At 56.8% G+C, this 71,488-nt stretch overlaps 1 protein-coding gene across 1 annotated transcript; it reads right to left on the reverse strand.

Annotated features, from left to right (window-relative positions):
- Positions 1-18,903: 18,903 nt before the first annotated feature.
- On the reverse strand, positions 18,904-49,029 carry WSCD1 (WSC domain containing 1). The gene is made up of 8 exons (XM_065897425.1): positions 48,603-49,029; positions 42,137-42,251; positions 41,611-41,795; positions 37,345-37,466; positions 24,284-24,443; positions 23,441-23,605; positions 20,671-20,871; positions 18,904-19,256 (listed from the first exon to the last, which is right to left on the reverse strand). The coding sequence occupies exons 1-8, from the start codon at positions 49,027-49,029 to the stop codon at positions 18,904-18,906; spliced, it is 1,728 nt and encodes a 575-aa protein (XP_065753497.1).
- Between the last annotated feature and the right edge of the window lie 22,459 nt (positions 49,030-71,488).

Below are 71,488 nucleotides of genomic sequence, written 5' to 3' on the forward strand. Positions count from 1 at the left end.
TCACACAGGGCCTTAGCACCCCCACACACAGGGCCTTAGCACCTCCACACACAGGGCCTTAGCACCTCCTCACACAGGGCCTTAGCACCTCCACACACAGGGCCTTAGCACCTCCTCACTCAGGGCCTTAGCACCCCCTCACACAGGGCCTTGGCACCCCCACACATAGGGCCTTAGCACCTCCTCACACAGGGCCTTAGCACCTCCACACATAGGGCCTTAGCACCTCCTCACACAGGGCCTTAGCACCTCCTCACACAGGGCCTTAGCACCTCCTCACACAGGGCCTTAGCACCTCCTCACTCAGGGCCTTAGCACCCCCTCACACAGGGCCTTGGCACCTCCTCACACAGGGCCTTAGCACCTCCTCACACAGGGCCTTAGCACCTCCTCACACAGGGCCTTAGCACCTCCTCACTCAGGGCCTTAGCACCCCCTCACACAGGGCCTTGGCACCCCCACACATAGGGCCTTAGCACCTCCTCACACAGGGCCTTAGCACCTCCACACATAGGGCCTTAGCACCTCCTCACACAGGGCCTTAGCACCTCCTCACACAGGGCCTTAGCACCTCCTCACACAGGGCCTTAGCACCTCCTCACTCAGGGCCTTAGCACCCCCTCACACAGGGCCTTGGCACCTCCTCACACAGGGCCTTAGCACCTCCACACACAGGGCCTTAGCACCTCCACACACAGGGCCTTAGCACCTCCTCACACAGGGCCTTAGCACCTCCTCACACAGGGCCTTAGCACCTCCTCACACAGGGCCTTAGCACCTCCTCACTCAGGGCCTTAGCACCCCCTCACACAGGGCCTTGGCACCTCCTCACACAGGGCCTTGGCACCTCCTCACACAGGGCCTTAGCACCTCCTCACACAGGGCCTTAGCACCTCCTCACTCAGGGCCTTAGCACCCCCTCACACAGGGCCTTGGCACCCCCACACATAGGGCCTTAGCACCTCCTCACACAGGGCCTTAGCACCTCCACACATAGGGCCTTAGCACCTCCTCACACAGGGCCTTAGCACCTCCTCACACAGGGCCTTAGCACCTCCTCACACAGGGCCTTAGCACCTCCTCACTCAGGGCCTTAGCACCCCCTCACACAGGGCCTTGGCACCTCCTCACACAGGGCCTTAGCACCTCCTCACACAGGGCCTTAGCACCTCCTCACACAGGGCCTTAGCACCTCCTCACTCAGGGCCTTAGCACCCCCTCACACAGGGCCTTGGCACCCCCACACATAGGGCCTTAGCACCTCCTCACACAGGGCCTTAGCACCTCCACACATAGGGCCTTAGCACCTCCTCACACAGGGCCTTAGCACCTCCTCACACAGGGCCTTAGCACCTCCTCACACAGGGCCTTAGCACCTCCTCACACAGGGCCTTAGCACCTCCTCACTCAGGGCCTTAGCACCCCCTCACACAGGGCCTTGGCACCTCCTCACACAGGGCCTTAGCACCTCCACACACAGGGCCTTAGCACCTCCTCACACAGGGCCTTAGCACCTCCTCACTCAGGGCCTTAGCACCCCCTCACACAGGGCCTTAGCACCCCCTCACACAGGGCCTTAGCACCTCCTCACACAGGGCCTTAGCACCTCCTCACACAGGGCCTTAGCACCTCCTCACTCAGGGCCTTAGCACCCCCTCACACAGGGCCTTGGCACCTCCTCACACAGGGCCTTAGCACCCCCTCACACAGGGCCTTGGCACCCCCACACATAGGGCCTTAGCACCTCCTCACACAGGGCCTTAGCACCTCCTCACACAGGGCCTTAGCACCACCTCACACAGGGCCTTAGCACCCCCACACATAGGGCCTTAGCACCTCCTCACACAGGGCCTTAGCACCTCCTCACACAGGGCCTTAGCACCACCTCACACAGGGCCTTAGCACCTCCTCACACATAGGGCCTTAGCACCTCCACACACAGGGCCTTAGCACCCCCTCACACAGGGCCTTAGCACCTCCACACACAGGGCCTTAGCACCTCCACACACAGGGCCTTAGCACCTCCACACACAGGGCCTTAGCACCCCCTCACACAGGGCCTTGGCACCTCCTCACACAGGGCCTTAGCACCCCCTCACACAGGGCCTTGGCACCCCCACACATAGGGCCTTAGCACCTCCTCACACAGGGCCTTAGCACCTCCTCACACAGGGCCTTAGCACCACCTCACACAGGGCCTTAGCACCTCCTCACACATAGGGCCTTAGCACCTCCACACACAGGGCCTTAGCACCCCCTCACACAGGGCCTTAGCACCTCCACACACAGGGCCTTAGCACCTCCACACACAGGGCCTTAGCACCTCCTCACACAGGGCCTTAGCACCCCCTCACACAGGGCCTTAGCACCTCCTCACACAGGGCCTTAGCACCCCTCACACAGGGCCTTAGCACCTCCTCACTCAGGGCCTTAGCACCTCCACACACAGGGCCTTAGCACCTCCTCACATAGGGCCTTAGCACCTCCTCACACAGGACCTTAGCACCCCCTCACACAGGGCCTTGGCACCCCCTCACACAGGGCCTTAGCACCCCCTCACACAGGGCCTTAGCACCTCCTCACACAGGGCCTTAGCACCTCCACACACAGGGCCTTAGCACCTCCTCACACAGGGCCTTGGCACCCCCTCACACAGGGCCTTAGCACCCCCTCACACAGGGCCTTAGCACCTCCACACACAGGGCCTTAGCACCCCCTCACACAGGGCCTTAGCACCTCCACACACAGGGCCTTAGCACCTCCACACACAAGGCCTTAGCACCCCCTCACACAGGGCCTTGGCACCCCCACACATAGGGCCTTAGCACCTCCACACACAGGGCCTTAGCACCTCCTCACACAGGGCCTTAGCACCTCCACACACAGGGCCTTAGCACCTCCTCACTCAGGGCCTTAGCACCCCCTCACACAGGGCCTTGGCACCCCCACACATAGGGCCTTAGCACCTCCTCACACAGGGCCTTAGCACCTCCACACATAGGGCCTTAGCACCTCCTCACACAGGGCCTTAGCACCTCCTCACACAGGGCCTTAGCACCTCCTCACACAGGGCCTTAGCACCTCCACACACAGGGCCTTAGCACCTCCTCACTCAGGGCCTTAGCACCCCCTCACACAGGGCCTTGGCACCTCCACACACAGGGCCTTGGCACCCCCACACATAGGGCCTTAGCACCTCCTCACACAGGGCCTTAGCACCTCCACACACAGGGCCTTAGCACCTCCACACACAGGGCCTTAGCACCTCCTCACATAGGGCCTTAGCACCTCCTCACACAGGGCCTTAGCACCTCCTCACACAGGGCCTTAGCACCCCCTCACACAGGGCCTTGGCACCCCCACACATAGGGCCTTAGCACCTCCACACACAGGGCCTTAGCACCCCCTCACACAGGGCCTTAGCACCTCCTCACACAGGGCCTTAGCACCTCCACACACAGGGCCTTAGCACCTCCACACACAGGGCCTTAGCACCTCCTCACACAGGGCCTTGGCACCCCCACACATAGGGCCTTAGCACCTCCACACACAGGGCCTTAGCACCCCCTCACACAGGGCCTTGGCACGCCCACACATAGGGCCTTAGCACCTCCTCACACAGGGCCTTAGCACCTCCTCACACAGGGCCTTGGCACCCCCTCACACAGGGCCTTAGCACCTCCACACACAGGGCCTTAGCACCTCCACACACAGGGCCTTAGCACCTCCTCACACAGGGCCTTAGCACCTCCACACACAGGGCCTTAGCACCCCCTCACACAGGGCCTTGGCACCCCCACACATAGGGCCTTAGCACCTCCACACACAGGGCCTTAGCACCCCCTCACACAGGGCCTTAGCACCTCCTCACACAGGGCCATAGCACCCCCTCACACAGGGCCTTAGCACCTCCTCACTCAGGGCCTTAGCACCCCCTCACACAGGGCCTTGGCACCCCCACACATAGGGCCTTAGCACCTCCTCACACAGGGCCTTAGCACCTCCTCACACAGGGCCTTAGCACCCCCTCACACAGGGCCTTAGCACCTCCTAACACAGGGCCTTAGCACCTCCACACACAGGGCCTTAGCACCCCCTCACACAGGGCCTTAGCACCTCCTCACACAGGGCCTTAGCACCCCCTCACACAGGGCCTTAGCACCTCCTCACACAGGGCCTTAGCACCCCCTCACACAGGGCCTTAGCACCTCCTCACACAGGGCCTTAGCACCTCCTCACACAGGGCCTTAGCACCTCCTCACACAGGGCCTTAGCACCTCCTCACACAGGGCCTTAGCACCTCCTCACACAGGGCCTTAGCACCTCCACACACAGGGCCTTAGCACCCCCTCACACAGGGCCTTAGCACCTCCTCACACAGGGCCTTAGCACCTCCTCACACAGGGCCTTAGCACCTCCTCACACAGGGCCTTAGCACCTCCTCACACAGGGCCTTAGCACCCCCTCACACAGGGCCTTAGCACCTCCTCACACAGGGCCTTAGCACCTCCACACACAGGGCCTTAGCACCTCCACACACAGGGCCTTAGCACCTCCACACACAGGGCCTTAGCACCTCCACACACAGGGCCTTAGCACCCCCTCACACAGGGCCTTGGCACCCCCACACATAGGGCCTCAGCACCTCCACACACAGGGCCTTAGGACCTCCTCACACAGGGCCTTAGCACCTCCACACACAGGGCCTTAGCACCCCCTCACACAGGGCCTTAGCACCTCCTCACACAGGGCCTTAGCACCCCCTCACACAGGGCCTTAGCACCTCCTCACACAGGGCCTTAGCACCCCCTCACACAGGGCCTTGGCACCCCCACACATAGGGCCTTAGCACCTCCTCACACAGGGCCTTAGCACCTCCTCACACAGGGCCTTAGCACCCCCTCACACAGGGCCTTAGCACCTCCTCACACAGGGCCTTAGCACCTCCACACACAGGGCCTTAGCACCTCCTCACACAGGGCCTTAGCACCTCCTCACACAGGGCCTTAGCACCCCCTCACACAGGGCCTTAGCACCCCCTCACACAGGGCCTTAGCACCTCCTCACTCAGGGCCTTAGCACCCCCTCACACAGGGCCTTGGCACCCCCACACATAGGGCCTTAGCACCTCCTCACACAGGGCCTTAGCACCTCCTCACTCAGGGCCTTAGCACCCCCTCACACAGGGCCTTGGCACCCCCACACATAGGGCCTTAGCACCCTCTCACACAGGGCCTTAGCACCTCCTCACACAGGGCCTTAGCACCCCCTCACACAGGGCCTTAGCACCTCCTCACTCAGGGCCTTAGCACCCCCTCACACAGGGCCTTAGCACCTCCTCACACAGGGCCTTAGCACCTCCTCACACAGGGCCTTAGCACCTCCTCACACAGGACCTTAGCACCCCCTCACACAGGGCCTTAGCACCCCCTCACATAGGGCCTTAGCACCTCCTCACACAGGGCCTTAGCACCTCCTCACACAGGGCCTTAGCACCCCCTCACACAGGGCCTTAGCACCCCCTCACACAGGGCCTTAGCACCTCCTCACACAGGGCCTTAGCACCTCCTCACACAGGGCCTTAGCACCCCCTCACACAGGGCCTTGGCACCCCCACACATAGGGCCTTAGCACCTCCTTACACAGGGCCTTAGCACCTCCTCACACAAGGCCTTAGCACCTCCACACACAGGGCCTTAGCACCTCCACACACAGGGCCTTAGCACCTCCACACACAGGGCCTTAGTACCCCCTCACACAGGGCCTTGGCACCCCCACACATAGGGCCTTAGCACCTCCTCACACAGGGCCTTAGCACCTCCTCACACAGGGCCTTAGCACCCCCTCACACAGGGCCTTAGCACCCCCTCACACAGGGCCTTAGCACCTCCTCACACAGGGCCTTAGCACCTCCTCACACAGGGCCTTAGCACCCCCTCACACAGGGCCTTAGCACCTCCTCACACAGGGCCTTAGCACCCCCTCACACAGGGCCTTGGCACCCCCACACATAGGGCCTTAGCACCTCCTCACACAGGGCCTTAGCACCTCCACACACAGGGCCTTAGCACCTCCACACACAGGGCCTTAGCACCTCCACACACAGGGCCTTAGCACCCCCTCACACAGGGCCTTGGCACCCCCACACATAGGGCCTTAGCACCTCCTCACACAGGGCCTTAGCACCTCCTCACACAGGGCCTTAGCACCCCCTCACACAGGGCCTTAGCACCCCCTCACACAGGGCCTTAGCACCTCCTCACACAGGGCCTTAGCACCTCCTCACTCAGGGCCTTAGCACCTCCTCACACAGGGCCTTAGCACCTCCTCACACAGGGCCTTAGCACCCCCTCACACAGGGCCTTAGCACCTCCTCACACAGGGCCTTAGCACCCCCTCACACAGGGCCTTGGCACCCCCACACATAGGGCCTTAGCACCCCCTCACACAGGGCCTTGGCACCCCCACACATAGGGCCTTAGCACCTCCTCACACAGGGCCTTAGCACCTCCTCACACAGGGCCTTAGCACCTCCTCACACAGGGCCTTAGCACCCCCTCACACAGGGCCTTAGCACCTCCTCACACAGGGCCTTAGCACCCCCTCACACAGGGCCTTGGCACCCCCACACATAGGGCCTTAGCACCTCCTCACACAGGGCCTTAGCACCTCCACACACAGGGCCTTAGCACCTCCACACACAGGGCCTTAGCACCTCCACACACAGGGCCTTAGCACCTCCACACACAGGGCCTTAGCACCCCCTCACACAGGGCCTTGGCACCCCCACACATAGGGCCTTAGCACCTCCTCACACAGGGCCTTAGCACCTCCTCACACAGGGCCTTAGCACCCCCTCACACAGGGCCTTAGCACCCCCTCACACAGGGCCTTAGCACCTCCTCACACAGGGCCTTAGCACCTCCTCACACAGGGCCTTAGCACCCCCTCACACAGGGCCTTAGCACCTCCTCACACAGGGCCTTAGCACCCCCTCACACAGGGCCTTGGCACCCCCACACATAGGGCCTTAGCACCTCCTCACACAGGGCCTTAGCACCTCCACACACAGGGCCTTAGCACCTCCACACACAGGGCCTTAGCACCCCCTCACACAGGGCCTTAGCACCTCCACACACAGGGCCTTAGCACCCCCTCACACAGGGCCTTGGCACCCCCACACATAGGGCCTTAGCACCTCCTCACACAGGGCCTTAGCACCTCCTCACACAGGGCCTTAGCACCCCCTCACACAGGGCCTTAGCACCCCCTCACACAGGGCCTTAGCACCTCCTCACACAGGGCCTTAGCACCTCCTCACACAGGGCCTTAGCACCCCCTCACACAGGGCCTTAGCACCTCCTCACACAGGGCCTTAGCACCCCCTCACACAGGGCCTTGGCACCCCCACACATAGGGCCTTAGCACCTCCTCACACAGGGCCTTAGCACCTCCTCACACAGGGCCTTAGCACCTCCACACACAGGGCCTTAGCACCTCCACACATAGGGCCTTAGCACCCCCCCTCACACAGGGCCTTAGCACCTCCTCACACAGGGCCTTAGCACCCCCTCACACAGGGCCTTAGCACCCCCTCACACAGGGCCTTAGCACCTCCTCACACAGGGCCTTAGCACCCCCTCACACAGGGCCTTAGCACCTCCACACACAGGGCCTTAGCACCTCCACACACAGGGCCTTGGCACCCCCTCACACAGGGCCTTGGCACGCCCACACATAGGGCCTTAGCACCTCCTCACACAGGGCCTTAGCACCTCCTCACACAGGGCCTTGGCACCCCCTCACACAGGGCCTTAGCACCTCCACACACAGGGCCTTAGCACCTCCACACACAGGGCCTTAGCACCTCCTCACACAGGGCCTTAGCACCTCCACACACAGGGCCTTAGCACCCCCTCACACAGGGCCTTAGCACCTCCTCACACAGGGCCTTAGCACCCCCTCACACAGGGCCTTAGCACCTCCACACACAGGGCCTTAGCACCTCCACACACAGGGCCTTGGCACCCCCTCACACAGGGCCTTGGCACGCCCACACATAGGGCCTTAGCACCTCCTCACACAGGGCCTTAGCACCTCCTCACACAGGGCCTTGGCACCCCCTCACACAGGGCCTTAGCACCTCCACACACAGGGCCTTAGCACCTCCACACACAGGGCCTTAGCACCTCCTCACACAGGGCCTTAGCACCTCCACACACAGGGCCTTAGCACCCCCTCACACAGGGCCTTGGCACCCCCACACATAGGGCCTTAGCACCTCCACACACAGGGCCTTAGCACCCCCTCACACAGGGCCTTAGCACCTCCTCACACAGGGCCATAGCACCCCCTCACACAGGGCCTTAGCACCTCCTCACTCAGGGCCTTAGCACCCCCTCACACAGGGCCTTGGCACCCCCACACATAGGGCCTTAGCACCTCCTCACACAGGGCCTTAGCACCTCCTCACACAGGGCCTTAGCACCCCCTCACACAGGGCCTTAGCACCTCCTAACACAGGGCCTTAGCACCTCCACACACAGGGCCTTAGCACCCCCTCACACAGGGCCTTAGCACCTCCTCACACAGGGCCTTAGCACCCCCTCACACAGGGCCTTAGCACCTCCTCACACAGGGCCTTAGCACCCCCTCACACAGGGCCTTAGCACCTCCTCACACAGGGCCTTAGCACCTCCTCACACAGGGCCTTAGCACCTCCTCACACAGGGCCTTAGCACCTCCTCACACAGGGCCTTAGCACCCCCTCACACAGGGCCTTAGCACCTCCTCACACAGGGCCTTAGCACCTCCTCACACAGGGCCTTAGCACCTCCTCACACAGGGCCTTAGCACCTCCTCACACAGGGCCTTAGCACCTCCACACACAGGGCCTTAGCACCCCCTCACACAGGGCCTTAGCACCTCCTCACACAGGGCCTTAGCACCTCCTCACACAGGGCCTTAGCACCTCCTCACACAGGGCCTTAGCACCTCCTCACACAGGGCCTTAGCACCCCCTCACACAGGGCCTTAGCACCTCCTCACACAGGGCCTTAGCACCTCCACACACAGGGCCTTAGCACCTCCACACACAGGGCCTTAGCACCTCCACACACAGGGCCTTAGCACCTCCACACACAGGGCCTTAGCACCCCCTCACACAGGGCCTTGGCACCCCCACACATAGGGCCTCAGCACCTCCACACACAGGGCCTTAGGACCTCCTCACACAGGGCCTTAGCACCTCCACACACAGGGCCTTAGCACCCCCTCACACAGGGCCTTAGCACCTCCTCACACAGGGCCTTAGCACCCCCTCACACAGGGCCTTAGCACCTCCTCACACAGGGCCTTAGCACCCCCTCACACAGGGCCTTGGCACCCCCACACATAGGGCCTTAGCACCTCCTCACACAGGGCCTTAGCACCTCCTCACACAGGGCCTTAGCACCCCCTCACACAGGGCCTTAGCACCTCCTCACACAGGGCCTTAGCACCTCCACACACAGGGCCTTAGCACCTCCTCACACAGGGCCTTAGCACCTCCTCACACAGGGCCTTAGCACCCCCTCACACAGGGCCTTAGCACCCCCTCACACAGGGCCTTAGCACCTCCTCACTCAGGGCCTTAGCACCCCCTCACACAGGGCCTTGGCACCCCCACACATAGGGCCTTAGCACCTCCTCACACAGGGCCTTAGCACCTCTTCACTCAGGGCCTTAGCACCCCCTCACACAGGGCCTTGGCACCCCCACACATAGGGCCTTAGCACCCTCTCACACAGGGCCTTAGCACCTCCTCACACAGGGCCTTAGCACCCCCTCACACAGGGCCTTAGCACCTCCTCACTCAGGGCCTTAGCACCCCCTCACACAGGGCCTTAGCACCTCCTCACACAGGGCCTTAGCACCTCCTCACACAGGGCCTTAGCACCTCCTCACACAGGACCTTAGCACCCCCTCACACAGGGCCTTAGCACCCCCTCACATAGGGCCTTAGCACCTCCTCACACAGGGCCTTAGCACCTCCTCACACAGGGCCTTAGCACCCCCTCACACAGGGCCTTAGCACCCCCTCACACAGGGCCTTAGCACCTCCTCACACAGGGCCTTAGCACCTCCTCACACAGGGCCTTAGCACCCCCTCACACAGGGCCTTGGCACCCCCTCACACAGGGCCTTGGCACCCCCACACATAGGGCCTTAGCACCTCCTCACACAGGGCCTTAGCACCTCCTCACACAAGGGCCTTAGCACCTCCACACACAGGGCCTTAGCACCTCCACACACAGGGCCTTAGCACCTCCACACACAGGGCCTTAGCACCCCCTCACACAGGGCCTTGGCACCCCCACACATAGGGCCTTGGCACCCCCACACATAGGGCCTTAGCACCTCCTCACACAGGGCCTTAGCACCTCCTCACACAGGGCCTTAGCACCCCCTCACACAGGGCCTTAGCACCCCCTCACACAGGGCCTTAGCACCTCCTCACACAGGGCCTTAGCACCTCCTCACACAGGGCCTTAGCACCCCCTCACACAGGGCCTTAGCACCTCCTCACACAGGGCCTTAGCACCCCCTCACACAGGGCCTTGGCACCCCCACACATAGGGCCTTAGCACCTCCTCACACAGGGCCTTAGCACCTCCTCACACAGGGCCTTAGCACCCCCTCACACAGGGCCTTAGCACCCCCTCACACAGGGCCTTAGCACCTCCTCACACAGGGCCTTAGCACCTCCTCACACAGGGCCTTAGCACCCCCTCACACAGGGCCTTAGCACCTCCTCACACAGGGCCTTAGCACCCCCTCACACAGGGCCTTAGCACCTCCTCACACAGGGCCTTAGCACCCCCTCACACAGGGCCTTGGCACCCCCACACATAGGGCCTTAGCACCTCCTCACACAGGGCCTTAGCACCCCCTCACACAGGGCCTTGGCACCCCCACACATAGGGCCTTAGCACCTCCACACACAGGGCCTTAGCACCTCCACACACAGGGCCTTAGCACCTCCACACACAGGGCCTTAGCACCCCCTCACACAGGGCCTTGGCACCCCCACACATAGGGCCTTAGCACCTCCTCACACAGGGCCTTAGCACCTCCTCACACAGGGCCTTAGCACCCCCTCACACAGGGCCTTAGCACCCCCTCACACAGGGCCTTAGCACCTCCTCACACAGGGCCTTAGCACCTCCTCACACAGGGCCTTAGCACCCCCTCACACAGGGCCTTAGCACCTCCTCACACAGGGCCTTAGCACCCCCTCACACAGGGCCTTGGCACCCCCACACATAGGGCCTTAGCACCGCTGCCTCACACAGGGCCTTAGCACCTCCACACACAGGGCCTTAGCACCTCCACACACAGGGCCTTAGCACCTCCACACACAGGGCCTTAGCACCTCCACACACAGGGCCTTAGCACCCCCTCACACAGGGCCTTGGCACCCCCACACATAGGGCCTTAGCACCTCCTCACACAGGGCCTTAGCACCTCCTCACACAGGGCCTTAGCACCCCCTCACACAGGGCCTTAGCACCCCCTCACACAGGGCCTTAGCACCTCCTCACACAGGGCCTTAGCACCTCCTCACACAGGGCCTTAGCACCCCCTCACACAGGGCCTTAGCACCTCCTCACACAGGGCCTTAGCACCCCCTCACACAGGGCCTTGGCACCCCCACACATAGGGCCTTAGCACCTCCTCACACAGGGCCTTAGCACCTCCACACACAGGGCCTTAGCACCTCCACACACAGGGCCTTAGCACCCCCTCACACAGGGCCTTAGCACCTCCACACACAGGGCCTTAGCACCCCCTCACACAGGGCCTTGGCACCCCCACACATAGGGCCTTAGCACCTCCTCACACAGGGCCTTAGCACCTCCAACAGGGCTTGGCAAGGCCACATAGGGCCTTAGCACCCCCTCACACAGGGCCTTAGCACCTCCACACACAGGGCCTTAGCACCCCCAGCACCTCACACAGGGCCTTAGCACCTCCACACACAGGGCCTTAGCACCCCCTCACACAGGGCCTTGGCACCCCCACACATAGGGCCTTAGCACCTCCTCACACAGGGCCTTAGCACCTCCTCACACAGGGCCTTAGCACCTCCACACATAGGGCCTTAGCACCCCCTCACACAGGGCCTTGGCACCCCCACACATAGGGCCTTAGCACCTCCTCACACAGGGCCTTAGCACCTCCTCACACAGGGCCTTAGCACCCCCTCACACAGGGCCTTAGCACCCCCTCACACAGGGCCTTAGCACCTCCTCACACAGGGCCTTAGCACCTCCTCACACAGGGCCTTAGCACCCCCTCACACAGGGCCTTAGCACCTCCTCACACAGGGCCTTAGCACCCCCTCACACAGGGCCTTGGCACCCCCACACATAGGGCCTTAGCACCTCCTCACACAGGGCCTTAGCACCTCCACACACAGGGCCTTAGCACCTCCACACACAGGGCCTTAGCACCTCCACACACAGGGCCTTAGCACCTCCACACACAGGGCCTTAGCACCCCCTCACACAGGGCCTTGGCACCCCCACACATAGGGCCTTAGCACCTCCTCACACAGGGCCTTAGCACCTCCTCACACAGGGCCTTAGCACCCCCTCACACAGGGCCTTAGCACCCCCTCACACAGGGCCTTAGCACCTCCTCACACAGGGCCTTAGCACCTCCTCACACAGGGCCTTAGCACCCCCTCACACAGGGCCTTAGCACCTCCTCACACAGGGCCTTAGCACCCCCTCACACAGGGCCTTGGCACCCCCACACATAGGGCCTTAGCACCTCCTCACACAGGGCCTTAGCACCTCCACACACAGGGCCTTAGCACCTCCACACACAGGGCCTTAGCACCCCCTCACACAGGGCCTTAGCACCTCCACACACAGGGCCTTAGCACCCCCTCACACAGGGCCTTGGCACCCCCACACATAGGGCCTTAGCACCTCCTCACACAGGGCCTTAGCACCTCCTCACACAGGGCCTTAGCACCTCCACACACAGGGCCTTAGCACCCCCTCACACAGGGCCTTAGCACCTCCACACACAGGGCCTTAGCACCCCCTCACACAGGGCCTTAGCACCTCCACACACAGGGCCTTAGCACCTCCACACACAGGGCCTTAGCACCCCCTCACACAGGGCCTTGGCACCCCCACACATAGGGCCTTAGCACCTCCTCACACAGGGCCTTAGCACCTCCTCACACAGGGCCTTAGCACCCCCTCACACAGGGCCTTAGCACCCCCTCACACAGGGCCTTAGCACCTCCTCACACAGGGCCTTAGCACCTCCTCACACAGGGCCTTAGCACCCCCTCACACAGGGCCTTAGCACCTCCTCACACAGGGCCTTAGCACCCCCTCACACAGGGCCTTAGCACCCCCTCACACAGGGCCTTAGCACCCCCTCACACAGGGCCTTAGCACCTCCTCACACAGGGCCTTAGCACCTCCTCACACAGGGCCTTAGCACCCCCTCACACAGGGCCTTAGCACCTCCTCACACAGGGCCTTAGCACCCCCTCACACAGGGCCTTGGCACCCCCACACATAGGGCCTTAGCACCTCCTCACACAGGGCCTTAGCACCTCCACACACAGGGCCTTAGCACCTCCACACATAGGGCCTTAGCACCCCCTCACACAGGGCCTTAGCACCTCCTCACACAGGGCCTTAGCACCCCCTCACACAGGGCCTTAGCACCCCCTCACACAGGGCCTTAGCACCTCCTCACACAGGGCCTTAGCACCCCCTCACACAGGGCCTTAGCACCCCCTCACACAGGACCTTAGCACCCCCTCACACAGGGCCTTAGCACCTCCACACACAGGGCCTTAGCACCTCCACACACAGGGCCTTGGCACCCCCTCACACAGGGCCTTAGCACCTCCACACACAGGGCCTTAGCACCCCCTCACACAGGACCTTAGCACCCCCTCACACAGGGCCTTAGCACCTCCTCACTCAGGGCCTTAGCACCTCCACACACAGGGCCTTGGCACCCCCACACATAGGGCCTTAGCACCTCCACACACAGGGCCTTAGCACCTCCACACACAGGGCCTTGGCACCCCCTCACACAGGGCTTTAGCACCTCCACACACAGGGCCTTAGCACCTCCTCACACAGGACCTTAGCACCCCCTCACACAGGGCCTTAGCACCTCCTCACACAGGACCTTAGCACCCCCTCACACAGGGCCTTAGCACCTCCTCACACAGGGCCTTAGCACCTCCACACACAGGGCCTTAGCACCTCCACACACAGGGCCTTAGCACCTCCTCACACAGGACCTTAGCACCCCTCACACAGGGCCTTAGCACCTCCTCACACAGGGCCTTAGCACCTCCTCACACAGGGCCTTGGCACCCCCACACATAGGGCCTTAGCACCCCCTCACACAGGGCCTTAGCACCTCCTCACACAGGGCCTTGGCACCCCCACACATAGGGCCTTAGCACCTCCTCACACAGGGCCTTAGCACCTCCTCACACAGGGCCTTGGCACCCCCACACATAGGGCCTTAGCACCTCCTCACACAGGGCCTTAGCACCCCCTCACACAGGGCCTTGGCACCCCCACACATAGGGCCTTAGCACCTCCTCACACAGGACCTTAGCACCCCCTCACACAGGGCCTTAGCACCCCCTCACACAGGGCCTTGGCACCCCCACACATAGGGCCTTAGCACCTCCTCACACAGGGCCTTAGCACCCCCTCACACAGGGCCTTAGCACCTCCACACACAGGGCCTTAGCACCTCCTCACACAGGGCCTTAGCACCTCCTCACACAGGGCCTTAGCACCTCCTCACACAGGGCCTTAGCACCTCCTCACACAGGGCCTTAGCACCTCCTCACACAGGGCCTTAGCACCTCCACACACAGGGCCTTAGCACCTCCTCACTCAGGGCCTTAGCACCCCCTCACACAGGGCCTTAGCACCCCCTCACACAGGGCCTTAGCACCTCCACACACAGGGCCTTAGCACCTCCTCACACAGGGCCTTAGCACCTCCTCACACAGGGCCTTAGCACCTCCTCACACAGGGCCTTAGCACCTCCTCACACAGGGCCTTAGCACCCCCTCACACAGGGCCTTAGCACCCCCTCACACAGGGCCTTAGCACCCCCTCACACAGGGCCTTAGCACCCCCTCACACAGGGCCTTAGCACCTCCTCACACAGGGCCTTAGCACCTCCTCACACAGGGCCTTAGCACCTCCTCACACAGGGCCTTAGCACCCCCTCACACAGGGCCTTAGCACCTCCTCACACAGGGCCTTAGCACCCCCTCACACAGGGCCTTAGCACCTCCTCACACAGGGCCTTAGCACCCCCTCACACAGGGCCTTAGCACCCCCTCACACAGGGCCTTAGCACCTCCTCACACAGGACCTTAGCACCTCCTCACACAGGGCCTTAGCACCTCCTCACACAGGGCCTTAGCACCCCCTCACACAGGGCCTTAGCACCTCCTCACACAGGGCCTTAGCACCCCCTCACACAGGGCCTTAGCACCTCCTCACACAGGGCCTTAGCACCTCCTCACACAGGGCCTTAGCACCTCCTCACACAGGGCCTTAGCACCCCCTCACACAGGGCCTTAGCACCTCCTCACACAGGGCCTTAGCACCCCCTCACACAGGGCCTTAGCACCTCCTCACACAGGGCCTTAGCACCTCCTCACACAGGGCCTTAGCACCTCCTCACACAGGGCCTTAGCACCTCCTCACACAGGGCCTTAGCACCTCCACACACAGGGCCTTAGCACCTCCTCACACAGGGCCTTAGCACCTCCTCACCCAGTGTCTGGGAGCACGTACCAGGGGTCAGGTGCCTTGCTGGGTGGACTGACTCAACGAGACCTGGATGCACCCTGATCCCATCATCCCTCTCATCTGCGTGCCTGGCTAAGGTGCAAAGGAAACTACAAGGCCGTTTGAGCAGGTGCCCCTCCACCTGCAAGGAGAGGAGGTTTCTGGGTACCTGGCAGCAGGGAACGGACTCACACATCTTCCAGGAAGAAGGAGCCGGTGCCGCTGTTCTCCTGACCCCCTGGGGCGATGCGGGAAGCCCAGGGGGCCAGGCCCTGGCTGCAGTCCTGGTCGGTCCTTCAGCTACTCCACTGCCCTTCACAGACTCCTTGGCATATGAGCCTCCTCCCTGGAGGTCGTCTGGGTGGCCAGGACGCCACTCTCCAGAGGAGGCCGGCTTCCCTATTCTCCATCACTCAGTGCTACGGTCTCCTATGAGGCTTTAGGTTTGCTCTGGGACGCAGGTATCCCCTGGCCCCCCTTCCAAGGCAGCGTGGAAGCTCCTGGTGGGTTTCAGTTACACCTACAACTCAGGAGAATGGCCTCATCAGGGGCCGTCACAGACTTGGCCGCCGAGCCATGCTGTATCAATAATTGTTTATAAAGACCCTGGTGTTTCCAGCTTTGAGCTGAGCTGAGTGATGCTTTAGGAGGATCTAAAACAGCGTCGGCATCGGTGTGGGTTTGGGGGAGCCTCAGGAAGAACTTGGAGGCCACCAGGAACAGATACTCAAGGCCATTCACTGGCAAAACCGAAGGCGTGGGAGGCTTCCCTCCGAAGAAGGGCACGTCTGCCAGGCCTCTGGGCCCTGCCTTCCCCACTGGGAGTGGCCCTCAGCTCCCACTGCCAGCCAGGGAGCAGAGGGTCTGACATACCCTTGCCCGGCTTTGCCAAACCCCTCACTCCCTTTTCTCCTGCTGATGCAGAAGTCAGACCAGCAGGCCCAGTGCAGGCCTGGAGAAGCTGCAGAGGGGCTCGGGGGCTGCCCAAGTTCATGGCCACCCACATTCCTCCCTCGCGGGGGTCAGTGTGCGGCCGAGCTCTCCACAGCCCGCCTTGGGTCTCAGCTGTCCTGGGCTGTGCTCCTGGGCTCAACCCCACCCTCCAGACCTGAGCCCCCTGGTCTCCGCAGCCTCATTTCTGAGCCCAAGACATGTAGCAAAGGGCGACCCAAGAAGGTAATTAGCGGGCTTCCCTGGTGGCGCAGTGGTTGAGAGTCCGCCTGCCGATGCAGGGGACGCGGGTTCGTGCCCCGGTCCGGGAAGATCCCACGTGCCGCGGAGCGGCTGGGCCCGTGAGCCATGGCCGCTGAGCCTGTGCGTCCGGAGCCTGTGCTCCACAGCGGGAGAGGCCAGGCTGAGCACTAAATGGCTGCAAGGAGGGTCCCTTTCTGTGTCCCCTCCTCTGTCCTCGCCCACCCACTCCCGTCCTCCTGCTGCACAGACTCAGACACACGGCCCACACCCACTCACCTCTTCTGCAAAACATACAAGGGTTTTCCAAGCCTCTGAGCCTTTGTACATGCCGTTCCCTCTGCCTCAATTACCCTTCCCCTCTGCGTGGCTGGAATAATTCCTACAGGTTCCTCAAGACCAGCTCAAAGCCGCTGTGATGCATCCCCTGACCCCCTGGGAGCCCTCACGGCACACACACTCCTCTTTAACTGGGTTTCTCACTCCCATTTGTGACAACCCCTCCCCAATCCCCACTAGACAGTGAGGGGAGGGGACCTTATGAATCCACCTTCTCAGGAGGCCCGTAGGCTTGTACACAGCAGCAGGCGTCAGTGCCCGGGAGTTCCCTTCCCCTTCTTGGATGAACGAGTGGGAAAGATAGCTTCACAGGAAACAGAGACAGAGGGGGTGACAAAGAGGCCCAGTGACAGGAAGTGGTGGGTGAATAACAGACAGACAGAGAGGGCTGGGCCAGTGGGGGTCAGAGAGAAGCTGCAGCCTGGTTGACAGGCCATGCCACCCCCTTCCTCATGAACCCAGGGGCGACCCCGTGGAGAGCAGGGGCCCATCAAGATACGGGGGACAACCAGCCCCAGTGGCACCCAAGACTCATCCGTCCCGGGTCTGCCCATGCCCACCCCAAGCCCCCTTCCGCTGGCATTGCTGGTGTACGGGGCCCCCAGGTCTCGGGCTCCCCTGGAGGCCCAGCCCCTTCCCTGCTGTCTCCTCGCCCCCACACCCTGCTTCTGCGACATGGCCCAAGTCCCCAGCTTTATGGGGACAGTCGGAGAAAGAAGCCAGGCAAAGAGGCGTCCACTCCAGGGAGTGCTGATTTTGGACGGGGGGGTCGGGGGTGCACAGAACTTGTGGCCGGTCCTGAGGTGCGGGGTTTGTGTGGGCAGCTCCGCTCCACCCGTGGTGCCACCAGCCCACCCCCGGCGAAGGGAGAGGCAGGGCCGCAGCGCTGGCGGGGCCCGGTCATCGCACCACACACACTGTGGGATGCAGGTGCACCGTCAGGGCTGCCCGGCCCGGCGGGCACAGGCTGTGAGCCCATCTCCAGGCCGGGCTCCCAGGTCCTCAGAGCACTAAGCTCACCCGGCCCAGTATCCCCCAGTCAAAGCCCCTGAGCAGCAAGCCTGCACTGGGCTGGAAACAGGAAGCCCGGGGCCTCCGAGAGCCCAGGGTGCACGTGTGTGTCAGTGTGTGGGAGAGACGGACAGGCGGCCCCTAGGAACGTGCAGACGCCACACGCCTCCATCAACGTTCGCGTCTGCAAGTCTGGGAGCGTCCGGCACAGCCGGGGTGGTGGCGCAGGCGCGTTAGGGCGCCGTGAGCAGCGAGTGGCAGGTCTAAGCGGGTCTGGCTAGGAATGCGTGTCCCCCCGCGTCCATCCTGTGACATCGGGTCCGCCTGGCCGGGGCTCACGTCCAATCTCCCCGTGCGGGAGGCAGGCAGCCCTGGGGGCGGGTGGGGAACCTCCCCGCAGGTGGCATCGGCACCCGAGCATCCCGGGGGGGCACCCGAGCTTTGGAGCACATGCGTAGCCCCGCGGGGGCGGCCAGCTCCCAGCGGGGTGGGCAGAGCGGCCCGGGGCCTGTCATCTGGGCACGTACTCCCGGGGCAGCCCGGCCCAGTTGTGGTCACGCAGGGCCCGGTCCACCGTCCGGATGTAGCCGTTGATCAGGTCCTTCATCGCGGGGGTGAAGGGCTCGAGGTCGTGCGGGCGCCGGCCGCGCCGCCGGAAGCTCCCCTCCTTGTTGTTCTCCACGCAGAGCAGGCGCTCCTCGCTCACGGACACGTTGAGGAAGGCCACCATCTCCCGCAGCGTGGGCACCAGGCTGCGCCGCAGCTGTTCGTAGTGCACCACCAGCAGCCGCTTGCCGTACTTGAGCCAGTCCAGCACGTGCGAGGACCACCATGACGCGTAGCTGTTGACAAAGTCCGGCCACTCTGGGCGGGAGAGAAGGGGCGCCGTGTCAGGGCCCGGGCCCGGTGGGGCTGCTGGCCTCCTGGGGGCCAGGATGCGCCATCGTCCACCACCCAGGGTGACCCACCCGATCTCCCACGGAGGAAGGCCCTCTTGGTGACCTCGTGTAGGTGGGGGGGGTTACTATCAGGCTGGGCTCCGAAGCGCTGCAAGCCCGCCTGGGAGCTGTGACCTCAGGTCCACCTTCCCCCAGCAGTTTCCTCGGAAACACACCAAGTTAAGACGAACGGGGACTGTGCGTTCCAAGAACTGGTTCTCTCTCTGGTGGACCTCGCCCTCTGGGACTGTCCTTTCGTGGCGAGAGCCCGGGGTCTCGGGCCTATGGGACACAGTGGAGTTAAAGACGACCGAGGCAGGGCCTCTCTGTCGAGATGACCCTCGGTTCACCTTGATGTTGCCCTGGCAGCTCTGCGCATCCAGTCTGGGTAATGGGGGCCGAGCAGTGTGGCGGGGGCAGCTTCTGTGCCTCCTAGTCAGGTGAAGACGCTGTGCAGGCCGGATTTCCTGTCCCAGGGCCTCCTACACAGCTACGTGAATGGGGTGCCTAACTGACGCTTCTTGTGTCTTGTGGGTACAATTGCCGGTTTAACCAGTGACGTACAAGGAGGCCACAGACGGGGCCGCTGCAATCTCTGGCAGGTGATCTGCTCCATGAGGTTTGTTTTCAGCAAATTTAGAAATTCGGTGGGTCTTTTTTTTAAGTGAGGAGAAGGGTGCAAATGTCAAGAATCACCCCAACAAAAATCACTTCCATAATTGGGCTATTAAGACACCTAAAATGCTGTGGGAAGCATCTGCTTTCTCTAACCCTCACAACGACCCTATGAGATGGGACCACCCTTGTTTTTAAGGTGAGAAAACCAAAGCTCAGAAGACAAGGTCTGCAGCTTGCCTGGGGTCACTGGGCTGGTAAGAGACCCAGGAGGGATCAGAGCTCAGCCTGCCTGCGTCCTCAAGGGGAGTCAGCAGGAGGGCAGGGATGGCTGACGGGGGCTGCTCTAGAAGGAGGGTGATAGGGAAAGGCAGGGACACCCGCCAGCCTCAGGTGATCCGGAGTCACACAGGGACGGAAGCAAAGCCTGCCCAGCCTCAGGCCCCGTGTCTCATCATGCCACCCACACTGCTGGACACAGCTGTATTTCTGATGGCTTCATTTGATATCACTCACTATCCTGACTTGTGCCTCTTTAATTCATTGCCCAAAGGCTAGACTGTTCGTGCCTTGAGGGCAGAGACTGTGACCCCTGTAGCCTGGGCTCCTGGCGCCTTGCCCAGTGCCTGGCACATAGTAGGACTTCAGTAAGCTTGTATCAGCAGACTGACCCCACGAATAAAGTTGCAACCGTTTCCCCCACCCCGCCGGCCCCTTCTGCTCACCTTTGCTCTTCCAGTTGCGGTCAGCTGCGTAGCCCAGGTGCCCGGCACATTTCCTGTTGAACTCGGCCACCAGGGACCTGTACGGGTTCCGGATCAGCAGGATGGCCGAGTCGAACATCTCAATCTCCCTCCTGCCACTCTCGTGAGTCTTCACGCAGATGGTGCGCCGGCTCCTCCAGTGGTCCTTCTCGCCCTTGAACCCTGCCCGGGAGAAAGGCATCGTGGAGCCCCCGCTGCCACGGCAGCAGACAGATCTGAACGCTAACCTGCACCCCTGAGGGAGAGCCGACGTTGGGGGCACGGCAGAGGGCACTGGGATGGCCTGTGGATGGCCGATAGGGCCTGACCCTGCCCAAGAGACAGTGAGGGCAGGAGGCATCTAAGTGGGGAAAGATGGCGTCTGCAAGAGAAAGAAGATAAGGCACCTCCCGTAGATCCCAGAAGTCAGCGGGCAGAGCCCGATCATGCCCTCTCTCTAGACACTGTAGACACATCCATTTGGGCATCTGCATGGCTGTGTCACATGAGCTTTGCAAATAACCCTGTGAGTTGACCACAGCGGCAGGCATAGCCAGATGAAGAGACTGAGGCTCAGAGTGGGTGTGTGACTGGCTCGAGATCACACAGCACCACAGCATCAGAGCCAGGGCTCTCTCCACGTGGCTCTGTGTGTCCCTGCGAGGCCTCCCCACAGAAGGGGCAGGATCCCCATCATCAGGCTGAAGGGCAGTCAGCAGCTGTGGCCCCACCCTCTGACCTTATGCCACAGTCCTACAACTGGGCTCCAGTCTTGCATCCGTGGAGACTCTACCCATCCCTACACAGAGTCACACATTTATCAACAAATATCATTGTGTGCCCGTTCTGTGTTGGACTTTACACTAGGGGACAAAGGGGTAAAACTCAGACCCTGTCTTTAAGCTTATAGTCTAGTGGGGGGATAGCCCAAGTGTAATACAGAGCACAGGGGCTTATGGGAACAAAGAGTAAGGCGGACTAGTTTGGGAGTGTAGTGGGATGTCACAGAAGGCTTCCTGGAAAGATGTCCCCTGAACCTGGTCTCCTGGCCACATCTCAACGTAGCCCAAGCCATCCAGCTCTGGCGACAAGCTCCAAAACTGCCCATGAGCTTGCCTCGGGCTCTTGGAAACATAAATGAGTCCCACCCCCCACCCCCCTTCATGAATGGTTGCGAAGTATTTGTATCTACAGCAAGTCTCTGATGCCTGGAAAATGCAAGTGTCCTTTGAGTCTGTAAGTCTGGGGTCACCAGCTGAAACTCAACACATGTTTCAAATTCATCTCTGCCACGGGCCAAACAGCAAAAGTCTCTGCTTTGATTCATTCTGTCAAACAGCTGGGAAGTTCCAGGAAAGAATGAGTCAAACCATGAGCCAAGTAAACATGAGATCTGGTCTTTGACACCCTGCGGCCCAGGGTGCCTTTTGTACTGCCTTGGCCTATTTCAACAGGTACCACTTTTCCGCATAACTCAGACCATGCTCACCCGTGACGGTTTGGCATTTGGGCATTGGAGCTTCCTTGCGAATTTCACGTGTGTGCACGTGTGTGCGCGTGTGTGTGTGTGTGTGACTGCTCTGACAGTGCTCTGAGGCCAGTGGCTACATCTAACCAGTCTCGTAAGGCTCAAAGATGCATCGGGGAATCTCTAAAGCCATTCTGAGGCAGTGTCGACCCAATCCTTATTATGCCCAGCTATGGAGCCATTGGGCCACTTAGCCATTTGTAGACTGAGACAGCCAGCTGTTTGAATAAGGGAAAGGCCTTCTTTCTAGATGAATACGGTGGGGAGCTGCAGCCTGTACACATTAGGTGGTTCCCAGGGGACTAGGCCGGAGTGGGCAGGTCCATGTGCCTCATCTGGTCACTTCACCTGTAGCTGCCATAACACTCAAGACTCCCAGGGGTGATGAAACTGGGTTACATGGACACCCTTGGCTTTTTCCCAACCAGACCAAGATTGCTGTGGGTGATTCTAGAACCCGCTGCCCACCTCAGGAAGTTTGTGTTTTCTCCAGGCTGTTAGATAGTAACCTCTTTTCCTCAACCAAACTCTAAGAATCCCAGAGAAACTGTTGTTAACACGACAACAGAGAAATATATTTCAGCAAATATAGATCCCGCTTGGCTTATCTGAGGTTCTTAGTCTTAAACAGTGCACAGATTTGAGCCATTTTAAAGTTCATTTACTTGACATAATGAGGCCTCTTATTTCTACAAGAGAAATATTAGAAATCATTAAACTCTTGAAGATTTTTGGACCTCGTTTTAAAAAATCGTATTTTGATAAGCTACACTTGCCTCAAAAAAAAAAAAAAGAAAAAAGAAATGAACACATGAAGTCAGTTTCCCCTAATTATTGAGGGTTCTAAACATTAAGGAAAACTCAAGAAATGTTTACAGAGAGGGAATCTAAGCTACTAGGCTTTCCCTTTGAATCCAGAACAGATCTTGTGAATTTTCTCTCAAAGTGTGGTCCTAGGGCTGGCTGTGTCAGCACCACCTAGGAGCTTGTTAGAAATGCCAACTCCTAGGCCCCATCTCAGATCGACTAAATCACACTCTCTTGGTGGAGGGGGGGCATGCAAACCAGGAAGCTATGTTGAATTAATAAGCCCTCAAGGTGACACTTACGCGCGTTCAAGTTTGAGAAGCACAGCTCTAGTGCTCCAAGGAGGACCTGGGCTGGAGAAGCTGCAGCCTGGGCGCTGGGAACCGCCTTCCTCCCTGCCCTGCAGCCTGCACTAACCTTTGTTGTAGAGAGTTCCATCAAAGTAGTAGCTCCCTGTGTAGAAGCCGGTGGCGTGCTCGATGAGGTGCCGTGCCCATGTGTTCCCAGCTCCCGGGAAGCTTGACAGAGCCACGAACACTTTGGATTTGGTGGGCAGGAACCTCCGGTCCGTGCACCGGGTATCTGAAAGTCCAGAAGTCGTCTCAGGGTTACCCACCTCCACTGCGACTCCCAGACTCTCTCTCAGACTTCCCTAGATAGGAAATGCCAACCCACGACTCCCACTGGGAGATGAATGGGGAAACTGAGGCCCAAAAAGGGGAAGGGATTTGCCACCTGGACCCTGGCTGCACAGGTCCACGGCTGGCCAGAGAAAGCCCCAGTGACGACGAGGCCTCCCAGTGTAACAGTCTGGTGGGAATCAGCGTCCTGCAGACTCCCAAGGTCAGCTGGGGCAGACCTGCTTCTCACACAAGGAAGATGCTGGAGCCTGGGCACACAGCCTGGGTGACTTACTGGTCCCCGGGTCCTGGACTGGCTCAGGGAGGCCCCCATGGCCACTGGGCTGCCATGTCACCCAGCTCCACCACCCTGCCACTGCTCATCCTCAAACCACCACCCCCAGAGAGACTCAGATAAAGGTCAGGCGCTCTTCAAACCGAGCCCCGCATCCTGTGTCCTGCCTCCAGGGATGGTGGAGGCCTCCTGTTCCCGTTATCCCAAGATAGGACCACCCACCAAGACACCTTCCCCGCCCCAGGACCGCACACTCGGTCCGAACCCCCAGACCAAGTGCCACAACCAGTGGTAGACACAGGAGGAGGGCCCTGCACGCCTGTGCACCCCTGGGGCAGAACTCACCCTGCACGGGCGTCTGGTAGACCTCACAGTACTCCGCTAGCCTTTGGGCCTCAGACTCCTGGCCACACAGCGAGCTGTCCACAGCATCCCGCAGGTTGAACTGGGGGGTGGGGTAAGCACAGTAGCACTCCCAGCCCCTGAGGATGGCCAAGGGGAACTCCTGCCAGGGAAGGAGAGAAAGAGAAGCATCTTGGGCGAGTGCAGGGGCCACGTCCCCACCGCTCAGGGACCAGGGTGGGCACGGGGGATGTCCTGCCAGCTGCATGGGATCTACAGGGGTGTCTGTCCATCCTTCCAGCGCTGGGCTCTGGGCCCAAACCCAGGGGAGACAAAGCTCAATGAGACAGGACATCTGCCCTCTAGCAGCTCATCCCTGGCCGGTGACGAGTCCACTGTTTTTTGTTTGTTTGTCTGTTTGGTTTTCTTTTTTATGATAATTACAGTCTTTATTTATGTAACTGGTCACATAGTCATAGCTGGTATTTATAACTACCTTCTTCTATTACCCATTCTTTATATATGTGTGTGTGTGTGTATAAACTTTTTTTTTTTGCCACACCACACGACATGCAGAACTTCCCTGACCAGGGATCAAACCCGTGCCCCCTGCAGTGGAGTCTTAATCACTGGACCACCAGGGAAGTCCAGAAAAGTCCACTGTTAATAGCACCGGTGCTACTACAGAGGGGTGACTCCACTGGGGGGACTGGACCTGGATTTTGGAGACATCTAGGGGGTCGTCAGGAGTGCCGGGGAGGGAACAGCATTCCAGGTGGGGAAACCACATGTGTCTGGGTTAGAATGGGACAGAAAGGCCCACCCAGGGCAGCTCAGCATTCAACATCTTTAACCAACAGACTGTGAGCCCCCAGTGAGGTCTGGAATTCCCACCAACCCTCCCTGGAAAGAGACAGACCTAACCCCTGCTTCTGTAGTCCTGCTGCGGGGTGGGGTGCAGGGCCCGTGACAGATTCCCACACAGCATCTCTCCAGGACAGGAGGGGTGGGCAAGGTCAGGCCTTGACCACTCTGAGGTGATCAGGCTGATGGGGGCTTCCTTAAACCGGAGGGGCCCTGCCAGGGTTAGAAGGCCAAGCCAATTCCTGGCGGTTTTTTACATGTGTTTTCTTGGTTCCCTCTGGGGAGGAGGCTGCACCCACCGCACAGCAGCGAGAGCTGGGGCGCTGGCATTGGGAAGGCCTGAGTGTGAATTCAGGTTCACAGCCTGGGTAACCTTGAACCTTTCTGAATTTCACCATTGAACAAAGGGAATAAAACCCACCTTGCACATCGGTTGTGAAAACTAGATGAGAAAGGTCCAAATTGCCCAGCACTGGGCCCAGCACACAGTAGGTGCTTTCTTCACAGAGGAGCAGGCCATCCTCGGCTTCCTTTCCCTGGTGGGCAATTCCTCCACTCACCTCTCCCAAACATTTTACTTGAGCACCTACTATGTACCAGGCACCAGGTAGGACACTCGGCCCCATCTCCACTCTGCCTCTCCGTGCATCTTGCAAACAGGAGATGCAAGGCCCCCTGGAGCACAGAGAGAGGAGAGGAGTCAATCGGGTGAGTGCTTGGGGGCGAGGGAAGCAGTGGGCAGAGAAAACTTCTCGCTGCTAAGGGAAACGCTGAACAAACCTTTTTATTTTTTGCCCACAGCAAAAAAAAAAATCTCATAAATAAATAAATAAAGGAAAATCAATAGTGTCTTCTGAGCGTGGCTTGGCAGAGCCCAGGATCTCGGCACTCAGAAAAGACAGTGGATGGTGTCCCAGCCAGGGGAGGGCGATGCAGAGCCTGGGGCCAGGTGGTCCCTTAGGAGGTAGGAGGGGAGGCTGCCGCCAGTGGAGGCCTATTCTCCTAAGCGTAGGTGGGATGCTCTCCCAGAGGCCTCACAGCCCCCACGAAGGCCTCTCCTCATCCCCCTCCTCCTTCATCAAGGCTCAGGGGCAGCTTTGCCTCTGCCAGCCGCACATCCCTCTCTCAGGGCTGAGCTGCCATGTGGGGACAGGAGAGGATGCTTTCACTATTCTTACACTACACACCCCTACATACACACACACACACACACACAAAATCTGCTTCCAGAGCTCAGTTCTCACTTTGGCATTAGAAATTTATGGGACCATAAGCAAATCACCTCCCCTTTTGGAACCTTAGTTTCTCCATCTGTAAAATGGACATATTGCTTGAGTTGTCCTGCCTGGAAGAGTCAGAAGATCTCATTTCTCTCCCTCTGATCCACCGTGAGGGCCAGTGAGACTATGACATTTACCCCCTTGCCTTTCCTGGACGAGGCTTGAGTTGCAAATTTCTCCCAGGACAGGGGGCTAGCGGTAGGCAGTCATTCCGGGTGTCCATGGGCTCATGTCCAGAGGCACCAGGGAGGAAGCACCCGGTAGGAGAAAAAGCACCAGGTTTACAATCCAACAGACCTGGACTCGAATCCCGGGGCCACGGCTGAATATCTGTATGACCTTGGACCAATCACTACCTGCCCCCCAAGTCCTGGCTGTCTCATCTGTCATCTGGGGGCAATAATATTCACACCATAGAGTGCTGGGAGAGTGAAGGGAGGATGATGCATGAAAAGGACCCAGCACATAGTAAGGGCTCCCTTACTCTTAATTCTTAAGACCTTTAATTGTACTAGAGGTGGGCCCCAGACCACCCTCCTGACATGCAGAGTACCTGAGAGTTTGGTTCCTAAAATTCCTCTTTCTGGCTCCCCCTCCAAGGCCCCAAAAGCTCAGGATCAAGCAAAGCTTGGAAGTCCCTCCCCCAAGCAGCACTTGTGATCCTTAATCTCGATCAGACACATAAAGAAAAGAATCGCTAGGACTTCCCTGGTGGTTCAGTGGTTAAGAATCTGCCTGCCAATGCAGGGGACACGGGTTTGATCCCTGGTCCGGGAAGATCCCACATGCTGCGGAGCAACTAAGCCCATGCGCCACAACTACTGAGCCTGCGAGCCGCAACTGCTGAAGCCTGCGCGCCTAGAGCCTGTGCACTGCAACAAGAGAAGCCACCGCAATGAGAAGCCCGTGCACCGCAACGAAGAGTAGCCCCTGCTCACTGCAACTAGAGAAAGCCTGTGCACAGCAACGAAGACCCAATGCAGCCAAAAAATACATTTAAAAAATATATTAAAAAAAAGAAAAGAATTGCTTTGAGGGCTCAGTGGCCACAATGGGGCCCTAACCCTGGAACCAGGACCCACTCAGCCACAGCTGCCGTCACTGTCAGAGCTGCGGTGATGTCCAGCACAGGCAGCTGGGGCCGCTGGGCTTGGAGTGAGGGGACAAAAGGCTGGACAAACCCCATCAGTACCTCTGGCTAGACTCCACCCACCCTGGGGCCCCCATGTCATTTCTCAACAGAAAGCGAACCTGTGTCCTGACCTCAATCAGAATGTCGTTGGCGTTCTGGAAGCAAGTTCTCCTGCTGATGTGAGTTAGTGAAAAGCCGTCACAAGAACTGCAACCTCTGGCCTCTCCCACTGCTATCCATCCTCTCCCGAAAAGCCCTCATCCTGTCTCGTCCCAGCTCAATACCTTCATCACAGCGAGCAGAGGGAACAAGCGGCCTGGGTACCACGGCGGCAGCAGAGAGCACGCAGCTGTCTGCGTCTGTGTCTCCCACACTTCTATCCACGCTGGCTGTTACGGGCTGAATTGTGTCCCCTAAAATTCATATGTTGATGTCTTAACCCCCAGCACTTCAGAATATGACTGTATTTGGAGACAGGGCCTTTAAAGGGGCAATTAAGTTAAACTGGGGCCATTAGGACGGGCCCCCATCGTATCTGACTGGTGTCGTTACGAGAAGAGATTAGGACCCAGTCACACAGAGATGGAGGAGAAGGCCATTGTCAAGCCAGAGAGACAGGCCTCAGAAGAAACCAACCGTGCCAACGCTTTGATCTTGGACTTCTAGCCTCCATAACTGAGAGAAAATAAATTTCTATTGTTTAAGCCACCCAGCAGTCTGTGGCAATTTGTTATGACAGGCCGCGCAAACTAACACTAGCTTTCTTACCAGTCCTTGGCCACTGCAGTCTCGCTCCCACCTCAGGGCCTTTGCACTTGCTGCGCCCTCTGCCTGGAACGTCCTTTCCCAGATACCCTCACGGCTTTCTTTTTTTTAATTAATTAATTTTATTTATTTATTTTTGGCTGCGTTGGGTCTTCGTTGCTGCACGCGGGTTTTCTCTAGTTGCGGCGAGCGGGGCCTACTCTTCGTCGCGGCGCGTGGGCTTCTCATTGCAGTGTCTTCTCTTGTTGCGGAGCACGGGCTCTAGGCACACGGGCTCCACAGTTGTGGCTCGTGGGCTCTAGAACACAGGCTCAGCAGTTGTGGCGCACGGGCTTAGTTGCTCCGTGGCATGTGGGATCTTCCCGGACCAGGGCTCGAACCTGTGTCCCCTGCACTGGCGGGTGGATTCTTAACCACTGCGCCGCCAGGGAAGCCCCCCAGATACCCTCATGGTTTTCTCCCTCACCTTCTGCAAGACCTCTTCTGTGAGGCCTTCCCTGGCCACCCGCTGCAACATCCCTCCTGCTATCACCGATACACCCAATCCCTTGCTGTGTTTTCTGCTTTTGTTTCAGTGGTATAACTTACCTCGACGGAACACTCTGACCCTGAATGTACCACCCAGTCTGTTTTGATGAATGCCTAGCAGGATACACGTCATTTCCCTCACACCAGTTTCCTCGGCCCCTTCCCAGTCATACGCCCCTCCCCCAAAGCAACCCCTCTTCTGACTTCCATCATCACAGATGAGTTTTGTCTATTCTAGAATGGCCTATACACAGAATCACTCAGCACATGTTTTTGTGAGTCTGGTTTCTTTCAGAAAAATATTTGTTAAGTCCACCCATGTTGTTTTGTCTGGCAGTGGACTGTTGCTTTTTATCGCTGAGTGTCATTCCGTGTGTGGACATAACAATTTGTGGACTCCTTCACTTGATGGATCCCTGGGCTGTTTTCAGTTTTTACCTATTACGAATAATGCTGCTGTGTACATCCTTGGGCAAGACTTGCAGTGGATGCACATCTTCATTTCCAATGGGTAAATATGTAACGTTCCTGCTTCATTTTTCTCCACGGTGCTTGTCACCATTCAACGTAGTATATATTTTACCTGGTTTACTATCTGCCTTTACCCACGAGAATATAAGCGGGATCTTTGTGTGTCTGGTGTGCTTTGACGCATTCTCAGTACCTAGAACAAAGTCTAGAACATGGTGGATGCTTAACGGATGTTGGATGGATGAACCAACGAATGAATGAATGAATGAATGAATGTCCTTTCCAGATCCCAACTCCCCCCAGAGTTGTTGGCAACAGACTTGGACATGAGCCTTCTGTTGGTCACTTGTGCCATGAGTAAAGAGAAGAAAGCCTGCTCCATCTAAGCAAACCCTCCCTGACAACAGGAACCCCAGGGGACTCCGCCATCCTGAGATTCCTGTTCAGACAAGAACATTTCACCAACACAGTTTAAAAAAAAAAAAAAAAGTCTGCTCAGGGCAGGCTGGGTCTGTCTCCCTCCCCGGAGGTAACGGCTGATGTCGATACCTCACGATCCTGTATCCCAGGGCTGTGGGGCCAGGCTGCCCCCACCAGTGACCCGAACCTTTTTGCTTCCTTGAGTGGATTAAACTGTCAAGTTCCCGGGTGTTTGCAGAGCAACGAGAGCTGCGGACAGTAATGTGGTTTTATTTACAACATGACCTCTTCAGCAACATCATTGGATTCTGAAAACACAGAACAATTTTCAGCCCCTTGGGGGTTTCTAAGACATGATTTCCTTAAAAATTAAATATTGATGAATCTTATCTCTCTGCCAACCTTGCTGCTCCCCGGCACCTCCACGTCAAGCTGCAAGGAGAGAGAGAGAGAGAGAGAGAGAGAACAAAAGCAAGAGCGAAAGCACAGAGAGAGAGAAGAGGAGACAATGAACCAAGACGAGGCAGAACAGGAACACAGGTGTGATACTGCTTCGAACAGATGAGGAGTTCCGAGGGCAGGATGGGTGCACACCCTGATCCCAGTACTTTCTCTACAGCCTGAGCCTGGGTGTCCAGGATGGGGGCTCAGGCGGGGACTGGGTCTGCAGTATGTCTGGGCATTCAGCCTGGAGCCGGGTCACGATACAGCCAGGGCTGGGCTCTCCGGGCGGCGGGGATCCACACACCAAGGCTTGGCCGTGGCCAAGGGGTCAAGGATCGGACATTGCAACAGGCAAGGAGCGAGGCCTCAAGAAGTACCCCCACTGGGGTCTCCTCTTCTCTATCCTCGCTCCTCCTTGGGCACCTTTCTCAGGATCTCCAGGATTACACAGAATCACCAAAACTTCCGAGATGAGAACTTCTGGTTTCAGAAGGCGAAGCTGAGGCTTGGAGGCCGGCGGCAAGCAGCCCACGACCTTAGACCATCAGGGTGTGTGGGAGCAGAAGCCAGCCTTCCGGACTCCCAGTCCGGGGCTTTGCCACACACCACACTCAGGCCCTGGGAGGCAAAAACATGAATGCGGTGGGTTTGTGACGAAATTCAGGAACCGGCATGGAGGTTGCCTCTGACCAGTCTCTTGCCTCCAGAGGCAGAACTGGGGAACATTCAAGACACAGAAAGGAGAGGAGAGGCCCACGAAGGGGGATGTGCGGATGGGGATAAAAGGACCGACTCTTGCTTTCCGGCGAGTGTCAGTTTGAATGCAAACCCGTCCGCTGATCCTGTAACTGAGAGCATGTTTCCCTCTTATCTGACTGCAGGTGCGGGGCTGTGTGGTTTGGACGGGCAGCTACGGGAGGTGGACCCAGATTGAGGCCTGTCGTCAGGAATCCCGGGCTTTGAATCTCATTTGTGTGACTGTCGACAAGCTACCGGGCAGCTGTGAGCCTTGGTTTTATCATCTGTAAAAGGGGCATAGCTTAATGATTAAGGGCTCTGGTGTGAGTTTAAATTTAGACGGCTTGAGTCTTGATTTCTCCAGCTGTAAGGGGGATTTTAGGATGCAATGAAATACTCTCATCTCTTGGTATCTGCAGGGGATGGGTTCCAGGACCTGGCACAGATACCCAAATCCGTGGATCCTCAAGGCTGTGGTTCCGTGTTCGTGGATTCAACCAATGGCTGATGATGTATACTGTGGTACGAATTTATTGAAAAAAACCCCACACATAAGTGGACAAGTGCAGTTCAAGCTATACTATTACGGGGCCTTTCAGAGAGCAGACCCTCAGCAAGTTGGCTGGTCCGAGTCCGGAGGAGGCCAAAGGCATGGGGTGGGGGCATTAGGCCATCTCTCTGTATTCACTCTTCTCCGCAGGAAGAGCTAACTCACCAGCCCTCTTCCACGTGTCCAGCCTCAAAGGTGCTGCTTCAGGATAACTTTGACCTAAATGTCAGAGTGTCTCCAGGGGCCCCTAGGGGATGTCCCCTTGGGCGATGGCTCTCCGCAGACTGGAGCCCCAGACAGCAGACAGAGGTAGTAATTCGCAAACCTCAGACCCACGCAGGATGGACTGCATCTATCGGGATGCAAGGGGACGTGGCCAGAGCCGCCGCCCAGCAGAGAACAGGCCCGCTCCACATTAATGCGCACAGGCAGCTGGGTTAGTGCCTCCTTTAAACGGACAAAGGAAAAACCTCAGAGGAAATGTCGACGGGAAAACATCCAGGTGATAACTATTCCGTATGAAGAACGTATACACCCCAAAGAGGCCAAAAGAGGGCAGGCAGAAAGGCTAACACCTCTCTCCCTGCGATGCCTTTCTCGGTAGGACCACTAGCAGTTGCTGGGAGAGCAAGCCTCGGATCACAAGGTGTGATAGCCGAAGTTTCACACGTTAGTAATCTATTTGCAGATGGTACCAGATTTCACCCATCAGTCCCGCCGCAGGAACGGCACACTCCCACGAATGGCCTATCTACTCGAACAGCAATACGGGGCTTCAAAATTAACGACCCCGCATCCGAATGGGCAGCAGTGCAAACATCTAAGATCATTTTCACCTTCTGTTCCAGCGAAGGAGGTGATAACACCTAGAGGCCAGCAGGTTTTCTTCCATCACCAGCACGATCGCAGAAAATCAGACAACATCATTTTACTGTGTTTCAAAACACATTACACAGGTCAAGTCGCCCTTGCTGGCAGACAGCCAGATCATTAAGATGCTGACGTGGCCCCAAATGTTCTTTCCCTGTCAAGCTACACTCTGGGAGCTCCCCAAATCCGTTGTAACGAACTAGCAAAAAAACAGTAGAGATTTTTACCGGGAGCCGCAAATAAATCTCTGATGGTACTCGAAATCGGGGCACGGCACAAAGAAGGCTCCCCGTCTTTTCCTGCTTGCGTGCCCCACCTCCGGCCCCTCTGCCCAGCCAGCCCTAATTAAGCCTGTTGTCCCCACCCTCAGGTTTAGCTCCGCCCCATTTAACAGTCTGCTGTGAGCCTTTTCCATCATAAAAGTCATTGAAAACATTTTCAATGGCTGTATTATAGTCCACTGTATGGCCGTGGCATAATGCAACCATTCCCACATCGTGGGACATCCGAGCTTGTCTTGCAGCCAAATTAGGATGAGATGAAGCTGCCACTGGGACGTCTCTGCAGCCTCGGTGCCACCCGCCTTTCCGGAGAGGAAGCGCTTGGCACGTCGGTCAGCAAAGTACAGCCAGAAATCTCCAAATTCACCTCTCTCATTCACCCTCAACGTCCAGGAGAGGAGAGGGAAGACCCTTCCTGCAAACAGATCCCTGGCCTCTGCAGGCCTGGGTCAGTTGAACTTCCACCTGTTCCTGTATCCACCAGACCTCAACGCTGGAGGCGGAATTTGCTTCTCCATCCTCCCTAAATAGCTGTAAAAGAATCGACCACCCGGATTCAGATGCGTGGGGAACGTGCACCGGGCCTGGTATGGCTGAGCCAACACATGCCAGGTGGCCCTCTGGGACAGTGGGTCCCCTGGAGGGGACCCCTGGTTATGTCTGGAGACAGATTGGGTTGTCACAGCTGAGTGGGGAGTACTATTGGTATGTGGCGGGTAGAGGCCGGGGATGCTGCTAAATAGCCTACAATGTACAGACAGATCCCCAGACAATTATCCAAGTCGAAATGTCAACAGCTGCCCTAGAGTGAGGTCAGGGTCCCATCCTAGCTCCCACTGGGAACCTGAGAGCTGACAGGGATCATCGGAAGGCCTGAGTATAAGTCATACCAACAAGTACAGAGCAGAAGGAGGGAGAAGCGAGGAACGGACATTCTGGGAACCAGCGGCTCACCAGCATGACATCTGGGGCAGCATCCTTGCCCTACCTGGGATTCCTAATTCCAGAGCCAGGTCACAGGTGGACTTCAGTCACAGTCTTGCCAAGGCATCTCTGGGGGTGGCCCTGAGGACTGCTGTCTCCCAAAGGGATCCACAGAGAACACCCCTCACCCCAGAGCATCCTACCCACAGCTATGAAGCCCCATACCAGTCACACCGCCCCCTCCCTGCCACACCATCAGTAGCTCCCTCCTACCCGCCGAAAAACATCTGGGCTTGGAGGTGGGCATTGCAGTCTGTCCCCGTCCTACCTTTCACATGGCACCACGGAGCCCTGCACCCTGGGCGGGCCGGCTGCCTTCCCACTACCTCACCCCTGCCCAGCCACTGCCTAGTTTTATGATGCACTCCTCACGCCCCTCCCCTGCCCGCTGACGCCGCCCCACATCCTCCAGCTCTAACCCTTCCAAAAAGCTGCAGCCCTCCTACTGAAGCCTCCCTCCAAGCCTCCTTCATCCCCATCAGGCACTGACCTTCCTCTGCTGTACGTCAGAATCACCCAGTTCCTGTCTTAGCCCTTCTTCAGGGGTGAGCTCTATCTCCTGGGGCAGCTGGCGTCCCCCCCATAAGTGTCAGTGTATGTGTTTGGCCCCTGTCCCACAGGTATGTCCCGCCAAGACCCGCTTTCAACTTGAAAGCTGGAAATGGTGACTCTGATCCTCACAGCTGCAACATTCCGTGGATGGAAACAATGGGATTCAAGGAAACAGCCACTGTCCCTGCCCCATCTGACAATACAGGGGAGGCCAGGATATGCGCCAAGCTGTCAGCACAGATTCTGACGCGTGTAGGGCAAAGGCCATTTCTGAGGACCCTGGACGCCCTTTCATCCTTGTTCTGACCTCAACAATTCGCAGCATCGCTGCCCAGAGCCAAGCAAGTAACCAGCCCTTGAAACACATCTCGAGGGGAGACATACAAAATGCAAAGGTGCAAAACGGCATAAGCTGTCAACAACCCTCGGGTATCTTTTGGCACACGTTGCAATGTGAGATTGCAGTGACCTGGATTTCTGTCAGTAAATATGAAGAATGGCTGGAAATGGGAGTTGAAGAGTTTAAAATCTTCAAGTTCTGTGTCTGTAACCACAAGGCAGAATTCTCTGGGCCCCTGTGGGCTGCCCCAGGGGAGGCATCCCCAGAATACCGGGCCGTCTACCCGGGATGCTGCTTTGAAGTCATCCTCTCCAAAAGAAGAGGCACAAGGATGCCTTGCTTCCCTCTCATGCAGAGCTGGTGGGGCGTAAAATTAACACAACCTTTGCCGAGGGCAGCATGGCAAAGTTTACCCACAGGACAAGGACAGACAGCCTTTGACCTGGCACCTCCTAAGAATTTCATCTGGCAGGTTCACCACCGACACAAAACAACCCACCTACAATGACAGTCATCAGAGCCTTGTTTGTAAAAGCAAAAGACTGGAAACAACCTAAATGCTTAATAGCGGGGCGTTGGTGAGATAAGTTATAGGACATCCATGTAATTGAATAAAAGAGTGGGAAAGCACTTTCTGTGCCAACGTGGAGCAATCTCTAAGAGAGAGGAGGGGATCGTGGGGTAGAGCACTGTGTGTGGCTCGTTACCATCTGTGGGGTTTGTAAAGGCATCGTGACTCTGTAAAGGAACAACCACTTGAATATTCATAGAATCTCTCCGAGAGTGGCTGGCCGAGGTCAGGTCCGTCAGCTGCGTCCAAGGAAGGACATTGGGTGGACGACACACAGGGGTGAGAGGAAGACTTTCCCCTCGACCCCCTTTGGTGTCTTTTTACTGTGTTCCACGTGAGCATGTTATCTATTGAAAATAATTTAAAACATCAAAGAGGCAGCGCCGTGATGCTGCCCGCTCCCTTTCGTCTTGTTTCTTTTCCTGTCTCCTATCTCCTCCGGCTAACTCGCCTGTCCCCTTCCCCCGCCGATGTCACACCGAGAGGCGGCAGCAGTGTGAAAAGCACAGGGCATGGTGTCGAGAGTGGGATGTAAAGCCCCGTTGCTCTGTGCCTGCGTGTGACAGCTCTCACTCCTGCAAACCCTGCACTGGCTCCGCAGCAAGCAGGGGTCAGACTATCCCCGCTCACGGAGCACTGAGAGCCGTGAGCCAACCACCAGTGGGAAGGCTGCAACCCAGCGCCCCGCACACAGGAAGACGCCTCTGTGTCTGCTGACCGGGAGGCTCGCCTTCAGCAGGCCCAGATCAGCTGAGTTCCTCTGATTCCAGTGCGTGGCTCTCCAGGGAGCCGCTCTGAACTGCAGGTGTGAAGGAAGCCCAGAGAGGGCGGCTTGCTTCCCTGCTGGGCGAGCAGGTGTCCCTGCCATCTCTACTGGCTCTGATCCCACCAGGGGGAGAGGGGCGGAAGGGGTTCCCAGGCCAGATGTCTGTGAATCAACAAACAGTCTTTTCGGCTCCCAGAATTGTGTCTCATGAGCCCTGATGCCTAAGACATCCTTGGCAGTGGCTTTGGAAATGCCGGAGATGTCAGAGAGCCACTTCAAAGGCCGCGACTGTGCGAGAGGGAAGCGAGTAGGAAAAAGACTTTGTCTCCCCCCACCTCCAAGGGAAGCATCTCAATAGGGCTGAGAGCACGGCAGCTCCCTGTGGGTCGGGGCCCCATGGAGGGAGTGCTTCTTTGTGTCCAACTACATGTGCTTTGGCTGAGGCCCACGCCCTATACCCTTCTAACAACCAGCAGGCTACAGAGCTAGGCAGAGCTCAAATCCTGGATCTCCCCCTTCCTGGCCATGTGACCTCGGGCAGGATGCCCGAGCTCTCTGTTTCCTCACCTGCAAAATGCAGTTTATCAGAGCACCTATGGTTGTCAAGAGGATTAAATGGGTTAACACATGTAAAGTTGGAACAGAACCTGGAATAAATGATCAATACCTGTTAGCTTCTGTTGATAAATACCATCATCGTTGCCAAGGCCCTCCTCTCTCCTAGCCCTCCTCTGTTACACTGCCACGTATCACAGTCCCATCAAGGCTACTGAACCCCAGCGCATCGGAGCAGCCCCAAATCCAAGCCCACTGCCACCTGGGGCTATTTCCAGGGCCAGCATCCAGCCCAATCTGGAGACCACGGGTCTCCAGCCCCCGCTCTCAAAGCTCTTTGGGCGGCCCGCCGGTCCCGCCAGCCTCGCTTCACACCCCGTCCCAGGTCCTGCTTTGTGCAAGCCCCACGTGGCCTTGATCAACATTTGCCACCCTGGAGCTGGCATGCAATGCAGGGACAGTAGGCTCTGGTGCCCAGCCCAGCCCCTGCACAGTCACACTCCAGTCCTCAGCCCAGGCTGAACCAAAGGCACGAGTGACTACAGCCCCCGAAAGTCAGATTCATGGCCCAACGCCGTCAGCGCAAATAACAGAAAATCTGCACTCCCCAAGTCCCAAGCCAGCATCTTCCTGTTTCCAAACCAAGTCAATTGAACATCTGACACTCGTGCCAAGAGCTCACGTCGGGAAAGGCACGATTCTTTCAGCTTTACAACCTTCTCTGACAATTCCCCACCCAGCCCCGGATCACCTCGTTAGCGGGCTTCCTGCTGGCATCCTCGGCGACTCTGCTGTGTCATCGCCCACCGCCCTCCCACACCTCCCTCCTCAGCTCCCACCCAGGCTCCGCGGACAGACAGCCGCAGCCCCGCACGGGCACCTGCCCCTCCCTGAGACCACCGCTCAGGCTGGATGGTTAAAGGACGGGGCTGTGAGATCATAATTGCTCTTACTTTCTGGGAACAAAACCCCGAACACGTCTCCACGGTCACGTTGGCCTGTACCAGGGAGTCGGGGAAGGCGTGGGTGACGTTCTCCAGCAGTCGGAAGCAGCCCCGGTACGTGACGGTCCTTCCTGCGGGGAAGGAAATGGGGTTCCGGTGAGAAATGGTGCCCACCGTTCTTGGTGCCTGTCACAGAGGAAAATGGTGGCTTCAGAGGCCGAAACAGGTGGAAATACACTCAGGAAAGGCAGATTTCCAATCAGAGAGGGCAAACTGCCCGTGGAGGCTGTGGTCAAGCCAAGCCCCTGAGAGAAACCAGGCACCAGAACCATCGTTAGCCTTGATCGCCGGGGTCACCGACAAGGGACAATTTGGCTGAAGCTTCTGAACTCATGTCTTGCTTCTCCTGCCAGCCCTCGGGGGACAGGGTGCGTCCTCTCCTCCTCCTTCCCTCTCTCCCTTCCTTCCTTCCTTCCTTCCTTCCACAAATCGGGATTGTGCATCCATTCTGTGCTAGATTCTGCACTAGGTGACCCAAGAGATTGATACTCTGGAAAACTCTGTCCTACCCACGCACGCGCGAAAAGAAAAGTCGATTTGGAAACCTGAAATCCTGCCACACTCCCTCTTGCTGTGCCGTCGAGTCACACCACTACTTTGCTTTCTCTGATCTTGAACTCCCGCCAAATTCTAGGAATACTCCTCAAGCCCGTGGTACACAGGCTGCCAAGTTGTTCTACAGACCTTCTGGTGGAGAAGTTCAGCTCCCTAGTTGGCTTCCTTGGTGTGGGGAACAAACCTTCTGGAATGTTCCGGCACCAACTGTTCCTATTTCCTCCAGACTCCTCAGAGTTTCTCTGGATAGCGTCCTGACTCTCATCCCATGCTCCTTTTAACTCAACATCTCCCGGGGCTCAGCATCTCTCCCGCTTCTCTCCGCCTGCCACACCTCTTGGAGAGAGCAGAAACCCTCTAGCCAGCCGGCACCACGGCGGGAGGCTCTCTCCACGCAAAACAACAAAGCAGGACCAAACTCTGGGTCTGGAAGCCCATCCTATCGACCATGGCACCAGTGGTCTGGGCGTCAGGGCACGGACCTATCAGGGCACAGATGAAGGAAAGCAGCCTGGTGCTGGGAAAAGAGTCCAGGCGGAGCGTCCTAACGACGGCCTGGGATCAAGCCCCGGCACTGCCAGGGACTCAGTCAGCAATCTGGGCGTGTCATGGACTCAGAGACTCTCCATTTTCTCACCTAAGTAACGCCTGGCAGCTAGAGTTGTTCTGAGGGATGACATGCACCCACATGCCAGCCCCCATGGGGCTGCATCTCCCAGAGCCACTTTCCTGCCCTAGATTTTGGTGCAAGGGCCTGGGGTGATGACTTGTGCAGGACCCACAGAACTCCGTCCTGTCCTGTGGCATGACTGGGCCCCCAAAGGACCAAATATCTAGATGGACTGGGCTGTGGTCCTCGGTCAGCTGCACTGGGGTGGGACAGACTCCAGGGAGACAGGCTCCGGGCCACATGGCAAGGGAGGGTGAGCAGCGTTCCGGTGAGTACCTCCCTGCGGCCTGGGAGGAGGCTGCATCTGGGTCACCCCAATGCTCCCCACACCCGGCCCTGACCCTGACACAGCAGGTGCCCAATATGTGCCGACAGAATAAGGAATTGGGCACGACGGCAGGTGAGGGCGCGGCACAAGCCGTAACAGGTCAGGATGCTGCTAGAAGTGCAGTATCAGCTGCCTCTAGACTTCACCGCTGTGACTGTCGGGGAAGAGGCTGTCACCCAGGGCAGTCCATTCCACACCCTTCTCTCCCGCTCCCCAGGTGACAGCTCCAGGGGCGCTTAGGGCAGAAAGATACCTCCAAGATGGAGCCACTGATGACTTGCTCTGCACCTCCCTCTGGTCCCAACCCGGGGGGGCACCTTCACGGCTCTTACTCCTGTGAGAGCTCCTTGCCAGTGAGAAGCTGATATTTCAGATGGCCGGTCACCTGGTCACCTCTCGACAGAGATCCTGTCGGTTCATGCCCTTGAGAGGGGAGCAGGCCGGCAAAGGTCAGCCGTGCAGGCTCCCCAGCCTGCCGCAAGGGGTGGCTGTTCCACCGTTTCAACATTAACTACGACAACAAGTCTAGCCGGCTTGAGATCGGAGGCTGGCTTGAATGACTGGACCATCTGACCCTTAACCAGTGGGCAACCTAGAGCCAAGTACTGATCTCTAAGGGTCAGTGGCTGAGCAGGCAGGACGAGCTGCCAGGGCAGCCCAGAGCCCACATACAGACCTGATCCTCCTGGCGGGCAGGGCTGAGGAGTCCGGGGGGCTAATGTTGTTTGAACCCAGGAAAATCAAAGGTCCAAGAAGCCCTCCTGGAGCAGTTTGGTCCTCAGGAAGCCCATGTGGATGCCCAGATGACAGGGCGGGACTTGATACACCCAAGCCAGGTACAGGGCCTGCCACAGAGTAGGTGTCAATGAGCATCTGTTGAGTTAATGGCTCATTAGTGAATCCGTAGAGTGCATTGTCAGGGTCTCCACCCCTGCCCCCATTCCCCCATCTGGAGCCCTGGTTCCCAGACAATCCTGTCTGAATACAGAAAGCACTGGAATAGCCTAGCTGGCCGGGTCTGAGCACTGAGCCACTCTCCCCATCCCTCTGACCCCGTAGATGGTAGCCAGTGTTGGCTTTGCAGCTCACCCATGCTTCTCTGAGCTGGGCTTCTGGACTGCCTAGCAAACTCCTTCGTCCCTAGGAAAGCTCTCCCAGAAACCCCTCTGCAGTCTTCGCTTCTGACCTGACACCTTTCTCTGAGCTCTGTCCAGTTCTCGAACTAATCCATCAGCTCTCCCGGAGCCCTGGTCCATGGCCAGAGGTGGCTGAGTTCATGAGTTGATGTTCCTGGATGCTGGGCTGTGCCTCCATCACCTGCAGTCCCACACTCGCCAGCGGTGGGGGGAGGTCTCCCACGCTCTGACTGTTTCCCAGCCTGGCCCCTCCCAGTCAGGAAGAGGATGGCTCCCCAAATGTGCAAATGTACACAGCCATATTACTTTATAAAAGGGCCTTTTATAATGACATCAAGTGGACCTGCAGCTCATCTTGCAATGAGGACAAATCCGAGTTTCACAAACATCTAGCTGGGCCCCCTCAGTTGTCATCTCTGTTTGGTAGCACTTTCAGGTGAAATTCTGGGAGGTTCAGTCTTGCTGTTTGATGCATCAGCTTACTCTCCCTCGTGGTCGATTATCTCCCCCTGAGTTCTATAATTTTGAATTGTAAACTCATCTTCAGTGGGAATTTAGCTACAGGAACCCTTTATACCTGGGTTGGCGGCACAGCTCCCAAGAGAGAATTTTGCATGTGCCTCTGTTGGTACCTCCAGATGGCCCAGAGCCAAATTTCATGTTGGAGCTTTCAGGACCAGGCAGATGGCAGAAATCTGAACCTTAAAGCTCATACAAACGCAGGCCTGCAATTATAAATTCTTAGGAAAATTGTTTTTCACCCGAAGCTCAGGTCAAAACAGACAAGTTTTTCTATTGCTGGCAGTTTTTTTTTTTTTAAATCTAAAATTTCACTGATTTATACTTCAGTGAAATTGGATCCAACTTTATACAGAAGTTTCAATCCAACTCCCTACCCTGACAGGCTCAAAGCCTCCTTTTCTGTCCTCTGTGGACATGAAAACCTAAGCCGTGTGATCACCAAGATGACCAGCTTCCCCTGGCGCAGACCCAGAGCTGCACAGCATCCTTGATTACCTTCATCTCACCACTGTGATTCCTAGTTCCCACTTCTTTCCTGGAGCCAGGAATTTCCTTACTTTCTTGTTAGTTCAGCTGTGCATTTAAAACAATTTTACCCAGCATTTCTAGGTGTTTCATAGCTAGGAAACATTCAGACTACCTGGTCTGCCCCCTTGCTAGAAATCAAAGTCTGCCTCTGCACTTCACAAACTAGACTGGAACCCAGAGAGGGGAAGCAAACTGCCTGAGGCCACACAGCATGTCTGAGACACACCTAGACCTAGGCCCTGGGCCTCCTGATCAGTTTCTCTCTCCTGTAGAGGATAAGGAAAGATGTGCCTCGGTCATGAACTCGAGCGAACTTAGCCTAACCCCACACCCCTGCCGCGAGCCTGTCTGGGGAAGGTGGTGAGGAAGGCGGAGCACAGGTTCGGTCCCACGTGGTTTGGATGAGGGGCTGCAGGTGCGGGGGTGGTGGCAGAGCAGGGGACAGACGGAGCTCAGGGACAGACTGGCACACTCACGCTTCCTGGAGCCGGGCTGCAGCTGCTCCACGCGGTACACGGAGAGACGGCCCACACCCCCGCACACGGAGCTCTTCTCCCCTTTGCACTCATGGTTACACTCCTCTGGCCCCATGCTCATGGCTGGGAGACGGTTTCCACAGTAGCATTCGGCCCCGGCCTCCAAGCCGGCATAGACGTAGGACCTGCAGGCAGAGCGGGGCCTGGGGTGAGTCCCGACCTTGGCCCAGGGCACTGAGGTCTGGTTCCAGGAATGGCAGCTGGGTCTGGGGCCAGGCTAAGGGTGAGTCTCGGCATTGCAGGAAGTGAACCCCGGGTCTCCTGACACTGAGCCCAGAGCTCTTTCCATAACGCCCTGCCGTCCCGTCAGTAAACTTTCTTTGTTCCGGACAACTGGGATCTGATCGGTCGAGCTCTGCTTACGCTATGACAGCCAACTGGAAGCCGACGCATCCCCTCAGGGACACCACTTCCACTTTCTGGACCTTATTTCCAGTGGAGTTGATGGTCAGGGTCCCACACTTACCGCTCAGCGCACGCATTCTGGCAGTGGGAGACGGTCATCTTTCTCAAGTCAAAAAACACAGCCCCCTTCAGAGTTCTCTCCTGGCCGTCGTCACTGAAGCATCCCATGTATGTGCCTGCAGGCGGGGAAGAACAGCAGAGACTCAGAGGCCCCGGAGAGAGGGAAGATTACCTGGCTCCACCCTTGGCATTGCCCTTCCTGGCTAAGGCTCTTCTCAGAGAAGCCCAGGGGATGAGGCTGTGGTCCAACCCTCCCTGAAGCGCCTCTGGACACTTCCACATTGTTCTCGTCCTCCCCCTTTTCCTAGTTAATGGCCCACTGTCCCTCCAGACACCCTGCCAGGAGCCTGGCACCAGCCAGAATACAACTTTCTTCCACTGACCCGCACCCACTGAGTCTGGCTCGTTTAATTTCTTCCCCTGGACCCCTCTCCTCCCCATCCCTCCCCTTCCTAGGCTGGAAAAGGTCTCTCTGCCTCCAAAAATGTCTCGATAGGCAGGTTCTGTCACCTCCTCGTGATCCAGAGGGAAGAAATGAGTTATGGAAAGTCTGATCTTAGCTAACATAAAGATCTTGCAAACAGGGAGAGTTATATCAAGAAGAAAATCTGCCACCCCAGGAGGGAGTATGCCCCCATCACTGCAGGTGTGTAAGCAGTATCTGTTAACGTGTAAGAGAGCTGTCCTGTGTGGGAATCATTACGACCAAGGGACAGCTGAGCCCTCCCCAGTGAGGGCATCTGTGGCACATCCCTGCAAAGGGACACTAGGGGACAAGACTCCACAAAGCAGCGACAGTGTTGACCCAACCGTGCACATGTCAATGGGAAACAGCCCTGACCTGTCACCTCAAGAGAGGGAGCTGCCTCCCAGAAATGCACAGCAAAGCCTGGAGAACTCGAGCTCTAAGCAGGTGTGTCAGGTGTGTAAATGTCATGTGCATCGCAGCACGTTGAAGGAACTGTGCATTGGGAGTTTGCAAACACGCCATCACGTAGTCCGAGCTGTGAATGCACACCCTCAATAGCTGTGCCCAGATCTGGATCAGGCACCCGTGATAAAGATGCTTCTCGTCTCCAGGGGAACGCCTACACTCAGTTCCAGGATGTCTCAAGTGGCGCCTGAGCGGTACGCTGCAGCCTCCGGAAATTAGGCTGTCTCTGGGAAGCAGCACACCCAAGGCCTCCCAACAGCCTGCCAGCTCCCAAACGGCTTTGCGGGGAGGAGTAGCGATCTCATCCACCGGTCCAGGAGCTCCCTGTTCAGGCAAGACTGGCTTTTGCTGCTGCCAAGAACCTGGCCCAAAGCAGAAGCTCAGGGCCGCCTGCTGAGTGGTTTGGAGGAGTGGGTCTGCCAGCCTTCATTCCTGGGGCCCAAATCAGGGAGTGATTCTCCTGGGTGTCAACAGCACATTTAAATCCACCTCTGACCTTGACTAAATCACTTCAACATTCTGTGCCTCAGTTTCCTCAACTTTCAAATGCATAAATGCAACCCACCACCCTACCCAAGCTCATTCCTCTTGCCACATTTGGACATGTCCCTGCTCCCTCCCGCATGTCCACACTTTACTTCCTACCTGTCCTTGACAACTTACAGCCCTGACCACTCCAGCCCACTATGGCCTCTCCTTTCTCTGAATTGTCACAGTGAGCGTCTGAAAACCTTGCTGTCACCCAAATCCTTATCATTAACTGTTGTTGTTAAAAATCGTGTACACCTGTGTATCCTGTCTCTGTACCATGACTTAAGGCTCATTGAGGGCAGGGACCACACCTTCCCCTTAGCTGGTGACTCACCGCGCAGGGTCAGGCATGATGCCAACAGTGGGTCAGAGCTCCTAAAACCCACACTGACATCCTGCGAGGGTGCGAGAGGGGGAGCAGAGAGCCCAGATGCAAGGAGGCACTGGTCCCATTGGCTGTACCAATGTGTGATTCCCAAGATGGGGGGCCCCAGGTTAAGAAAGGCAAGGTAAGAGGAAGATGACCAAGATGGTGGAAGATGGGACTCTCTGCCATGCCACGAACGGTTGAAGACCCAGAGACCTCAGGTTAGAGGACCTGGGGCTGAGGAGAGAGCAACAGTCACCTTCCCAATGTCTGCCAAAGGGTCTCTCCCCCTTCCAGGCTATGAAGCTCTTGAGGTCACCTTCATCACGGATGCCCAGCAGCACACACGTGGCCACACCCAGTGTCTGTCCATGGACACAGGCTCCACTCCTCTACTCGGGACCCCAGACACCCAGTCCCCACAAGCTTCTCTCTCTTTATATAAATCTCAGGACTACCAAGACCAGAAAGCTGTCACCCAGGTCCGTGAGAATCCATCGCTCTCCTTAGCCTGCCTACTTAGTAAAAAAAAAAAAACTAGCATTTAAGTAAACATCCAAAACAAGCTCAGGGGTTGCTAAACATTTATCACCGTTGATGGGAAGTTAACCAGAAGGTTCTAAAGGTGCCTGGGCTCAAGACCCCTGAAGGCTGAGACGGGCGCATAACACATTTTACGGGGAGAGTGGGGAAACAGCCTTAGGGAATGGGCTGCCTTAGATTCAAATCCAGGTTCCACTACTACCTGACTGCGTGACCTGGCATGTGCAGCTTCCCCTTCCTGAGCCTCCACTTTCCCATCTGTAAAAGGGGGATATGGTCTCATGGAATTCATGGGGTGGTTGTGAGAATTCCACGAGATAACACAGAAAGTATCTAATGCAGGCGTGGCATGTAGTACGGGCTCAGTGGTGACTGTTTTTATTGTTTATACGTCATTATTAACAATAAATATTTTTACATGACTATACTTCCCTGAAATGCAAAATCCTTCGTCATTAAAATGGTGATAGCACCGCGGACATCCTAAGGCTGTTCAAAGATTACATTAAATGAAATAACAGATGTACATCTGGGCACGTCACAGATGCTCAGATAAGTAACAGCTGTAATTATTCTGATCCTACACTCTAACCTGGGGGCCGAGTGTGACAATGGCTCCGTAAATTTTTTTTTTTTAATTTATTTATTTTTGGCTGTGTTGGGTCTTTGTTGCTGCGCGCGGGCTTTCTCTAATTGAGGTGAGCGGGGGCTACTCTTCCTTGCGGTGCGCGGGCTTCTTATTGCAGGGGCTTCTCTTGCTGCGGAGCACAGGCTCTAGGCATGCGGGCTTCAGTATCTGTGGCTCCCAGGCTCTAGAGCGCAGGCTCAGTAGTTGGTGGCGCACGGGCTTAGTTGCTCCGTGGCATGTGGGATCTTCCCGGACCAGGGCTCGAACCCGTGTCCCCTGCATTGGCAGGAGAATTCTTAACCACTGCGCCACCAGGGAAGTCCCGGCTCCGTAAATATTAGCAGAACACATTAATAAGAGAGAAAGAAATGGTTTTGAGCAGTCAGGCTTGGGTTCTTCAAAAACAAGAAGAGGCTAACCAGCTACCAGCTGGCCATCGGGTGGAACTGACCGATCTGGAGGGGACGCCCATGCCCCGCTGGTCCCATCTCGGTTTGTAGCAAAGGCCTGAGACGCAGGCGCTTCCCCCTCTGCTTGTGAGGAGGAGAGGAGCCCCTTCTCTTGGAAAAATAATGAATGGCTTTTCTAACTCCCTGACAGAGTTAGAAAGAGAGAATGTGCAAAAAGAAAGGACTTCCCAGGGATGCACTGGGACACACTCTGAGACCGATTTATTACTTTCGGCTGAAACGGAGGCGATATATTATTGTCTGTGACTCCGCATCTGCTCATTTGCACATCAAAATGGACAAGCCGTGAGGCTCTTAACGATGGCTTTGGAGATATTGCAATGTCTTTGCAAATTACTATCAATAAAAAACAAACTGGCTATGGAGAAGTTACTATTTTTCCCCTAGTAAACTTACTGACATTTTATTCCATTATGGATGTTGTCCAAGGTATAATGAAATGCTCAGTGATTGATGGGGCCTCCTGCAGCTTCCAAGGCTTGCCTGCCGGATCCCCTTACAGGGGGATGGCAGGCTGCCCGGGCCGCAAAGAGACGCTCTCTTTGTCTGCAACCCCAGCAGCTGTCCCGAGGGCTGGCCTGCGAGCTAGCCGCCACCAGGGAGGCCCCCCTGGCTGTGCGGGGCCCACAGAGCCCCAAGAAGGGAAGGGGGCTCCCAGAGGGCCCTCAGGCCAGTGCCTGCCTCTCCCCACTTTCTCTGAAGATCTCCAGCCAGGATACCACGGCCTCTCCCAGAGGGCGAATTCTTCCTCCAATCCTGGGGGATATTCAAAATACTGAATAACCTATTGGGGCGGGGCACCAACCTGTCAGAATTATCACCATTCAACACCGGAACCGACTGTTCCCGCTGTACCAGGCATTAACCCTTCACTTGCTAGGTTTGGGGGTCACCAGGGAGGGTCAGCCAGAGCATCAGAGTGTGGAGGGCACTCAGGGGCTCAGGGCAGAAACTGGTGGTGTATAATGGGTGACGATCGGTCCTGTTTACATCTCACCATGATCTCCTCAGCGTTCACAGCAGCCTCTTCCATCGCCTCTCTAAATGATGACTTAAGGGGTACCCACTGGTTCTCCTGGATATACGTATTCTATACACAGGGCTATAACCAGGTCACCCTGAGTCCTCTCCTCTGCTGCCCAGTCACCCTGAAGCCAGGTTATAAAGAACCTGTCACTTCTGTCTAATGAGCCCCAAGCCCTTTGCACGTGCCTCTATGATGCCTCAGTCACACTGTGGGGTAATCATTTGGGTGCACATCTGATTCCACCACCAGACTGAGCTCCTCAAGTGCACAGTGAATAGCACACACGGAGACTCGTACGTGGGTCCTCAGTAAGTGTGGACTGAGAGAAATAAAAAGAGGAATCATGGCTAATTTGCCCAAGGTCATAGAGCCAATAACTGGCAATACCAAGAGAGAAACCCAGGTCTGTTTTCAAAACTTGTGCTCCTTCCATGCCTTCTTTCCAAGAAATCCATGGCAACTTTGTTTAGTCACTTACACTTTAGTCTAAATGAGTTACACTGGTATAGCCTGCATAGAGACCCAGCTTCTAGATGTGTTGGGGAGAGTTTACAGAAATTGTATCTATATGAAATGAGCTACAGAACCAGTTCCTCAATTCTCCCTCATTCTTACGTGGAAGCCTTGCTGAGGAATCCCACGCAAGGGCTATGACCTAGAGGATTTCAGATGAAACTTCATTCCATGGAAGTTTCTTTCTTGTAGAAGGCAGAGTCCTCCAGTCTTCATTGTACTGGGCCACCAGACTCATCCTCCTATAAGGCTCTTGCCTCATCTTCTTCCATATCCTGCCACCGAGGACTCTAAGCTCCAACTATACTTCTTATACTCAGGATAGCAGTTCTCCTGTGATTTGTGGTACAGGACCACATGGGGTGGTGACAGGGATGCTGGGACACTGGCTGAGATCAGTCACTACCCAACAATAGCTGTGGCACTCCGTGGGTGCTCACTTCACACAGGCTCAGTCAACTGGGCCCTGCATAGTCTGGATAACTTGGTGTAAAGAGTCCCAACCTGGAACCAGGCTGACCCCATGATGGAGTCCCAGCTGCATGACTCTGGCGGTCTGATCAGCGTCCCGCCCGTGTCCCCGTGGCCTTGCTGCCTCCAGGCTGCACCCTAAGACGCATGTTCTAGCCTCGCTCCAAGCCCCCATGTGCTCCCTAATGTACCCTTTACTGACCACCTTCTCTTCCCTGCCTCACTTCCCACTCCCCTACCAGTATTCCCGGGATCACATCCCAAATTAACCAAGTCCATTTAAATCCTGATTTCAGGGTTTGCTTCCGGGGAACCCAGACTAAGAGAATGACCTTGGGGGAGTTTAAATAATAAGAGTTGCCAGTTCCTGAGTGCCAGCGAATACATCAGGACGCCTAGCCCAGCGGTCCTCAGCTTTTGCGTGCACGAGGACCACCTGGAGACCCTGCTGCTCCAGACCGCCGGCCCCCGCCCCAGAGTCTGGGACTCGGTAGGTCTGAGAACCTGCGCTTGCAACAAGCTCCCAGGTGATGCTGAGGCTGCTGGTCTGGGACTCTGCTTCGCAAACGACTGCCCTGTATGATCACATTTAATCCTCACCATAACCCTGGGGCAGGTATCTCAACCTCCATTTCCAAGGAGCCCAGAGAAATTAAGAGACGTGGTCACCCGACAAACTTGGAGCTGAGCCAGGATTCAAGCCGAGGTCTGTCTCAGCTCCAAGATGCTCGCACATCTCAACCTCCAGCCACGTGCGAGCCCAGCTGGGGAGCGAGCAAAACTCCAAAGGGCTTCCCCTCCCAGGCCCCTCCTGTCTGCCTCGGAGCCGGGGAAGGGGCGGTGTGGGAAGGCCCTGGGCTCTCGGCGCCTACTTCTTGGGCTGCCGCCAGGGCCAGGGAGAGGGGACACCAGTCCTGTGCCCCGAATGGGGCCCCTGGGAGTAGCTCCCATATAGGCAAGGAGACCCAGGGCTGAGCACCTACCTTGGCTGCTGGCGGCCGGCCTGGGGGCCTCGGGGCCCAGGGCGGGTGGCCCCTGGGGGTCCCCCTTGAAGTGGTGGAACCAGCGGCGCCGCAGCTGGCGCAGCTCTGAGTTGCGGCTGCGGAGCCAGCGGGGGCCGGGCCGGGGCCGGGCCAAGGGGCCCCGCAGCACGTCCACGCCGAGCAGCAGCTCTGGGCTGACCCGGGGGTCGTGCAGGGCTCGGCTGTCCAGCAGGCCCACGCCCAGCGCCACGGCGGCCACGGGCAGGGCCTGCAGGGGGCCGGGGGCCCGGGGGCCTGGCGGGAGGCCCACGCGGGCCCGCTGCAGTAGCAGCAGGCTGCCGGTCATCAGGTAGGCGGCTGTGAGGAAGAAGAGCAGGAACTGCGTCCGGCGGAGAAACTTCTGGAGTCGGAAGAAAGGTTTGGCCATGCCCCTGGGCGGCAGGGCTCCCGGCTGGAGCCCAGGGACGGCTCCTAGCACCCAGGCGGGAGGGAGGCCGGGGCCTGCGGAGGCGTCATCCCTGCATCCCAGCGGCAGCCTGTGCTCTCCTGGGGTTACTGTTCCTCCCGCCTGGTTTTCAGCAGGTGCTCACATGACACCATCACTTAACTCCGGCCCGGACCCTGCAGCTGCAGCTTCTGCCCGAGTGTCACAAACTTTGCCATCCCTGGGCTCTAGCGACCCTCATCTCCAGCTTATAAATCTGCAAAAGAAGAGAAAGGGCACTTAGATACAATAGGAGGGTCCACTTCTCCCGCTGCCCCAGGGTCAGGCACCCTGCACTCCGGGGCTCTGTTTACCAAAGGGAACCGCCGTGTTGCAAGAGCACGTGACAGAGAGCTGGGTTCCAGTCCCAGCTCTGCCACTGCATGGCTGTGTGACATCAGGTGGGTTACTTCACCTCACTGGGCCTCAGCTTCCTCACCTGTAAAAGGGGGCTAACACCTATCCCGGAGCAGCAGGAAGATCCAATAATGATAGCGGTAAGGAGGAAAAACAGTAGCAGAGTATGTTTAAAAAGGATAACCAACAAGGGTCTACTGTACAGCACAGGGAACTCTGCTCAATGTTATGTGGCAGCCTGGATGGGAGGGGAGTCGGGGGAGAAAAAAAGAAAGAAATAAACACCTTCCACTCCCATCAAAAAAAAAAACAAAAAACAAAAACCCATAAAACCCACAGCAGTGTCTTTGTACTGAATCCTTACTTCATGCCAGGCACTGAGCTAAACGCTTTATGTATCATCTCATTTAATCCTCACACCAGCCCAGCGAGGTGGATACTGTACAGTACTATCCGCATTTTACAGATGAGGAAACTGGGGCAAAAGGAGGCCAACATAACTTTCCCAAAGTCACACAGCTGGTGAGCAGAGGGGCCGAGGTTTGGAACAGCCTGTATTCAGAGCCTGGACTCTGAACTGACACGTGGCCCAGCCTATAACGAGACCCCACCACCTACGTGTGCACCCAGCCCAAGGCATGAGTATACAGCAGGTGCTCAATACATGCGTGCTGACTCCCCGGGTGCCTTGGGGCTGCAAACTGTCTTTCGGAAATGCTTCTGCAGACGTGGATCGGTTTTAACACAGGAGAGGGCACACGGGGAGAGAGTGGGCTTGCATAGTCTTTCCAGGCTTCCTGAAGGCGGGAGGCCAGAGCAGGAGAATGCCCCAGGCCATGCACCTGCCAGCGGGGCTGGGCACCTGGTGAGGTGAAGCGGGGAGGGCTCTCCGAGCAGCCGCCCCGGGTGCCCCTCTGCTCCCCAGGACTCAGCTCTCACGCTGGGCTTTGGTTTCCTTTGGCGGCGCCTCTGAAGTGCACTGTCGCGGATTCGCAGGGGGTCCCGCAGCTGCTGTGAGCCGGGCTGCTGGGTGAGGACGGCCCCTAACACAAGGACAGGCTTGTCCCGGGGAGAAAGACTCCTAGGAGCGTGACTAAGCCGCTGCCTGTAACAGGGCCCGGTACCTCTGCCAGGGCCCCACGGCCCCTCAATGGCTGCTCTGTGCCCTACGGACGGCGGCTGGGTGTGAGAGGAAAGACAACGTTTGGGCTCTTGCGGCCTGGCACTCCAGGGGCCCAGGAGGGGCCCAGACCAGCATGACCCTTTCTGATTCAATGCTGAGAGCTGCCAGGTTCTGAGGCTTCTGGGGAGGGCAGGATCTGGGAATATGGGGATCCGGTGGGTCCTTTAGGCTGGGGCAGGGGTGGCAGGCTAGGGAATCAGCAAAGGAAGGTGGAATTAAACACTGAGTCTGGGAGCCCTTCCAGACGGGTCTCCAGAGCTTTTATTTTCTCTCTAAGCTGGTGTGTGCCAGGCCCACCCCAGCCAGCCTCGTCAGATTTGTAGAACTGCAGAGAAAATGCCAAGAAATCCTGACTGATCTCCCTGCCTCTAGATTTGGCCCCTCCAATCCATGCTCTGCAAGGCCACCAGGGTGATCCTACTAACACACAAATCTGATCATGGCACTCCCCTGCTTAAAACCCTTTTCAGTAGCTCCCCATGGCTTTGGGATAAACTCCAAGCTCCTTAGCATGACATACGAGGCCCCCTTCCTGATCCAGCCCAACCAGCTCACCTCTCGCCAGGCCCTTCCCTTCTGCTTCCCCATGACGTGTGCACATGTGCGTGTACACACACACACACACACACACACACACACACAGAGTCCAGCAGAGCGACCACACAGCACATCTGCCCTGGTGCCTTTGTACACAATGTATTTGATGTCTTTTTCTCCCTCTTTGCCTGGTGAATCCTTGTGTATCTTCTGAGAATCAGCCCAGGTGCCACTTCCTCCGAGAAGCTCTCCCTGACCACCACCCACCCACTGGTGTAGATTTCTCTGTCTTCCCATGGGGATACTGACCCCCATCCCAGCATTCACCACCCCGAGATGATTTTAATTGTCCCTGTACTTGTCAATCATCCTTGCAGGACTGTGACTGACTCAAGGCTAGAGGTCATGCCCTATGCATTTTAGTAACCCTGGCCCCCAGCATGAGCCCCAGCAGCATAGACGCTCAGCCATCTCTGTTTCTGAATACATTTTTTAAAAATGAATGAGAAGATAACATTAATAGGCAAAACATGATATCAGAAACCTCCTCCTGTGGGGGTCAGGGCAATGAAATCTCAAATTCCAGTTATTCAGAGCTGTGGAAGCCTCGCTGGAAACACGGCAGATGGAGTAATACGTAAGCACAAAGGACACCGCTTCACCAGTTCAGGTCTTACAGATACACGGAAATTAATACGGGTGCCTGAGCTTTATATGTTATCCTTCCTGTGTCATTCTATGAAGAGAGGTTTCTGGATCTGCTTGCAAAAGGCTTCTGGTTACAAGATTGGGATTCTATCAGTGAAAAATCCTATAAAACTTAAATATAAGGGGAGAGAGGACGCCTACTGTGGGGAGAAAGGTTCTGATGAGATGGAGCCACAAGGTGGGCAATGGATCAGCTGTTCAGAATTTTGAAGCCAAGACCCGGCCAGAACTCCATACACATTTGTATACAGGCTCTGGGAGCACACTACAAAGGACACAGTGGGATGCGGCAATGTCAGGGCGATCACACCCGGGTTCCCCAAGCCCCCCCCCGCCAACCAAGTCCTCTCTAGAGCCACCCCTTCCCAGAGGGGCCTCCCCTGGTCTGGGGAGGTGGGCACTGGACGTGGGGGCAGGGGGCAGCTACTTTCACGCCAGCGCTCAACGACCCTGGCCTCCTATAAGGCAGGCTGCTGCCCTGAACTTCCAACGTCGCGAAGCTGATTCCCAGCCCAGAACACCTGCCACATCAGGAACCTGTCCCCCTGCCCCGACTTCCAGCCCACTTCCCACTGATATCACGTTTGTCAGTCGTCCCCCACTCTCTAGCACGCTCACCTCTCCCCCAGGGCACAGATGACACCCGATCTCACATTCTCGCCACATCCCCAGATCCTAGCACACAGCCGGCAGGGCAGTGCCCGTACAAGTGTTTGTTGAGTGACTGAACCTGAAAGAGGCCTGGGGTGGGCGTGGGGGGCTGGGCTACGTGCAGCATCTGCACAAGGGCTCACAGCCAAGCCACAAGGCAGCTGCATAGCGGGAGCAGCCAGCGCCTGGGGCGCATATGTAGCCGCGGCCCATCAGCTGTGCCTGCTATACCCCAAGGCCAGGAGGCCCTCCATTAGAGCAAATCCTCCTTGATCAAGTCACCGCACAGGGCAGAGCCTCAGGCTCCTCATGCTAAATGGGGGTAAGTAGGCGTTGTCCTGGGAGCGAATCAGGGAGTAAGTCTTCCGTTACCTGCAGCCTTCAGCTTTACCAGCACAAAAGAGGCAAAAACATGGAGACGCTGGAGAGAGGCCTGCAGCAGCTGAGCTGTGGGGGGGGTCAGCCACCCACACCTCCTCTCAGCCTCCAACTCCCTGGGGTGGGCGCACTAACCCAGGCTTACTTGAAGCTGCCCCCATGCTAAGACAGCTGCTAGCAATTGCTTGCTTTTTCAATGCCACCGTTTATGAAGCCCTTGGCAGCGCTAAATAATCCAACTAGACTGGGTTGTGTATTTCACCTGCACCACGTCATTTACTCCCATCTCCCGCCGAGGTGCACCACGTCATTTACTCCCATCTCCCGCCGAGGCAGATGCCCTGATCACCCCCCATCCGAGAGCCCCGGTCTCTAAAGCTCAGCTGGGTGAAGCCCCTTGGCCAAGGCCAGACAAACCAGGACCGGAATTCAGACCTGGCTCCCTGCTCCCAGAGCCCACCCCATGCCCACTAAGCTTCCCGCCTCTCTCCCCACACCAGCTTCACACGAGGCAAGATTGATTCCTGATTTAGCGTGCCTCCATCACCACCTTTTTGAAAACATGCCAGGATGAAGCTCCCAGACATGGTGCCTCACACGGTGTCACCCCCCCTCGCCCCACCCCGTCAGACCTCCCAGATGCTGCCATGTGGTCAGCGTCACAGCCTCCTGGGCCCCTCCCCTCCTCTGCAGGTCTAGACCATTCTTCCCCCAGGCATTCTTCCCATGTGACACCGCCTGTCTGGGAATCATGCAAAGTGCTTCAGGGGGACGATGGGGGGCAGGGGCCCACCCCTACCTGAGGCTCCGGCCTTGTCGGGAAGGGGGAGGCACCAGCGAGGCACTGAGCCTCAGGCTAGACAAAGGTGGACGCCAGCTGTCCTGCCTGGCGGCCTGCCAGAGGCCCAGGTGTCACCCCAGAGGAGGCCAGGGCCCAGGGGAGGGAGCCCCTCAGTTTCTTCCCAGGAATGAGAGGAGAATATTGGGACGGAGGGGCTTCTGGGGGTCTCAGTTGGGGACTTAGACAACTTGAGCCCTTGGCTGTTACTCTGTTGTTATCTGGGCCCCAGGTGGCAGCTGCGGCTCAGCCTGAAGGGGCGAGGGTTGGGCAGATGGCACCAGGCTGGGGTTTCCAAGGGACTGAACAGGAGAGGGGTGGCGACAGCCGGGAGAGGAGAGAAGGCAGACCCTCGGGGCTGGGGGCTGGAGAAAGAGGTCAGAGACGGCCTGGGCCTCACCAGTGGCCACTGGGGTTCAGTCATGTGACTCCATCACCCCTCAGCCCCCCGCCAGAGAGGACAGGCAGGTGAGGGGAGAACAACTCCAGTTGCCCCAGAAGCATTTCGGCCACTGCGGCCACTGCGGTGAGGGCTGCAACCCTCTGGGGATTCAGAGCGGTGCGCTCTTAGCAGGGTGAGAGCCCTAAGCTCAAGGAACAGGGGCCAACGTGTTGCTCCCCAGACAAGGAGGTGGGCATTCGTGCTCTAGCAGTTGGGAGCCCCAGCCTGCGTGACCGGCAGCTGGGGTCGGGGCAGGCGGCTGTCTCAGCCTCAGGACCTCAGCAAAGCCACACCGGGGAGCCTCCAGCTGGGCTCAGTGCTCTGAATTAGCCCTCCCCTGTCTCTTCCCACCCTCAACCCCTGCCTCTGCCCTGCTCAGGCTCAGTCCCTGTCATCTGGACCCCGCCCCCTCTCCGAGACGCTGTCCCCTCCCAGCATCATAACAAAGAGATCTTTCTAACACCAAAAACGAGCAATGCTATAGCCTGCAGTGGCTCCCCAGGACTCAGACGACCAAGTTCAAGCGCCTCAGCCTGGCATTCAGTGGCCCTTCCTGGTTCAGTCTCCCAGCAACTTCCCTTCAGTATTCCTTCCAGAACTCGACGCCCCACTGGCCAGCGTGCAATGCTTCATGCCCCCTTACACATACTCTTCCGTCGGCCAGGGATGCCAACGTGGGCCCCATCTTGTGGCTCTGAAAGGCTTTGTGGCTACCAAGGCTCAGCTCTAACGCCACCCCCTCCAGGAAGGTTTCCTGATCCCCAGAGCAGAGCCACTGCCCAGCGCTCGACGGCGAGGCTGGATGCTCTGGGCGACGTGTCCTGCCTTGAGTCCCAGCTACGCTGCCCACTTCTCCTCCCAGCCTATGAGCCCCTCACAGACACAGGCAGTGCCTCTGTCCACCTCTGGGTGGGGCACAGGGCAGACCCCAGAAATCTGTGCCCACTGGCCACCCTCCAAGGCTCAGGGCCATGCTGCCCTCATCCCAGGGTCCCACGCCTCTGGCTCTTGGAGATTCAGAAAGAGAGCAAAGGGCCCACTAAATATAGATCTGCTGGGCCCTGGGGTGGGACAAGGTCTGGGAAATGGGAATGGGGTGGGGTCCCTGCCTTTGAGGAGGCAAATCTTTTGATCTTCTGAACTTCAGAACTTAAAAGGTCCGAAATAAGAAATATTGCTAAAAAATATATTGCTAAAAATATTGCTAAAAAAAATATTGCTAAATATTGCTAAAAAGGTATAAAACATAATAGTAAGGCTGAAACTCCATTCAATGCAAAGGAGGTGGGAGGAGGGGGGAATCCGCCAGCAAACCAAAGTGCTGGGGTTCATATAAATAAGAATAAATCTTTATGGACCATATTAGAGATTGCAAGGTACTTTCACACACTCTCAAGTGTGCTGAATGTATCAACAGATCATCGAATGAATGAATGACCTTCCCATGAACTGGTGAAGTCAAACCATTATCATCTCCATCGTGGAGATGCAGAATTTGAGGAAGACAGAGGGCAAATTAACTTGACCAAAGACAAATAGCTATTGCTAGACTGAACTCAAGTTTTCGGATTCCAGGTCCGTGGCATCATCTACCATATCACATGGTCTTCATCTGTTCAGCTCCAGGGATGGAGATGCCTCCAGGCACCCCTCTAGGGGCCAGGGCTGCAAAGAAAGACAGAATACGACCAAACGCGCTAAAAGGCATTTCGCCTTTTTAGTTGGTTGATCTGGAGCCCAACCCACTCTTGCAAGGGCCAATCACAGACACTTTTAGGCTATCTCTGGCCTACCTCTTTAGTAGAACCCGATTTTGTTCATGTGTTCGTATGTTTCTCCCATGGAGTGGCAAACTCTCGAGGTTTGTCCAAACCCCGCTGAGTGATTTGGATAAATCTGGGCAAGTGGGTGGAGTACCCAGCCAAAGTGAACCTCGCCCTTCTCTGGCTCTGTGCCCGCCGTGCCTCAGGTCACTGGGATGGGGGACTTATGCCGGGGGTGGGGGAGGCCAAGACACCTTGCGCCTTCCTGTCCTCAGCACCCTCCTGGCCCCCTCATGAGTTTCCAGGAGCAAGAGAAAGAGAATCAAAGTGGAGGAGGAAAGCCTTAACAGCTACCAAGAGGCACACAGTGTTTTATGATGTACACAATTAATTCACCCCATTCTTCCAACTACTCTCAGTTCCGCATTGGGAGATAGAGGTCCTCCCTAAATACGTTCTCCAAAAGTGCCACCCTTCCAACAACTTTCCAGGTGATACGTCAACATGCTGTTTGTCAAAACCACGAGGAAGAGAGATTAAAAGCCGCAGTATGAAAAGAGGCCCAGGGAGAAGGTAGTCCAAAGCCATGTTCAAGCACTCACGCCTCAGATGAGCAGCGCTTGCCTCCAACCCAGTTCTGCCCCTGCTGGTGGGTCTGATCATCACTCACATCCTATGGATAAAGACCCCGAAGGTCTATAACACTGAGCTTTGCCCTGGCCTCAGTGTAGCTCCGGAGGGAGAGTCCGGGGCACTGGTCTCACTACGGCTGACTTGGGTCTGAGCCAGATAGGATCGCAAGCTGGGCGTGTCTACAAAGAGAAACACGCCCTCCTGAGAGGCGCTGCTCAGACATGGTTCAGTCCTGGTCTAGAGGCTCTGGGTTGCCTGTTCAGGCAGACTGTACAGGCAAGCAGCTCTGCAACTCACTGCCCAGCGCTCAGAGGCTCAGGCTTTAGTAGCCGACTAACTGGTGGCCCACAATATCCACTTCTGCCTGGTTAGGCAGACAGGAAGAAAGGGGCGGGGTCTGGCCTTCTGCCTAATCCTAGCGTCTCTTCACTCCTAGCCAGACATGCTGTAGGCCACAGGACAGTGCCCCGCAGGGCTCCAACGCCCACTGAATAAGGGATCCCCTCCCCCCCAAACAAGGCATTCTTCCAGAGGAGCTGTGGCAATGGTCCTGCTGAAGACAGGGGGATGCAGCTGCAGGTGAGGGCCAGGGGGCTTCTCCTGGGGGAAGATGAGGCTGCCGGGCTCAGCGCACCAGCCCAGCGGCCTGCCACGCTTCCTTCAGCGAGTGTGCATCAGAGATGAACACGGCTGCTCCTCCCCATGGAACTGCTGGGCTCTGATGGCCCACCGGGGCATCTTCTCCAAGGGACTGGTGAGGCCAGAGCTAAGGGTATGGCGTGGGGCTGGGGGCGGTGAGGGGAATACTCGAGGGAAACCTCCCCGCTGCCCTCTCTCCAGCCCTTGCAACCAGCAGGCAGGGGCGGCTGCAGGCAGAGCGGAGCCAGCCAGCTTTCTGCCTCCTGTATTCCACTCACCACGAGCCCTCACTCTCTGTGCCCGATAACCTAGGCTATTCAGAGGAGAGAAAGAAAAGGCCCCCCCAGCTCCTGACCCCAATCACGGCGTCCCAACATGGGATAACCCGAGTGCTCCATAAACTGAAGCACGCCCTTCCAGCGGCAAGAGGGAGGACAGCGTCTACCGCTGTTAGAAAAGTAGAGAGGAGTTCCGAGTCTGTCCATCTTGGGAGCAGGTGGGGAGCAGGCGAGCGTGGGCAGCAGCGGGATCCCAGGACAGGACGGGGTGGGGGGCTGGAACCCTTACAACCAGCCCTCCCACTGCTCAGAGAAGGGTCAGAGGTCTCCCTCTCCTCCCCCGCCTCCCCACGGGCGAGCCAGCACCGAGCAGGCATCATCGGTGGACACAGATGCTCAGGAAAACAGACCCCCGGGAGGTTGGTTACCCTGAGGCAGAAGACCCCCTGGAGGCTTCGCATGAGAAACGAAAAACGCAATTAGTAGCCTCCAGTCGTGAGTTTCCGTCTACTCTTAGGAAAATGCAGAGCTCTCCTTGGAGTAATTTTTCTGGACGAAATACGTGCGTTTTGCCTTTGCCCGTGCCTCAAGTTCACCAAGAGACAGAGAAAACCCTCCGCTGACCGGAAGCCTGGCGTGGTGGCGGAACAAGAGGGAGCTGCCACTGTCTCCTCTTAGAAGAGGCAGTGCGCACCCCAAAGCCTGTCCTCGCCCCCTCCCCAGATCCACGGCTCCCTCCGGGGAAACGGAGGGTCTCTGAGGATTCCAGGAGGCGGACGCGGCTTGGGAAACTGCTTTGCGCACCCCCGCCCCATCCCGCTCGTGCTGAAGCAGCCCCCCAGCCCGGCTCCACGCGCACACACTCCCGGGCGAAGCCGCCGTGGCCCCGCGAGAGGCGTCCCCCCGCCAGCGCGCCCCGGAGCCGGAGCAGGTGCAGCCCCGCCGCGCTCCCGGCCGCGTCTACACAAACTTGTTGGCCCGCGGCTGGGGGAACCCTGCCCGCAGCCCGCGCGGGGGTCCCGGCTGGGGCACCCGGAGATCGCACTCACCCCGCAATCGCGACCAGCTGGGGCGGCCGCTCCGGCGGCCACGCGCCCGCCTCCCTGGGGCGCCGAGCCCGCAACCCCGCAGTGCCCGGAGCCTAGGCGCCCTTGGCGCCCGCAAGCCCCCGGGCGGCCCGCGGCGAGGAGCAGCCCGACGCGCCCCGGGCACAGGGCGCCGCCACCTGGCTCCCTGGGCTGCGGACGTCCGGGCTGAGCCGCGGCGGCGGAGCAAGCGGGCGCCGAGCGGGCGGCGGGCGGCGGGCGGCGGGCGGCGGGCGAGCGGGCGCCCGGCTCTGCACATGCTCACTCGCGCGGCCCGGGGACAGCGGCCGGCCGCCGCCGGGTCCTAGAGGCGGCCGTGCTACCGCCGCCCTCGGCCCGCCGCACGTGGGAGGGGTCGCGGCTGGCGGGGCGGGGCGGCGCGGCGCCCACCCCCAGCCCAGGTCCTGGGGACCAGCCCACCTGGCGCTGCCACTCGCGCTGCTGGGGAGCAGAGACGCTGACACTCACTCCCATACACACACACACACACACACACACACACACAGAGCCTCGCTCTCCGTAAAATACACACACCGGGCGAATGCATTGGCGCTCACACCAACACGCGTCTACACAAGCACACAGGGCACGAGCACGCCGCCACACTCGCTCAAACCCTCGAGGACACACGCACACTGATTCAAACACACTGAATCACTGCTTCACAGACACCCTGACACCTACACTCACACACACACACACACACACACATACACACACACACACACACTGGGCTCTGTCTTGCTGGGGCACTATGACAGGCAGACCTGTACCTCCAGCCACCCAGTTTGTAGCGCTCTGATACCAACTCACAGAAGCAGACACACGCTGGATCACTGTCCCATGCAGAGCTAGACACTGACACCCACATCCTTACGCATGCACACACAAACGCGCACACACACCGCTGTCTGAGACAGTCACCCACAGAATCACTACCCCACAGACAAATACACTGACACTATCTCCTATGCCTACACACTCAGGACTCTACCGCCAGCTACTACACTGCCCCACACAGACCTACGGTGACAAATCCACACCTAGGTATAGCCGCCCACGCACCAGAGTCCACTGACAGACACACTGTTGTACAGAGAGTCATACTGGGCATTGGCCTGCAGGCATACACAGAGACACACACACACTGAGGCGGACAGGCGCTGATACAGACACACAGGTGTACAACCACACTGCTGTACACAATCCCCTTCTTAAAATAAGGGCTGGATCCAACCTTGAGGATTTCCCCTCCACGCCCCACCCCTGCTCCCCGGGAGCCCCCAAGCCACAGTGCTACCCCTGCCCTGCCAGGTGCATCAGTGGCCCCTGCCCTCACCCAGGGCTGGCTGCGGAGATGCTCCGGAGGCTGTGGACCAGCAGAGGCTGCGAGAGTAGGATGCGATGGCAAGGCTCGAAACCGGTCTTCCTGAAAGGGAGTTTCATGCCTCCGACTCCCGCTAGGGGCAGCGCAGCTTGGCAAGGCTCAGAGGAGCCCATTTTCAACAGGTGGAGGGCGGGCCGGGAGAGGATTAGCCTGGAGACCAGTTGGAGCTCCGCTTTATGTAATCAGTCAAGGAGCACCCAGAAGGGAAAGGGACGCGCTTAAGTTTGTCAGGCCAAGTGCCCCAATTAGGAGAATCAGCCCTCCTCCCTGGGACGAAGGTGGGGAGCTCTGGAGTCCTCGGGGGAACTGGGAGAGGGCACAGGGAGTGCGGGGTGTCACTGGCTTGCAGAAAAAACCCCATTCACGTCCCTGTCAGAGTGTGAATGGGTGTGTTGCTATTATTACCACCAACAATAACCCACTGTACATTTTTGATTTTTGCAGTCCTCTCCAGGACCAGCTACATAATTTGTGGGACCCAATGCAAAATGAAAATGTGGGCCCTTTGATCAAGAACGAATAAGAACTTAAAGAAACAAGAACAGAACATTAAACCCAGTGCGGAACCCTTCTGAGCACGGGTCCCATGCTCTGCACAGTTCTTGTGCTGGTGAAGCTGGCCCTAAACTCTTTACTGCCCGTGGTCTCACCTAAAACTCACAATAAGTGGTGTGTGCCTTCACCATCTTTATCTGCAAATTAGAGAAAATACACCCATTCTTGGGCTTTTGTGACAATCAGATAAAATGCCTGGTGAGTTCAGAGCACACTGTCTGCCGCAGGGTACCCAAGTAATGCCTTTTAGTAAACATGATACGAAGAGCTTTCTCCCAAGGCTTTGCTACAATCCAGAAATACCACCTGTGCAATGCTCTCTCGATCCACAGGCTTGTGGGGATTTCTTGTCCTTCAAATGTCGCCTCCCCGGAGGCCTGCCCAGACGTCCCAGCTGAAGCACCCGCCTCTCTGTCCGCTTCCCAGGCTGCATAAAGCATACTGCCCCATCCTCACCTTGTGGATTTATTTGTTTATTGTCTGTCTTCTCTTCCCAGCCCCCTCTCAGCCCCCACAAAGCCACGCGAGTTTCTATCTCATTCAGAACTGTTTCCTCCTAGCTTATTCTGGGCACATCGGCATGCCCACTAAATATTTATTAAATAAATAATTAATTGGTTTTTTTTAAAAAAATGCAATGTGCCTAGCATGACATATTTTTAATGAACTCCAGCAGTCACCATGTGTCTTCCCAAGAACTCAGAGACTGCTTCCTCCAGTTCGGGTCCACAGACAGATCCATGTTTGTGCCTGGCCATCTTACAATGGCCCAGCGGGTTCTACCGACCATCAGGGAGACCAGGAGGGAGAGTGTGGAGGGCTCATGGAACCGCGTCCCCCTGCCAGGGCCCTGTGGTGGGAAACGGAAGCAGGTGCCCCTCCGATACCCGCAAGCGCCTGCATCCAAGCATTCTCCTCCTCTGACCACCTAGCTCTTGGCTTCTGCTCCGTCAATACCCTGGCAGGGTGACGCGGACTTGACTGTCCCAGAGGAGCCTGTGGAGGTTGCCTCTCACCCCTGGTGGAACCCTGCATCATTGGAGCAAGCATCGTTCAGAGAGCGAGACAACCTCTGGCAACATCGGAAAAGAAGGGGATGCAGTTTCTGTCTTCCTTTGCTTTCTTCCCCTGTAGTAGTGCCGTGACTTACTGGTGCCCCCTCCGTGCGCTCAGACCTGCAGCTGGCTACAACGCTTTGCTGTGCTGCCCATTTAGTTGCTCTCTCCCATGAGTACTGCAGAGACTTAAATATGCCTTTGTGAAGACTCCAGCCACACAGATGCTAATTGTACCCCCTGCTGAGCCGTGCCTGCAGATACCAGACCAGGTAGGGGGGGTGGGGGTGGGGAATCTGTACCTTCCTGGGACGGATGACTGGTCTGGTCTGGGACCATCTGGACTTCCTAGGCATGGACCAGAGGTGCCCTGAAATTTTCAGGAATTCAGAGGTAGCAGAGAGAGACTGGGATTAGTACGAGGAGGAAGGCTGAGTTTCTTTTCTGACTAGACCAGAATAGGCTGTGTGGCCTCATGCAAAACCTACCTTTCAGTGTCCTGGTTTGCCTATCTGTAAAATGGGCAGGTTGTCTAATTGATATTCAAGGGCCTTTCTTTAAGAGAGGCAGGGGATCGAAATGAGGGTGCTTTGAGGTCAGTTCTGCTTCTCTAGTTGGGCAAATTAAATCCTTTTCCCCAGATGTAGTTTTTTTAATCTGCAAAATGCGGAAAGGGTCTTCCTGCCAGTGCAGAGTTCCTGGCACACGGTATATATTCAGGAAGTGACCGCAAGGATGATTCAACTCTACCTGGCTCTGGTGTGGGGTCTGATGTGGCAGGTACAGGCAAAGAGTTTGTGGGCTTCAGTTGAGAACTGCCTGACCCCGCCACCCCTCCTATCTACACAGAGGCAGCAACGAGCTGGGGCTGAGGAACAGAAAGCACCGAAGCACTGCCAGCCGAGTGCGGAATACGTTGCGTTAGACACAGAGCTTCTGGGCTCAGTCATCAGCTGGAAGGTGTAGGGGTGCAGGGGCTGCACGTAGGCTCTGGAGGAGAGGGTGGCAGAGTGGACCCCTGCTCTGCTCCTCCTGTCTGCCTGGTGTGCACGTGTGTGCTTAGCCGAAGAAACACCTCATCTGTGTTCCATTTTTACGAACTTCCCTGGAAGTCATTCATCAAAGACCTTGAACTTGCAAGTTGTCATTTCAGTGAGGCTGCTGGAGCACCTCAAGCAGATGGCAGTGATTAAAGAGGAGATGGGTTCACTTTAATAAACTTCTTATTTTGGAATAACTTTAGATTTCCAGAAAAGTTGCAAAGATAGCAGAGCGTTCGTGTGGACCCCTCACTCAAGTTTTCCCCGGTGTTAACATCTTATATGACCAGGGTACCTTTGTCAAAGCTGAGAAACTCACATAGGCACACTCCTGTTGACGAGCTTCCAGACTTCATTTCTATTTCACCAGTTTTTCCATTCATGTCCTCTTTCGGTTCCAGGATCCACTCCAGGGTCCAGGTTACCACATTGCGTTTAGTTATCCCACCTCCCCAGTCTCTTCTGCTCTGCGACATTTACTCATTCTCTATGTCCTCAATGCCCAGCATAGGATCAGCAAAGTCCTGATAACCAAGTCTGCTCACCAAGTGAGTGGAGCTCTAAACATCCTGCATAGTTTGAGTTTCTGCCTTCTGGGAGGTTGGGTGTACAAGCAAGCGGATGAGTGGAAAGTGGGTGGAAGGGCTGTGGGTGTGCAGCTGGACATAAGGAGTTGTGGGCAGACAGAGGGAAGATGCCCAGTAGGAAGGTTTGAATGTATAGATGGTTAGCTCCACGAGAGCAGGGAGCTTGTTTGTCTCCAAGGTCACGGCTGTCACCAGCACCCTCCTCTCCCCTGCCCTGAATAGCCTTACCTCCTAGAAGCCCAGTCACGTGGTAGCCCCTCCCCTACCTTGCCCAGGTTCCCATCCACCCCTCTCCATCCTCCTCTCACACTGCCTGGCCCGTCCCCCTATAGGTCTCTCTCCGGGTGTTCCCATGCTCTCTGTCATCTCCCCCCGTCAGCCTGTGTCACTCCATCTCTGGAGTTTGCCCATTCTGTTTCCTTTGCCTGGAATGCCCCTCGCCTCACAATCTGTCACTCTTTCAGGGCCTGGGACAAACTCTCCCTCCTCCCTGAAGTCTTCCCAGATTTCATGTACAAATTTAATCTCCTACCCCCATCAGTGTTCCCACAGTTTTGTGCTTGGGATAAAAGCCAGGATGGGGAAACACAGGAGCCAAGTAGGAGGAAAAAGGAAAAAGCGTGTGTGTATATATGTGTGGGGTGGGGGGGGGCGGGAGGCGTGTAGAACTGTTCAGAGCTTTACTGCCCCAGAAAGTACTTATGTCACCACCTGTCTGCCCCAGGGGAGCGTGGCAGGAGAAGGTGCTGTCACTTAGGAAAAATCCAGTTTGCTGGGTCCTACGCTAGGCATCTTACGTTTGTTAATTTAAGTAATCCTCCTCACACCCCTATGAAGCCTGTACTGTTTTAGTTCCATTTTACAGACGAGAAAACTGAGGCTCAGAAGAGCAAAGTGACTGAGCCAAAATCACACACCCAGAAAGTGGAAAACCTGAGCTGGAGCTCAGATCTGGTTGACCTCAACGGGACCCGTTCCAGTGGGCTCTAACTCGGTCACTCATGTCCACCCACCTGTCCATCCCCCCCATGCCACCCGTGAGGCACACAGGGACAGCCTCTGGCCTCCTTCCCTTTCACAGCCATCCCAAGACCCACACACACATGCTTGTCCTCCATCTCAGATTGTGAAGGAATTCTATGGAAAGGATGCTTGCTGAGTTGTTGCTAACAGAGGACATGGTCAATGTCATTGCCAGAGCCCAGGGGATCATGGGAGGGAGGGAGGGAGAGATGTTATTCTCTTAGAGGTTCTTGAGCTGTATCAAGGGATCCTCTCGGGAGAAGGAGAGAAAAGAGCTGCAGAGGAAAGGAATTCTCAGTCCTGCCCTGCATGCACCCTAGTGCCAGGTGCCCCAAGCATGTGGGCTCATCCTCTGGAGAAATCTATTCTATTACAGGACACACATGGGAGAGGAGCAAAGTCACTTGGGTGAGTCAAGTGTTCCCCCATGTTCCATCTAGTTCCTTCTGCTTCCTTTTATGCGTGTTCCCTGAGGGGAGCTGAGGGATAGAGGTGCCAAGAAGGGCCAGAAATGCACTGGATCAAGAAACTCACTATTCTCTGGAAGTTCATCAGAGCAGACAGACTCTGCCATTCACTAATCACGTGACTGTGTGTCCTTGAGCAGCACCCTTCACCTCTCGGAGCCTCAGTTTTCTCACCTGAAAAATGGGGAGAATGAGAGGAGATAAGGTGTTGGGGGGGCCTCAGGACTGTGCTTCCCACCTTACAAGCACGAAGTTAATTATCTCCTTTCCTCCCGATGTGTTCCCACAATCTGCAGTTGTATTTTCTTTTGGGTACCTGTTGGGTTAATGTCTGCTTCTGAGACTAGACTTCGAAACCCGAAGGCAGAGGTCATTCTAAAGTTCATGAAGGCTGCTTCCCCAGGAGTAGGACAGTGGCTGTCATGGGGCGGGGCTTGGGAAAGATGAGAACAGTGAGTGATGCTGTGAGCTCCCTCTCCATTCTTGCGCTCCCTCTCCATTCTTGCTTTGTCCACCCCGGCGGGGACTGTGCCTGAGGCTGGGGCATGCACAGGTGCCTGGGGGTGGGGTAGAGCGCTGGAAGATGGTGGGTGAGGGCTGGGTGCCGGTGGGGACCTGGGGATTCGGAGACTGTCTGTCTAATTCAGATGGGCCCTGCCAACCCTGCTTTCACCAGTTTGGGCAGCTCAGGAGAGCAAGGAATATGCTTTGGAGGAACAGGTGTAGAGATTGAGAAGACTTCAAAGAAGAAATGTTGGTGGATGGAGGGGAAAGATACTTTAAGATGAGGAGGGGCCGGTGCAAGTGGGCAGAGACGAGGGCAGCAAACATACCTGGAGTGCTCAGGGAAGGTGAGAAATTCTCTGTGGTTGGCAGGCAGGTGGAGGCAGGAGGCTAGAAGTGTATTAGGAAAGCCTGAGGGATTTGGCCTTTATCCTGGAGCTAGGTAACGGAGAGCCAAAGAAAGTTTTCCACCCATGGGTAGAAACAGTGGGGTATGGGGAAGGGAAGGGAATAGTGGGTCCTGACCATCCCGGCCATCATCCCCAGGCCTGCCTGTTACCATGGCAACAAATGGCGGGTGGGGGGGCACGTGAGAGGGATCTTCCTGTTTCTGTCTGTATGAGTTTGACCCTCAGCATCTCAGGCCGAGTCTAAGACAAATAGCCGTGACCACCTACTCCCCTTAGAGTCCCCCCTGTGCCCCTCCTGGCCCCCCCTCCCCGCCCACCTGAGGGATGGCAGGGCTCAGGTGTGCGTCAGGCTCTCTGACCAGCTTCCAGCCAGTCCTGACCAGGCTCTGAGGAGCAGGGAAATGGGAAGTGACAGCAAACGCCAGGAGTCACTAAGTCTCTGTCGCCTCGATTTCCAGGCAGATGCAGCTGGCGCTGAGCAAACGCGGCACTTCAGAGACACCCCTGTCCCTGCAGGAGCCGCCTGAGTCAAGCTGAGGCCTGGCCGCACCCCATGCTACCCTACCCCTCCCTCAAACCGGCCTCCCTGCCCCAGACCCTAGACCCTTGTGTCCAGCCACAGCCCAGCCCTGGCCCAGAGCCATCTTTTATAAATCAGATCTGGGTCCTCCACACCCAGCCACAAGCTGGTGGGCTTATCTTGCCCATCATTAGGACTGTCTCCTCAGAAGAAATGACCTTCCTCGGTACTTTTTAAAGATAACCTCCGTGGGAGTTCCCTGGTGGTCTAGGAGTTAGGATTCCAGGCTTTCACTGCAATGGCCCAGGTTCAATCCCTGGCTGAGGAACTGAGATCCCACAAGCCATGCGGCAGGGGCAAAAATAAAATAAAGATAACCTTTGAAAGGTTTGCTTACGATAACATCCAACGATTCTGGAGCCAGACTCCCAGGAATAATTAATTACTCCATCTGTGTTCAATGTCTTCGTCTTTTTTTTATTTGTACAGACAGACTGAGGGGTTTCTGGCTACCACGTCTTTCCCCAAACAGCCCTGCTTTTTTTTTTTTTTTTTTTTTTTTTTGCGGTACGCGGGCCTCTCACTGCTGTGGCCCCTCCCGTTGTGGAGCACAGGCTCCGGACGCGCAGGCTCAGCGACCATGGCTCACGGGCCCAGCCGCTCCGCGGCATGCAGGATCTTCCCAGACTGGGGCATGAACCCGTGTCCCTTGCATCGGCAGGAGGACTCTCAACCACTGCGCCACCAGGGAAGCCCCAGCCCCGCTTTTTGAAACAATCTAGACAGTGTCCTGTTTGTTACATGACAGACTTTGGAAGGAATCTTTTCTGAGGGAAATACTGGAGAAAAATCATCGCATCTTACACGCAGGCATTTACAGTCTCTAAAATGCAAATCTGGCCAAGTCACCCTCCTCCTTAGGATCCTTCAAGGCTCTGCAAGATCAGGTGGGAACTCCTTTACCAGTCCGGTCCTGATCCAGCCAAACGTGCCAGCCACATTTTGCCAGCCTTCGCCCCAAACTTGACCTTCAGCCCCTGCATTAAATTTTCTGACTCCCCCAGGTGGGGTTAGGTGTCCCCAGTCCCCACACAGATACACGTGTGCACAAACAAGCATCACACACATATCCATGCACACAGGTGCAAACACAGGTACACGCACACCTGCCCACATGAACATGTGTGGGCACGGTAACACATGCACACACAAGTACATGCGTACACAGAAATGCACACGCACACACATAAATGCCCGTGTGTGTGCGCGTGTTTGTTTCTATCATAACGCTGATAGTTGGTTCTTTCCACAGTGCGTTTGGGTCCTCCCGTACTGGACCGTCCCTGCTCCTCAGTGACAGCGCAGCGCCCAGTGAGAGACGAATAAGCGCACTAGGCAGTCGGGAGGCACAGCCCTGGGACTGGCTCTGCCGTTGCCCTTTAGTGGGACCGTGGATGAGTCTCCATCCTTCCCTGAGGCTCAGTTCCCCACAAGGACGATGGGAGGGGTCCACGTGGACCAGGTGGGGTCGGGGGAAGCTGAGAGACCAGTCCACAAGTCCCACTGCAGGCAGCACAGCCGGCACAGCCACCCAACCCAGCTTATTTATGATGCTTTTAGCTCCAAGTGGACCCATTTCCGAAGTCCTCTCCGAGATATGAATTATCTTAAAGGGCTGATTTGTATCACTGTGGTTGGACGATGCTTAACCAGAAAGCACTCCGGCCTTTCAGCAGTTTCAGTCCAGGGAGAGCTATGGATTTTCTTTTTTTCACCCTAATTGAGCACTTCAGAAAGGGGGGTGGGTTGAAAACCCTTCAATGCGTTGCATTTTTAGGAAAAGCATTTTGACTTATTAGGTGTTGTTGGCTTTGGAAATATGCTCACTAATGACTTCTATTTAAATATTTTCCTCCAGCTGAGAAAAAAAATACTGTGTTAATGGATTTGACATCCCCTACATGAGTATTTTCCCACCTTGGCCTCTGAACTTCCTTGGCCAGATCCTCTCAAATACTCAAGAGGTCCCAAGTAGGCTATGTTAAGAAAACCCCTGTCACAATTACCTATAGAAATGATGATTTCCAGCGCCATGGGTGATCTGCTAGGTGTAAACATAAACTTAGCTGGAATCACTGGTTTCTCAAAACCTTTCACTGGTGTCCCAACCCTTACAGGATTCAATCCAAAGACTCTAGTCTTGCGCAAAAGGCTCACCCTGCCCACATCTGACACCACGATACCCACCCTGCTCCCTTTTGAACCCCAGGCAGGAAATTCTAGGTGAGCGAGTGGCCTGTGTAGGCACACACGGCGCAGCATCTAGAAGGGCTGCATCTGCCTTAAGGCTTTGCTGTTGCCATCTAGAAATTCTTAATAATTTTTGAGCGAGGAGCCCCCATATTCTCATTTTGCGCTGGGCCTTGCAAATTACGTAGCAGATCGTGCCCAGATTCACCACACTCTCCCGCTCCTCTCTACCTTTTTTTTTTTTTTTTTTGCGGTACACGGGCCTCTCACTGTTGTGGCCTCTCCCGTCGCGGAGCACAGGCTCCGGACGCGCAGGCTCAGCGGCCAAGGTTCACGGGCCCAGCCGCTCTGCGGCACATGGGATCTTCCCGGACCGGGGCACGAACCCGCGTCCCCCGCATCGGCAGGCGTACTCTCAACCACTGTGCCACCAGGGAAGCCCCCTCTCTGCCTTTTTTTGCACAAGCTGTTTTCTCTACCAGAGGCATCGGCCTTCAGCCCAGCTCTGCCTGGTCCTTGACCATGGGATTAACCTTGGGCACGGATGCCTTGGGTATCAGCGGCAGCACAGACCAGTGGCTTAACGAAGCCAGAGACCAGGGTACAAACCTCAGCTCCACCACTTCTGGGTTACACGACCTTGGGCAAGCAACTTAGCTTCTCCGAGGCTTAGTTTTCCCTTCCGAAAAGTGGGATCACCATTGTCCCTACTTCCCAGGTTGCTGTAAGAATTAACTTAGAGATAATCACGGAGCACTTAGAAGAGTGTCCGGCACAGTGTTCATCGCTTTGTGACTATGATTGAATATTGATCCTCTCATGAAGTCCTCCTTGGCTGGCCTGACTCCTTCACCTAGCGTGAGATGTCCGTCCCTTTGTCCGAGATCCTGCAGCCTCTTCTCTTCCGTAGGACCAGTATGCCAATAGATCGCCATCTGTCATAATGGTTTGCAAACACTTCTGTTTGCAAGCGTCAGGAACTGACTTAAGCTAGCTTAGGCAAAAAGATGGGCTGGTTGTAAGTATATGGGGGTGTCTCACAGAACCCCAAGGGCAAGAATGTAGCTAAGCCTCAGGAAGTCCTGGAATATAAACCTGAAAACACCAAGTACCCACTTTCCCCATTTTACGGCTGCTTTTATCTCAGTATTGGCCTCACTCCTATCTCTCTCTCCCTCTCTCTCTCTCTGCAGACCAGCATCTTCCTCAAGCCATAAGGTAGAGCAGTATTACCTGACAGCATCTAAACTGTCCATGGTTCTAGCCATGGGAAGGCTGGACCGTTCCTGATTCCGTTTCACAGTTCTGCGGACACAGCCCCAGTTGGCCCCTCCAGGGTCAGGTTCATCAGTGGAGCCCAAACTACGGGATGATTTTACACTCCAGACTGGCCTAATCCTTTCACACCTGTCTACCACACATGTCTATCTTTCCTGAAAGGGCCATAAAGGATCCCTAAAGGCCATGTGTTTCTCAGCTTTGCCTCTCCTCCGGTCTGGTGCCTGGAGCCTAAATTGTTGTTGAGTAAAGGAAGGCGCGAATGGTAGGGGAGAGGCTTGCATTTCCAACCTCGAACACCATGCACTCTCACGGCTCTTCTGTCCCTTGCAGGGACTTAGTAAAGGAGCCTGTCCTAGAACCAAAAGCATCCCAGGCAGGCAATTCATCCGAGGGGTGCTGGAGAGCCTGCCCTCCAGCCCCACACATCCAGGCAGGGCTCTGCCTGGTTCCCCAGCCCGCATCCAGAGCGCCTCCTGAAGCTGCCTCCTGCTTGCGCCCGACACAAAGCAGGGCTCGGCCTTCTTGAATATGCAGTGTGCAGCTTCAGGGTTTAAGTTGATTTCTGCAGGAGGGAACCTGCTCACTCAACAGATTCCATACTCCCAGAAATTATTAAAGGAGCAGAATTAAATTCACAGGGGTCAGAGGTCAGGGAACGCTGGAAACAAGGCAATCCCAGCAGAACCTTCGCTAATTGCCACATTCGAATGTGCTGGAAGAGCAGAAATGCTGCTGAATTATTTACTTGGGTCTTAATATCAAAGCAAATCACAGAGGATATGCTCCACGGCCAGTGAGCCCGTGAGCTCAGGGTGTGTCGATCAGCGAATCACAGTACCTAAGGTGTCTCCGGACTGGGCACCCCCTGACCCTTACTGACTCCTGCCTGGTGAGGATGCAGAGGAAAGAAAAGAATGTGCCTATGCAGGAGGCCCCAGACTGAGCAAACCCACATACTGACTGTTGAATTCACAGCTTTCACAGAGTGAAATACACGCTCTTTCTATGAATCCAGCTTCATGCTCCCCTTCCTGGGTCCCCATCTCGAAGAACGGTGTCAGATGGGAATGCCTGGTGTCCATGTGGAAGACTTTTCCAGCACTCCCTCTGGTCTCTTTTTGTCTCTTCGTCCTCTTGGGAGTGAACTGGCCCCAGAGGGTGGGACTGTGCTGCTCTCCCCCTGCAGGGGGACAGCCTGCCTCGGTCCGGCCAGCAGACCGGAAGTCATACTCTTCAGCCTGGCTGATGCAGGAGTGAGAAAAGATTTGTGGGCCTCCATCTTTATTCTTTGTTGGCTCACCTTGTTCAAAACTTAGGTAGGGGGGGCTTCCCTGGTGGCGCAGTGGTTGAGAGTCCGCCTGCCGATGCAGGGGACACGGGTTCGTGCCCCGGTCCGGGAGGATCCCACATGCCGGGGAGCGGCTGGGCCCGTGAGCCATGGCCGCTGAGCCTACGCGTCTGGAGCCTGTGCTCCGCTACGGGAGAGGCCACAACAGTGAGAGGTCCGCGTACCGCAAAAAAAAAAAAAAACTTAGGTAGGGAATAGTGGTGCCAGTTCTTAGAGGGGGCCCGGAGCCTCCAGTGTTTGTTGCATGCATCAGGTCACCCTCCAAAGCCAATACGCCACTTGGCCTGGGACACAACCTTCCTGCCCACCGCAGAACTGTTAAAAGATGCCACACAGCTGTAAAAGCAAACAAACAAACAGACAAACCCCTTTGGCCTAATCTAAGCTTCTAGAAACCACCAAGGTCAAAATGCCCTGTCCGTACCCGGAAGCCCAAGGTCACAGCAGGCTCTGGCTGCCCCAAACCCATTCTATGTATGTATT

The sequence above is a fragment of the Phocoena phocoena genome, chromosome 19 (genome assembly GCF_963924675.1).
Source record: "Phocoena phocoena chromosome 19, mPhoPho1.1, whole genome shotgun sequence".
Classification (NCBI taxonomy): Eukaryota; Metazoa; Chordata; class Mammalia; order Artiodactyla; family Phocoenidae; genus Phocoena; species Phocoena phocoena.

Bases quoted from the DNA above. Each gene is read 5' to 3' on its own strand.
- WSCD1 (XM_065897425.1), bottom strand. From the start codon at position 49,029: ATGGCCAAACCTTTCTTCCGACTCCAGAAGTTTCTCCGCCGGACGCAG. The intron at 23,606-24,283 runs GTGAGTTCTGCC...CTGGACTTTCAG, and splicing joins CTACCAGACGCCCGTGCAGG to ATACCCGGTGCACGGACCGG. The intron at 19,257-20,670 runs GTGAGCAGAAGG...TCTCCCGCCCAG, and splicing joins CCGCAACTGGAAGAGCAAAG to AGTGGCCGGACTTTGTCAAC.